The sequence below is a fragment of the Sus scrofa genome, chromosome 13 (assembly GCF_054392235.1).
Source record: "Sus scrofa isolate SSC_HxYL_T2T_F1_AM1 chromosome 13, Sscrofa_HxYL_maternal_Yorkshire_Landrace_v2.0, whole genome shotgun sequence".
NCBI lineage: Eukaryota > Metazoa > Chordata > Mammalia > Artiodactyla > Suidae > Sus > Sus scrofa.
Window position 1 is genome coordinate 115,768,952 of NC_139395.1, and position 72,089 is coordinate 115,841,040.

General features: G+C 38.6%; 2 protein-coding genes across 7 annotated transcripts; one reads left to right on the top strand and one right to left on the bottom strand.

Annotated features, from left to right (window-relative positions):
• The first annotated feature begins 4,196 nt into the window (after window positions 1–4,196).
• On the top strand, window positions 4,197–47,214 carry LOC146397571 (uncharacterized). The gene is made up of 3 exons (XM_084987494.1): window positions 4,197–4,567; window positions 5,539–5,641; window positions 44,458–47,214. The coding sequence occupies exon 3, from the start codon at window positions 45,468–45,470 to the stop codon at window positions 46,047–46,049; it is 582 nt and encodes a 193-aa protein (XP_084843620.1). The 5' UTR covers window positions 4,197–4,567; window positions 5,539–5,641; window positions 44,458–45,467; the 3' UTR covers window positions 46,050–47,214.
• Window positions 16,001–44,605, bottom strand: SPTSSB (serine palmitoyltransferase small subunit B). Of its 6 annotated transcripts, XM_005669959.4 has the most exons (4): window positions 44,521–44,605; window positions 35,006–35,099; window positions 19,799–19,899; window positions 17,055–17,553 (listed from the first exon to the last, which is right to left on the bottom strand). In XM_005669959.4, exon 4 carries the CDS (start codon window positions 17,520–17,522, stop codon window positions 17,292–17,294), a length of 231 nt encoding a protein of 76 aa, XP_005670016.1. In that variant the 5' UTR covers window positions 17,523–17,553; window positions 19,799–19,899; window positions 35,006–35,099; window positions 44,521–44,605; the 3' UTR covers window positions 17,055–17,291. The 6 variants fall into 6 exon arrangements, 5 of the variants coding, with proteins under 5 accessions (XP_005670018.1, XP_005670016.1, XP_084843626.1 ...); XM_084987500.1 differs by lacking the exon at window positions 35,006–35,099; XM_013982174.3 differs by lacking the exon at window positions 19,799–19,899 and having other exon boundaries at window positions 35,010–35,099.
• Window positions 47,215–72,089: the final 24,875 nt, after the last annotated feature.

Consider the following 72,089-nt stretch of genomic DNA (forward strand, 5'->3'; position numbering starts at 1 on the left):
GAATGGATATGACATAGAGTACCACAGGAAACAGTCAAGATTTGATGAGTATGAGGGAAACAGAGAGGAGTCACATAGGACTTGGCGATTTTAGACTCAGGTAGGTGGATGCCACTGACAGCAGGAAACTCAGGAGGCAAAGGGATTTTGGGGAAAAGAACATCATTTTGGTGTAGAGTTTGAAATATTGTAAGAGATTCAAATGAAAATGTTTTAATAATAGTTTTATAAAACCCATTCATTCATTTATTCATTCATTCAACAAATGATCACTTGCTTTGTGCCGGGACTTAATGCTAGGTGCTGGAGATATAAAAAAACTATGAAATGGGGCTTATCCTAAAGGTGTCTGGTAGAGACAGACATATAGGTGATGTATGTAAGGGGGATGAAAATGTTCTACAAGCACAATGGAAGGACAATTTCCCCCAAGGTTTGGGGAGTATGGGCTTATAGGTCAGGAAAAATATGAAAATATGAAAATTTTTGAGTCATTAGCAAAAAGTGATAATTGGTATCCTAGACTGGCTAAGTTCAGTTTGCTTTTTGTTTTGTTTTGTTTTTGCTTTTTTAGGGCCACACCCATGGCATATGGAGGTTCCCAGGCTAGGGGTTCAGTTGGAGCTACAGCTGCCTACCTATGCCACAGCCACAGCAACGCAGGATCCGAGCCGCGTCTGCGACCTACACCATAGGTCATGGCAACTCCGGATCCTTAACCCACTGAGCGAGGCCAAGGATCAAACCCACAACCTCATGGTTCCTAGTCAGATTTGTTTCCGCTGCACCATGATGGGAACTCCTTAAGTTCAGTTTTAGTGAAAGAAAAAGGAGGCAGTCATGATATGAATCCTGCTGATACTCTCACTGAGAGAACAGGAGAAAGTTGAGAGTCAGTGACAGGAAATGGAGAAATGTTGCAGGAGAATTTGTAGTGGTGTCACAGACATCAAGAGACTTTCCAGGAGAAGAGTTTGCCAATTGTTTGGATTTTAAAACAGCTTTGAGGGAATCATTTCAGTGAAGTGGAAAGGGAACAAGTTGGAGAGTAACAGAGAGGAAATAAAAGCATTGAGCACTCATTTGAAAAGTATGAAACAAAAGAAAGCTATGAAATAAGAAGGGAACCCGAGGGGGCACCAAGAACGAGTGTAGTAAAGTCTTCTTCGCTCATTCACTCTACTCAAAAAAAATTCACTCTACTTAAAAAATGTTGCTTTATTTGCCAGGCACTGGGATGGGTACTTCACATATATTTTCTTTTTTAGTGCTCATAACTTTTTGAGTGGGTGTTTTCAGTCAGCATTTATTGAGGGCTGCTGGGTGACAGATGGTATTTCAGGTGATGAGGATAAAATAGTGTCCAAAAATAGTCACAGTTCCTGCCCTCTTGATGATTATTGTCTAAAGGGAGAATTGACATTGAGTCAATCATGTCACACATTATGAAAATTGCAACAGGAAGAAAGTGTACTCTTATGGGACTAGCGATCATTCAAATAGGGTTGTGCTCTAGTTCACCTTGGTTCTGTGAACAAAAGTTTTGCTAAGCAAATTAATGGAGGAAAGGTCATGACATCTTTATGAAAAAATGTTCAGATTTGTAGTGAAGTGTGCCAGTGGGCACCCTGGGTTTGCTATGACTGTTAGGGCCACTATGATTGTGGGCACTGATGTTAGGTGACTCCAGGTGGATACTTGCTTTGCTGCCTACTTCAATCTTTTGACTCATCAAGGCAGCTTTTCAAAGTCAAGAATGGTCCCAAAAGTGTACTCCAAAAGTGGTGGAGCTGATGTTTAGCTCTAAACCTGGGAAGCTGGATTAGGTTGACCAAATGTCCCTTCCACCCCCAGCCTCCCAGAGGCAGCCTGCAGTTTAGAACCTCCAGACACTCCAGGGGTGGGAACTGTGAAGTTTCTGGGCAGCATTCCCACCTGGCCTCTAGAGTTTCTCACTTGATCTTGACCCCCGATTTCTGTTCTCCTAGCTCCTGATTATTTTCCTTTTTGCCCAGATCCTGACCTCAGTTTTAAACTCCTGCCCAGTAAACTGAAATCATCTCTAACTGTTTCTTGTTGTTTCTAAGTTGGTTTCTGTCTCTAGGAGAGTTGGGCTCCCACCCTCCTTATAGGCTTCATCATTTTCTCCCCTTGCCTGTTGTCTGGGAGGCAACAAGCAACTTCAAGTTTCCAGGATATATGATTATTTTTAAAGCAGATGGACTTTTGAGCTTGGTTTGAGTGTCCTATTATGCTAATTAACCCAGAGTCAACCTGGTGTGTCTTTGAAGAAGTGAGAAGCCATTGTGTCCTTCCTACATTTCTTTGAGCATCTCAGTGCTTGCAAGTCTTACAGGTCTTTTATCTTTATAAAGTCACCATCATGGTCAGGTTGAAAATTGTTTATTATTATAATAAATTTGAGGAGTTCCCGTTGCGGCTCAGTGGTTAACGAATCCATCTAGGAACCATGAGGTTTCGGGTTCGATCTCTGGCCTTGCTCAGTGGGTTAAGGATCCAGTGTTGCTGTGTGCTGTGGTGTAGGTCGCAGACGCAGCTCGGATCCCGCATTGCTGTGGCTCTGGTGTAGGCCAGCAGCTACAGCTCCGATTAGACCCCTAGCCTGGGAACCTCCATATGCCGCGGGAGTGGCCCTAGAAAAGGCAAAAAAAAAAAGACGAAAATAAAATAAAATAAATAAATTGGAAAAATATTACTGTTAAATAAAAGTCATGATCACCGAACCAGAAACAACAAAAAAAGTAGAGTGCCAGTGTTGTCCCTTTTTATTTTCTCTCTTATCAGCCTGCTTTCTTGTTAGCCAATCCTCCCTAAACTAGGTCTCAGAGTATATTAGTGGAACCAACTTTGTCTGGAATTCACCAAAATGTAGCATCTTTTCCTTCACATCCTCATGGAGTTGCTGGCTCATTATCTTTGATTTATTGGAGAGACCAAAGCTCTTGACTGTAAGAAAAAACTATTTCCCTCACTCTCTTGTGCTCTGAAATATTTTCTTCTTTCCTAAGCAGAGTTTTATTAAGTCTTTCCCTCCCTTTCTAGCAACCCACAAACATCTCTTGGAAGTAACATTTTAAGCTTTTCATATGTAAGTCAATTACCACAATTAAGATAGGACTGAACTTTTTGTTTCATTTTGCTTCAGGAAAATTTAATATGAATCCATTCATTTTATATTTAAAAGTTCATGAGTCACACCCATATTATGTCCCTGGTAAAAGTTCTGAAAGGCCTCAGCAAAAAACAGCAAAGGGCTACCTTCATAGAAATGTCTGTTTATGGGCCCATGTTAGCTTTCCAACCCCAAACAGAAATACCTAATCCAGCTCCCTCTGGGGAAATCAGCCTTTGATTCAAAAAGATGTTGTTCAATGATGGTATTACAGCCCACCAGGAAGTCTAACGAAGAGAGGAAGGCAGCCAGAAGGATAGAACCTACCTTCATCAGGAAGTAACTAGCTCCAAGCAAGAGATAGGTTGGGGCACTTGGTGCCATCAGGGGAAAGATAATTGAGCCCCTGTGTTCACAATTAAGAAGCCTTCCCATTCACGCATGGAAGACTTTCGGTGTCATTAGTGCCTGGAACCAAATGTAATCCTCCCAAGCTGTGGTTGGGATGGAAGGTCAGACACAGAACAGGGTCACAATCAGTTTGTGGCCGTGGCTGGACACTCTGCACTTGAGCTTGGATTGCAATCATTCTTCTCCATAGTCACAGCCATGGCCATGGTGCCCAAGAGCAGAGAAGCCTGCAGTGCACTGAAGGCACCAGTCATGAAAATGGCTTAGGAAGAGATGATGCATACAAGCTGCCGTGCTCAGCTTATTTCCATTCTGTTGGCAGCCGAGTGGGGCAAGTCAGGGTCATAGAACTGAGCTGGCCGGGACATGGGACCCTTTACTGTCATGCTTTCACTTGCACCTGGACAAATGTTTTCTCCTGCAACAGAAGACAAACTGTAAAGACTGAAAATAACTACATGCATGTGCAGTTGGGGCAATTATAAGCAATAAGATACAAACCCAACTACCATTTCTGAGAGCAAAAGCAGGGTGCTGCACATGATCCCTGCACACAGCACCACCAAAGGGTCAGGCAGACCATCTAAGCCACTCCTACCCATCAATCCACCCCAACCCTCACCCCATTTAAGGAACAAGCCCACCCTCCTCAGGGAGCTAGCAAAGGCACCTGTTACTTGTTTCCACTTCTCTCATGTGTAGCCCTGCCTGAATGCCTCATCTGGCCTCTTAACGCTTTCTATGGGTTAAAGAGTCCAAGGACCCAAGTAGGTATCAGAACTCCCTGGGACTTAGGGCATTGCCCTCAGGAGGATTAGCGTTCACGGTACGTCACAGAGACCCGCTAGGTGGCTGAGGACACTCTCCAGTTATGCCAGAGCATATTGGCATTTCCTGCCACTCATCTCAGCAGCGGCCTGAGGTTTCTTCTTCACTACTTCTTCTGCCAGAGACTTCGGCCAGGATTGCATTTCCAGCTATGGAGCTGCCATCACTGAACCCCCAGGACTCAACTTTATTCTTGTAGGTAATTTAATGTTTTCTTTGAGTTTTGGGGAGGGTTGGTCAACTTCATTTACAAAAGGATGTATCCTGGGGTCCAAGCAATATAACAAGTTAACAAGAAGAATCTGTGTGTTAGAGAACAAGCCTATCCTAGTCACTGATTTTAATGTAGGTAACTGGTATTTATCATTTAATAACGCAGTAACTCAGACATCACTTTATGTAGGGAAAACTCTGAATTTTCCCACCTCTATCCAAAGAAACTGAGTCAGCAAACAGGATATATGGTCACCCTCTATAAAGTTATGTCTAAATCTCAAAGTGCTTACCACACTGAATGATCTGCTATAATCACAAAATCAGTAAATGAGAGAATGCAAAAAAAAAAAAAAAAAGAGTATAGTGTAGGGGATGATTGATTTAGATATTTAGAAGAAGGTACCATTTTATCCAGTTGTTAGACATATTTCTCTAGAACAGACTGCCTCGGTTCAAATGCCAGCTCTCTACTGACTGTAATCTTAAACAAGTAACTTAATCTGTGCCTCAGCTTTCCCCATCTGTGGAATGGGGATAATAATGATATCTACGTAACAGTGTTGCTGTGAGGATTAAATGGATCACATATGCAAAATGCTTAGAACAGTGTCTGACACTTAGTACCTGGTCCCTAAATATTACCAATTATTGTTATGACATGTGCTTGGTCTAGTAGAAGAAGTAGAATTTGAAATGGAGCTGAAGGATAAGTGTCCTGGGTAAAGACAATTTTTTACCAGTATGTGGGGACACACTTTCATAAGGCTGTAAAGACCAGCAGTTAAGGTGGTATAAATAATTGTTTTCATTTTATTTCTACTGGTCTCCATTCACTGCATTGGTTTGGGAAAGTGAGTCTCTAGTATTTGGCCAAGTGGAACTTGAACTCCACTTCCCTTCTCCTGAGCTCATGACAGACACTAACATGTTGATAATGGTATTTGTCCCAGTGAGCGGACGCAGCCTCAGAATGCTTCTCAACACGGCCCTCCAGGGAGGCCCTGCCAGTGACTGGAGGAACCAAAAAGACAAAAGCACACACGTCATTCCCAGGTGAGTCCCCCCCTTTCATAGCAGAGAAACAAGGAGCCTAGAGAAGTGAAGTGACTGCCCAAACACCACCCAGCCAACCAGGGCAAGAACTGGAACTTGGGGTTTTCTACTCTCTGGTTGGTATTTTTCTTCCTATTAAATATGACTGGTATTTATTTTCCTAGGAGATCACTTGATTAGCTGAGTTTCTAGTTAGAATGGCTTCTGCCAACAATTACATTGATGTAGTTTTAGATGGTTAAATAAACATATATGTGTATGTATGTGTGTGTATATATTGTCAAAAGTTCATAAATAACAGAAGTAAAACTAATGAATCATTGAAGTAATAAAAGTTCATTGTGCGCACACCACAAAGACAGTTTATGAACCAGGAGCTCTCAGATTAAAACATGGACTAGGGCTCAGGGTATCTTGTTATAAAGCAGTTTACATAATGGGAAGACAGTGACTGTTTATTTCTTCACCATGATCGTTTATAATAATAGAATTTTCTTAAATGATAGAGAATTGGTTAGTGGCTACCGCATAACCATTTTGGAAATGGTTTTAAGTTTTGCTTATACTTCTCAGAGGCAGAAGCAAGAAATGACCCAGGTAAATTAGTCTTGCAAAATAAGCTAAATTAAACTTTGCTTGTGTGATTAAACTGGTTTTGTCTGCTCAGGGAATTTCCAGGCTGGTCTCCATTTGTTTTTTATTTTAACAATATCATATCATATATATTACATTAAAGATGTATAGCTGCAATAATTAAAAACAAAAGCAAGCAAGGTACAATCATTTATCCATGAGATGCCCTACAACATTATAGTGAAATTCATAAGCCTTGCTTGCTCTGCAGCACTGCTGATGGCACTATCTATCTGACTTAACCAAATTATTGTGACATGATCTTGTACTCATGGTTGCAAATGAAAAAGCACCACCAGGCTCATCAACAGCAGACTGAGTGTACTTATAGCTTCGTGCCTGTAAGCATAAATTGTGATATTTTACTGCTTTTAAATGATGCATGATTAAATGATTGAAGACATCATTAGGTGGAACAATATCCAGCAGGGAGTGTGATGTTCTTAATGATTTAGCACTTCGAGTTCTTATGGGAGTGTTAAGTACTTTTCCTGAAGAACTGTAGGGAAGAGGTGTTTGTTGCAATTAAGACTGCATCCAGACAAACAGCAGAGGCTTGACCATATCATCAACACGTTCAGGGAACCTGGCAAGTGGAAGAGAGTAAGTGGAGTGTCCAGCTCTAAGCTGGATCTGAGTGACTTAATTGGCACTGCTGAAACTCTAGTAAAGTGGTTCTCAATTTTGGCTGAATATTAGAATCAACTGGGGAGCTTTTAAAACTCCTAGTCTGGGGGCCACCTGCAAGGACTGTGATTTAATTCTCTGGGTGGGGCCAGGCATAGGTGGTTTTTAAAGCTCCCAGATGATTCTAATGTATAGCCACAGATGCACACCAATGCTGTGGTCCAATGCTGTGGTCCTTGAGCAGCAAATACATCAATTAGCCTTTTTTTTTTTTTTTTTTTTGGATCCTTCTTTTTTACCAATGCTCACATAGGGATTGCTATGAGAGTAAACATAGGCACAAAGAGAAGGAGCAGCAGATTGGAGAATACAAAGGAATGCAGCAGTTTCTCAAAACCTTCACTTACTTGTTTAGAGTTTTAAAACTCTTCTCATAGGTGAATCACTCAAAACAATTTCTAATGGCAAATCATGTCTGGAATAGGACTCTATGTCTCCTAACCTGAAATTATAAAAAGGACTTTTATTCATCAATCTGTTAACTTAATGAGATTTTACAAGAATACACAGGCCAGAAAAGCGGAGACTGTGCTCTCCAGAAGCAACACCTGCATAACCTTGTGGGAACTGACATACGAGAGGCACAGAATATGCACCTACGAGCAATGGACTTTTCTCCTTCTCCTTCTCTGGAGCCCAATATTTTCTGGTTCAGGAAAACATAACTCAGGGCTGGGAGGTTGGTGTTGCCTTTGCATAATAAGGTGGAAGAGATAAGCTACCAGAAGGTCACGTTTGACAGCTGACTTTTTGGCTGCCTTGCATATTGGCTCGACCAGGACATGAACTGCTTCCCTGTGAGCTTTACTCCTCCCAACCCTCCATCTCTCCTCTTCCTCCCATTCAGTAGTGAAAATTGATGTTGCAGGGAATGACAGTAAACCCTTCCTGGGGCTGAATATGAGAGTAGACAGGGTGAGGGCCATGAGGAGGTTAAAAGGACTGAGGGGCTGTGGGGAGGAGGGGTGTAGAGTAAGGGTGGCTAATGAAATGCAAGATGAAGCCCCCAGGGGGACCGCTCCTATAAATCCACCACCCACTGAATGAATAGATTTTCTCACCTTAATCTCAGGTAAAAGACTGATTGATTGCTCTTTGGGATTTTTGAATATTTGCTCATTTGTTTTTATTTACGGACTGTATTACCTTTCTCATACAACAATGATGGTTGGTGCTGGCATTATAACGGCCCTAGCATTTCAGAGAAAGGTCAGGTTCCTATCAATAACCAAAGCTTCAGGGAGCTGAAATGCAGAGTCACTAGAATTTCGTAGATAGTAGACTTTTTAATTGGAAAAATCACTGGAGAGACTTCAATCCCTAATTTTCTAATGAAGTGGAGAAATCATGAGGGACTGGGGATGGGATAGGGTGAGGCAGGGGGAATCTTATAAGCCAGTTTGTAAGTGGAGGGAAGACAAAACACTCACCCAAGGATGGAGAGATCAGCTACCTGGTTATTTTAACTGTGAACTGGAGTTTGTCACTTGCCATCTGCCTCTACATGGATTAAATCATGAGTCACTGCTGCTGCCGACCCACAGCACCTCCTGAGCAGAGCTCAGGGTGTAGATGAGGAATGAGGCACTCTGTGCTGTGGGAAAACTGGAAGAACAGGTCTTCAGATATATAGATATTCTTAGGAGATTTTGTGAGCCCACTTCTTTCATCTCATATCTGAAAAAACACTAAAACCCTTCATGGTGGTGTCTGCTCCTTATGACTAGTAGTAACCCTCATGAGACCAGCAGCAAACTTTGTAAAATATGTGCATGGCTGCACACACCTCCCCCTTCACCTTTATCACTTGTATCTTGATATTTCCCCTTTTCTCTTTGGGGCAGTATTTCAGATACTGTTCTGAAATACTGCCTCTTGGGCTATAGTTAAGTGGACAAACAAGAGATGTCATGGTCATCAGTCAATGCAGTCACTTCCAAGGATGGGCTGGTGAGCCCTGAGGGAACTCAGGAAAGAAACAGCTGAGGTTCCTATCAAAGGAAAGATTCCAGTAAGCCCAGACCTTTACATCTTCCCATAGAAACTGGTTTTCTGCAAATATTCTTCTGTAAATCTGGTTTTCTGTAAATCTTTTGTTCCTATTGCCTTCCCTTTGTTGCAAAAGCTCACATATCTTAGCTCCCTCCTCACCACCTTGGAGTAGTTTCTCAGGGTTACCTGAGATTCTGTCTTCCGGGTTTAAGTCCTAATTTTGCCCCCAAATAAAACTTAACTCTCAACTTTCAGGCTGTGCATTCATTTTTTAAGTCAACATAGCCTTGGGCCAAAGAAATTGAAATATCAGTCTGAGCAAGATGTAAAACATTTAGATACGGGAGTTCTCGTCCTGGCACAGCAGAAATGAATCTGACTAGGAACCATGAGGTTTCGGGTTATATCCCTGGCCTCACTCCATGGGTTAAAGGATCTGGCATTGCCATGAGCTGTGGTGTAGGTCGAAGACGTGGCTTGGATCTGATATTGCTGTGGCTGTGGTGTAGGCTGGCAGCTGTAGCTCCGATTGGACCCCTAGCCTGGAAACCTGCATATGTTATGGGTGCGGCCCTAAAAAGCAAGCAAACAAACAAAAAAACCCATTTAGATATGGCTCATGTTAGGGAAAAAAAATGAGATTGGGAAATTCTTTGAGGGATAAAGAGAAGCATTGCAAGTTCTTTGGAAGTGTAAACTTAGAAAACCAAAAGATAACACTTCTTCCTTTTCCTTTTTTCCTCTTCGCTACTCTCCCCCAGTCTCTCTCTCTCCTCTTCCCCCTTTCTCCAGTCTGGTGCTATATACTGAGTGGGAATCCAGGCTGAGTGTGACATGAGGCTTTCCTCACTTAGTGCTTCCCTAGTGATCAAGACCATGCCATCCAGACAGGTATCCACATTCACCTGCTGTGTGTGTGGGTACAGCTTTTCCAGGCAGAAGCAGGAGGGTGAGGCGTAGGGAGCTCTCTCTTCTATTTTGCAGTCTCCCTCTGCCCCATATAGCCAGACATCTGGGTTAAGTGTTACTTCTGTTAGAAATAAAAATACAGTAATAAAAAGGAGCAATTTGAATTTCATATGGAAGTTATTAAAGGTGTGAATATTGTCAGTGGAATCCGTCATCATTGATACAGAAATAGGCTTTGTCATTACAGTAGAAGCAACTGTAATTTTATTTTGGAACTCCTAATTTCCAAGCAAGTAATGAAATAAAAAATTGGTCAGCTCTGCCCTGCTAACGCCACCATTAAACATTCTCAGTACTATGATATTCATTATTGTCAACATAATAATTCAAGAATGAATCAGAGAGAACCCAAACCCTGAAATTTGTTCTCAAAACCTTTTCAAATTCTAGAATTAGTGTTGGGCTAATTTAATCCCTAGGAACAACCACGCTACTAATGTTTGGGTTAGTCAACTTTGATGATGCAAAGCACCTAGGGAATAACATTCTGTTTTATTGTGGAAACTGGAGTCCTTTCTTCCAATCAGAATATGAGGACTCTTGAAAAGATACAGTGAAGCTTAAAAGCTGGAAAAAGTGGTAGAACTCTATAAAGTTTGTTTCCTCTGACTTCTTGAAAACATTCTATCCTTTCTTATGGGCAACTGATCAAATCAGCTCTAGAAGTAACTTTCCCAAAATAAGGAAGAAATTTCCTTTAGGTGGGTTAGATTTTTCTTTTAAAGGGTTTATGTATTTAATGGAATTACCCATTTGATCCAACCCATAAGCAAGGTGTATTGACTTTCTAGCTCCAAAATATATGTCATATCAGACTGTGTGTCTCTGGCTCTGATGTTCCACCTCCATTGGGATCTCATCTGTGTTGGGTCCTCATCCCATCCACTCTCACACAGCAGCCAGTATCTTTATCTTTCAGTGTAAATGGCATCATCCCACTCTCACGTTGCCCCACTGCTTAAAGACCTGCAATGAGAGAAGTTTTTTTTAATTACTCAATTAATTTTATTACATTTATATTTGTACAACAATCATCACAACTAAATTTTAAAGCATTTCCATCCCAAACCCTCAGTGCATCCCCCCACCCTCCAACTTGTCTCCTTTGGAAACCATAAATTTTTCAAAGTCTGTAAGTCAGTATCTTTTCTGCAAAGAAGTTCATTGTGTCCTTTTTTTAGATTCCACAGGTAAGTGATAGCATTTGATGTTGGTGTCTCATTGTATGACTGACTTCACTTAGCATGATAATTTCTAGATCCATCTGTGTTGCTAAAAATGTCGTTATTTTGTTCCTTTTAATGGCCAAGTAATATTCCATTGTGTATATGTACCACATCTTCTGGATCCACTCCTCTGTTGATGGACGTTTAGGTTGTTTCCATGTCTTGGCTATTGCAAATAGTGCTGCAATGAACATCAGAGTACATGTGTCTTTTCGGGTCATGGTTTTCTCCGGATAGATGCCCAGGAGTGGGACTGCTAGATCAAATAGTAGTTGTATGTTTAGTTTTCTGAGGCATCTCCATACTGCTTTCCACAGTGGTTGCACCAATTTACAATCCCACCAACAGTGTACTAGCGTTCCTTTTTCTCCACGCCCTCTCCAGCACTTATTGTTTCTAGACTTTTTATTTTATTTTATTTTTTTATTACCCAAATGCATTTATCACATCTGTAGTTGTATAATGCTCATAACAATCCAGTTTCACAGGATTTCCATCCCATAGCCCAAGCACATCCTCCCATCCCCCAAACTGTCTCCTCCAGAGACCATAAGTTCTTCAGTGTCTGTGAGTCAGTATCTGTTCTGCAAAGAAATTCAGTCTGTCCTTTCTTCAGATTCCACATGTCAGTGACAGAATTCGATGTTGGTGTCTCATTGTATGACTGACTTCACTTAGCATGATAATTTCTAGATCCATCTGTGTTGCTAAAAACGTCGTTATTTTGTTCCTTTTAATGGCCAAGTAATATTCCATTGTGTATATGTACCACATCTTCTGGATCCACTCCTCTGTTAATGGACATTTAGGTTGTTTCCATGTCTTGGCTATTGCAAATAGTGCTGCAATGAACATCAGAGTACATGTGTCTTTTCGGGTCATGGTTTTCTCTGGATAGATGCCCAGGAGTGGGATTGCTGGATCAAATAGTAGTTCTATGTTTAGTTTTCTGAGGCATCTCCATACTGCTTTCCACAGTGGTTGCACCAATTTACAATCCCACCAACAGTGTACTAGCGTTCCTTTTTCTCCACACCCTCTCTAGCACTTACTGTTTGTAGACTTTTTGATGATGGCCATTCTGGCTGGTGTAAGCTGGTACCTCATGGTGGTTTCAACTTGCATTTCTCTAATAATGAGTGATGTTGAGCATCTTTTCATGCGTTGTTGGCCATCCATATGTCTTCTTTGGAGAATTGTCTGTTGAGAACTTCTGCCCATTTTTTGATGGGGTTGTTTGTTTTTTTGGTATTGAGCTGTAGGAGGTGCTTATAAATTTTGGAGATGAATCCCTTGTCAGTCGATTCATTTGCAAAGCTTTTCTCCCATCCTGTGGGTTGTCTTTTCGTGTTGTTTAGGGTTCCCTTTGCTGTGCAGAAACACTTCAGTTTGATTATTTGTTTATTTTTGTTTTTAATGTCATTACTCTGAGAGGTGGATCTGAGAAGATGTTGCCGTTGTTGATGTCAGAGAGTGTTTGTCCTATGTTTTCCTCTAAGTGTTCTATAGTGTCTGGTCTTATGTCTAGGTCTTTAGTGCATTTTGAGTTTATTTTTGTGTCTGGTGTTAGGGAGTGTTCTAATTTCATTCTTTTCCAGCACCACTTATTGAACAAGCTGTCCTTTCTCCATTGTATATCCTTGCCTCCTTTGTCATAGATGAGTTGGCTGTAGGTGCGTGGGTTTAATTCTGGGCTTTCTCTCCTGTTCCACTGGTCTATATTTCTGTCTTTGTGCCCATACCATACTGTTTTGATGACAGTAGCTTTGTAGTAAAGTCTCAAGTCAGGGATCCTGATTCCTCCAGCTCCATTTTTCTTTTTCAGGATGACTTTGTCCATTCTGAATCTTTTGTGCTTCTGAACAAATTTTATTTATTTATTTATTTATTTATTTATTTATTTATTTATTTATTTATTTTTGCCTGTGGCATATGGAGGTTCCCAGGCTAGGGGTCTAATCAGAGCTGTAGCTGCTGGCTTACACCACAGCCACAGCCACAGAGGATCCAAGCTGTGTCTATGACAAACAAATTTTAAAATATTTTGTTTGAGTTCTGTGAAAAATGTCCTTGGTAATTTGATAGGGATTACATTGAATCTGTATATTGCCTTAGGTAGTATAGTCATTTTGATAATATTGACTTTTCCAATCCAAGAGCATGGTGTGTCTTTCCATTTCTTTGTTTCATCTTTGATTTTTTCATCAGCATCTTACAGTTTCAGAGTACGGGTCTTTTGTCTCTTTAGGTAGGTTTACTCCTAGGTATTTTATTCTTTTGGATGCGATGGTAAACAGGATACCTGCCCTAATTTCTCTTTCTGATCTTTCATTGTTAGTATATAGAAATGCCGTTGATTTCTGTGTATTAATTTTGTATCCTGTGACTTTGCCCAATTCATTGATGAGCTCTAGCAGTTTTGTGGTAGAGTCTTTAGGATTCTCTGGGTATAGTATCATGTCATCTGCAAATAGTGATAGTTTTACTTCTTCCTTTCCAACTTGGATTCCTTTTATTTCTTTTACTTCTCTGATGCAATGAAAGAAATTTGAATTTTCCCCTGATACAATCCCCTTCACCCCGTCCCACACTGTCCCCAACCCCCCTGTTGCTTTCTCTCTAGCACTCCGGTTTTTCTTTCATAAGACCTTTTCGCAGTTTGTAGATAGTTCATTTGCTTATTTTTCTTCTGTCATTTTGCCTACCAGATTGCATTGTTTGTAAATACAGGGATGATTCTCTACCTTGTTAATCTTTGTTTCCTAGTAGTCAGCTTAATGACTAGTACCTGGTGAACTTTTTTTCCAGCATTTTTTTTTTTTTTGGCCCAAGACATATAGAAGTTCCTGGGCCAGGGATCAAACCTATGCTGCAACAGCAACCCAGGCTGCTGCAGTGACAATGCCGGACTTGTAACCCTCTGTGCCACCAGGGAACTCCATCCCCTAGCATTTTTTAATAAAAATTTTCAGGAGTTCCCTGATTGCACAGCAGGTTAAGGAACCAGTGTTGTCAGTGCTGTGTCTCTGGTCACTGCTGTGGCTTGGGTCTGATCTCTGGCCCTGGAACCTCCATATGCCATGGGCATGGCCAATAAATAAATAAATAAATAAATATTTTTAAAAAAATTTCAAGCATATGTAAAGTTAGGAGAATTTTTTTTAACAAACACCTGAATACCTACCCCATAGTTTCTACTCTACTTTCTTCCTCACATATCTAGTCATCTTGCCATTCCTGTATTTACCCATCAACACATAGTTGACTTTTAATACATTTATTGAATAAATAAACAAATCAATGTTTCTCTTTTGGTCAATATCCAGAAGTTGTCCATTCTCAGGTTGGCCCAACACAAATACAGAGCTTCCTTGTTTCTGTGTGGACAAAGGGTATGGGAACTATGTCATGTTCCTTAGGATGTGTATCTGCTCAGCTCTATACTAAGCACTGGGCTAGAAACTGGGAATGCAGAAATAAGGATAAATTTCCTGCCTTTCAGGGACACATGCTCTACTAGTGGGAAGACCCAGATATGTTAATGATAGAAAAGAAAAGTAGAAAATGTGGACTAGTGATTTTTTTTTTCCTCACATGAGTTATTAAAGACAGGGCTATGCTAACTCAATGTTAAAACTGCCTGATTTCTTGGCATTTTGTGTTTTTTGTTGCACAAGTAGATAAAAGTAATTGTTGACTTGGCCAATACCAGTGAAGAAGTATCTTACGATGCCTAGTTTAGTGAGTGAAAAATGCAAGCCCATTTGACTCATAAAACCCTTAGCTTTTTTTTTTAAGTTCTATACATACTATTAAAATATACAAATAATAGAAGCAAAACAAAAGCAAATAAAAAGTGTTCCTAATCTAGGCTAACTATGGTCAAGGTAAAGAGCATCTCTGCCTAGTCTAGAAAAACTGACAGAGTAGGCAGGGCTGGTGGAGCTTTCTTCCCTTCTGCGTGTAGATTTTTGTTCAAGCTATGTTTGATTATATTTTTTGGACCTTGTATGTATTATTTTGATTACACAGAGGAAATGCTTACCTTTGAAGTGACATCCTGGGGTAGTGCTTTGCAATATCCTTTATCAAGCTTTTCTGTGTCTATTCACATTTATTTTAATTCTTATTTTTAGAAGGAGGATTTTAAGAAGGTCAAGGTAGTATCTTTGTGATTAAATTCCAAGAGTTCTTAGCAGGGGTCCATGTATTTAAGGGTGTTGAATCATTGTGAACTGGGAATGCATCCAAGTTCATGCTTAACTGAGAATCTTCTGTTAAATATTTAGAAGAGAAAGCAGTCTTTCAAAACAGGCATATGGGCCTGGACAGCATTGAAATGGGTGAACGCAGTACCATGTAAACAGCAAAGGCAGAGCTGGGGCCTGGGCTTCTTATTCCTCTAATCTTAGCTGTATTCTCAGTCTCCTACCCCTTTTATTGATGGTGTTCTGTTTTCCATCATGTTGGTGACCCCAACCCATTAGCTTTCATTTGCTCACATTGTCCTCCCATGGACTTCCATGTGGCAAATATTTCAGGGCCCATGTGGTCCTGACCCGGATTTACTTCCTGGCTTTGCCACTAGTAGTTAAAGGACCTTGAGAAAGAAATGTACCCTTTCCAATTTTTAGCTTCCTTACCTATAACTGGGAGACCTTAATACCTACTTCAACGTGTAAAACGTGTCTACCTTGGAGAAAACCTTTGATAAATGTAAGCCTTACCCTACTGTCTTAAGGTCAGTTACCACATTGAATTAGTTAGAAATGGTAAGTTTGGGGAGAAATATGGATGAAAGCGCCTAGATATTTAGTGCAATATGAGGAAAAAGCAAATCTGGAGGTGGACATTTTATTTATAAAATTAAACCTAATTTTATTTTGCAAAAATCAACAAATACATGTTCAGATCTGGTTTATCTTCAAAACACGTGTCTTTGTCTTTTAACAAACATGCAAGCTAATTCAGCATGCCAAACATCTTTCTCTCTAGCTGTCCTTGGAATTTTTTTTTTCAGAACGCAAACGAGTGTGAAAACATTGTCCAAAACCCATTTATATTTTTACCCTCCAGAATTACCAACATTAATATTTATTGAGGAAAGAAAAGCTACAAGATTTGGTCTTTGGCGTTCACATTTGATTCAGCAGTATAATTAAAAACCTTGTATTTAATTTCTTTTAAGATAAACACTTTGAAGGAAATTTAATAAATCTTGGTTTTGCTCTGCAAAGGAGCCACTATATCAAAGCATTTAACTGGAGCTGTCGAGTTCCTGCTGGCAGAATATTACTTCCAGTCTATTTATTAGCTTTTCTTCCTGTAGCCCAATATATGACTTTTCTCCCCCTCCACTGAGTGAAAGCACAGAAAAGAAGCAATTTCTTGTCTCTTTTCCCCCAGCATCATGCAAGGTAAGGCAGCCTCACAAGTCACAATATCTGACTTTACTTTGATTATATCTTGCTTCTTATATTTAAAATTATTTTGTATCATAATACTTACTGGATTATCTAAAAATCAACATTTTAGATTTTAAACTGTTATAAAGCCAGATTTTTAGAGGCATTTGAAACAATTCATGAACCATGTATGAAAGGAGATAATTGCCTTCAACCCACTGTTTTACACTTGAAGTAAAAGAATTTTAGGTATCAACAGGTTACTAGAAAAAAAGACTTGGGGGGATCTATGTAATTTATTCAGATATTTTTGTATATTGTAAACAAGGATAGGATACCTTTGACAGTAGTCTGTGAACAAATTTTTTAAAAATATATCCTTCACTATAGAGTAGGTATCCAGGGAGCATTTTCAGTATGAATCTGATAGGTTTCTTATGAGCCTACTTTCCAGAAAGAGTTTATATGAAAGTTCCTGATTAAAAACAAATTCTAAAGTCCCAGATTTAAGTTGAGAGAATCTGATAGGTGAGGTAAGGTCACTGTGTTATCTATGGTCTGACGCACAATGTAGCAGGTAAAGAGAAATCTATGTCAAATTTCAGGCAGGATATACAAATGCATAGAGGAGAGAGCTTTTCAGGTCAGATAGTGAAAGAACCCACTGTATCCACCTAAGTCAATACAGTGTAAGCAACATATACATATGTGATGCCCATTCATAGAATACAAACAAGATCAATTAGAAACTATACCTTGATAGCCACATATTTTGGAGAAAAATTCCCAGGCCAGGCGAATGTGGATTGGGATAAAAACATAAGCGGTATACACGACCATAGCAAAAATGGTTAGTAAGATGGTATTGAACATGGATTGCTCCCAGGGCTCTAAGACAGCACAGCAGCTAATGATTTGGTATTGATAGTAGAGCCAGGAGAAATAGTCCTTCACGCCCTTGAAATCCATATTGGCTTCTTCAAGCTGCAGAAAGTCTTCCCTGTTAAAAAAAAGGTAACAGATTAGAAGAAAAAAAAAATAAGGCACCAAACACAGAATCTCCTTAGATCTCAGCATGTTAAAATTTTTCAAAGTATGTTAGTGATCATTGAGTGAATTATTAATAGGAATATTATGTGGAAATAACACACAGTATATTAAACATGGGAATTAATAATATTTCCATTGCCCATCACCATTACTACTAGAATTGATAGCAATAATATTATTAATAACAATTATATTTAAAAATAAGGAGTTCCCGTCGTGGCGCAGTGGTTAACGAATCCGACTAGGAACCATGAGGTTGCGGGTTCGGTCCCTGCCCTTGCTCAGTGGGTTAAGGATCCGGCGTTGCCGTGAGCTGTGGTGTAGGTTGCAGACTCGGCTCGGATCCCGCGTTGCTATGGCTCTGGCGTAGGCCGGTGGCTGCAGCTCCGATTCAACCCCTAGTCTGGGAACCTCCATATGCCGCAGGAGCGGCCCAAGAAATAGCAAAAAAATTATTATAACCCTACTAATAATTATCTATAAATTTAGGCTAACCACATTTTCTTTAGCTCTATATATCTAGAGAGATAAATGTGAATTTTCTATTTCCTGCAACATATATTCTGGAAGAAGATTAAAGAATGGTGTGCAGAAAAGTGTTAATGTAGCAAGCCTGAGGCTATCTTTAGAAGGGCCCTTGGCTGGTATCTGGGAACTTGGCTTTTGGAATGTTCTCTCCATTCCCTAATGGATCAGGATGATTCACTATGCCTAGACTGTGCAAATACTGTAATTTATGAACACCTGCTTTATTCTGGGAGTCTGGAATTTTTGTAATTGCCAGGCAAAGAGTGTCCATGTGACAGCCCCCTGAAAAACCTTGATGCTGAGTCTCTAATGAGCCTTGCTAGGCAGAAACATTGGACATGCATCACCACTTTTTGTTGATAAAGAAGCACATTCGGTGTATCCACTCATGGGAGCGAGGGAGCATTGGAAGCCTGTGAATGGAATTCTTCAGACTCCACCTGTGTCCTTCTTCCTTGCCAATCTTGTTGTAAGTCTTTTTGGCTGTGATAAACCAAGGCTGTGAGTACTTATATATGTTGAATCCTGTGAGTCTTTCTGGTGAAGCACTGGACATGTGGGTGGTCTTGGCACCTCTGAAGCAAAGGGGAACCCAAAGTGTACCTTTGCGTGGTCATTTGGTTTTCTGGTAGAGAACTTAGAAAAAACATATAAAAATGTTTGTTGGCCTTCACATAGGATCACAGTTAAAACCATATATAAAACCTCCTAGACAGAAGGGCATCTATCATTTCTTAAAGATTCTTGGGAAGATTTTACAGACTTTCATAGATATGGTGAGTGTCCTTGGGAATAACACTCACTTGTGCCTGTTTGCTTATTCCTAAAAAATAGTGGTGCCACATCATCTGAGTCCACTTTGATGGCTTTTGCTATTCAAATTACAACTATATTTTTTTGAAGATCATTTCTATGTTCTGACTTGAAAATATCTCTCTTTCCTTTGATTCTCTCTTGAGTAAAAGCAAAATATTTTTGCTCCATAAGACCATGGACACTCAGGCTATAGAGAGACTCTCATGATCCTCATGCCTGGCACAGAGACAGCCATCAGTAAATAACTGCTGAACAAATGAGTAAATGAAAGAATGACAAGTAACCAAATTAAAATAACTATGGATGACTCATAGTCCCAACATAAGTGGGATACGATTGGTTTTTGCTGACTTTCAAGGGCTTGGCTTTGATAATAAGTAACCCTTTCCACATAAGCTTAAAATGAGAAAGTCTTTGTGCTACAAATTATGATTATTTGTAATAATAGCTAGGATAATCCCAATAAATAAATGATACAAATTGAAGTCGTTTTACTTTCCTATGAAAAGTGAGACTCCCATCTTTCTTAGAAGCCAGAGTGGGGAGGAAGTAATTGGATTTAAATACCTTGCTCTGGAGTTCCCGTCATGGCGCAGTGGTTAACGAATCTGACTAGGAACCATGAGGTTGTGCATTCGATCCCTGGCCTTGCTCAGTGGGTTGAATCCAGCATTGCTGTGAGCTGTGGTATAGGCCGCAGACATGGCTCGGATCCTGAGTTGCTGTGGCTCTGGTGTAGGTTGGTGGCTACAGCTCCAATTAGACCCCTAGCCTGGGAACCTCCATATGCTGAGGGACGTGGCCCTAGAAAAGACAAAAATAAATAAATGAATAAATAAATAAATAAATACCTTGCTCTGGCAGGTGGACTTCAGTGAGAAGTTACCTCCAATGTTCTTTTTCATTCCTAGCTTTGGTTGCAGAGGAATAGTGAAAGCCAGTAGGGTTAGGTCTTGGAGAAAATGAGTCACAGAAGGAGAATTTCAGTGAACAAGCAACCAGGACTTTTCACTAGTAGGCCAAAAGAGGGAAAATTAGGAGGTATCTATTTGAGTTTTTAGGTTGTCCCACTAGATGACTATATATTTCAAACTAAATTTATTTTAAAAAATCTCATTCATGGATACCCACACTTGCTCCCTCTTCATTATCTAGGTAGAGTTTGGGGTGGTGCCAAGTAACTGATCAGGAATGTGAAAAGTCCACTCATCAGGTATGAAGTTCAAGACTGTGCAGGAAGAAGTGGGAGAATGATGGCTCAGACAGGCACAGACCCTCCCCTTAGGAAGCTTGGTCCAGTTGGGAAGACAGGTAGCAATCAAATAATATATACAAATACATAATTATCAGCTACACATTGTGCCCCAAAGGACAAGAATAATATATAAGGGGCTGTGAGAAACTAGCTTAGTCTGAGTAGGTCTCCGAGGAAGAGATATTTGAGATGAAATCCAAGAAATGACTGTGAATCAGATAAACTATGTTGTCAGGTGGGGAGAATGGCCAAGACAGAGGGGTCAACTTGTGTTTGTGCAGAGGTTAGAGGTGAGAAGGAGCTTGTTAGGTGATTGAGGGGAGCAGGGAAAGGAGTAGAGATCTGGGAAGGGAGGCTGGGAGTATGAGAAAACTTAAGAGGAAGGAACAACCATTGTGAGGCAAAGCACTCTAGGGCCTATTTGGGTAGGCTAATTATTTTGTCTTTATGCTATGAGTAAGGGGGCTCCAGAGTTTTTAAATAGGGGGGTGCTGTGGTGGGTTTGACAGGATGAGGCTTTAAGCTCATATGGACATGTTGCATTCCCTGCATTCTAAAGCCAAGCTGAAATGAGTTTGAATACCAGTCGTTTCAGTAAATCTATGCCTCTGCTCTCCCATGGGCGTTAATTCATTCAAAATCAACCTTGTACTGAAAATCAGTTTAAAAATATTCTTACTTCTCTTGTTACTTTTATAAATGAGATGGATTACTCATTTAGAAATAACATTGACTTTTTCTCTCTACATTTTAGCTTTTAAAATTGTATAAATTAATTGCCTGGCCATTACTTTCTCTTCAAAAATTAAATTTCTTTCTCAAGCAGCCCCAGTAGACACCTTGATCACAGCCTTGTGAGGGACCCTGAGCCAGAGGCATAAAGCTAAGCTGTGCTCAGATTTCTGAACCATAGAAACTAAGATAGTCAGTATTCATTGTTTTAAGCCATAAAATCAATCAATCAATCAAGGAAACGAGAGATTTAAAGAATACCAACATGTGTTACACCAAAGCTGGATACCTGGTAAGACATTGGTCACATATTGCTAACAATTTAAAGAATTAAGATTTAAAAAAATTTTGTCAGTCTCTACAGTGCCCTGTGTCATTTCCAAGCCCTCTCGGTAGTGAGCTCTGGCATGCGAAAAGTGCTTTTATTGTTACATTTCAGCGTAGTCTCAGGAAGACTAAGAGTCAACAAAAGCATTGATTTTCCCCCTTTTCTTTGATTCTTTTTCCCCTTATTAATGAAAAGCAATTTTAAAGATTATTTCTTCATTGTTGCTTATGCAAAGGTGAGAAGAGAAGAGAGTTATTATTGGTAAACCATCTGCTTCAACCTGTCATTAGACTATGCACTGTATTTAGGTTCTAGATTTGTTTAGGTAATATATTTTTACTTCCTTTTGAGTCTGTTTTAAAATCTCCTATGGGATAACATGCAAGATTTAAGAAAACCACTTTAGACAATTTAAGATGAGTAATGTGGGAAGGAGTATTCATTCATTCATTAAACAAATGCATTTTGAGTACTACTATGTGGTTTCTTCTGAGTAGTAACAGCTTTAGAAGGAATCTGTTCCAAAATGGCATTGCAGGCAGGAGATGCTCTTCTAGGCAGCAGCAAACTGGACCATGTAACACTCAGTGATGAGGGGCCAGGAATGAGTGCTAAATGGGAGGAAAGGGCATGGAAAAATGCTAAGAAGGAAGTTAGGAAAAGAAATTGAATTTGGGAAATATGATGCCAGAAAGGCCATGAAATTAATTACCCATCGGTAACCTAGAACTAGAAGACAGCAAACATCTTAACTCTTAGTTTTTCACAATGAAATGTGAAATCAATTTGCCCTTAAAGACTTGATGGCATATCCCAGTAGAGCTAAACAAAGGATTTAAAATGGTTACTGTATTCAAACACAGCATGAATCTCCTTGTTTGTAATTGTGTTTTTTAATAGATAATTTCCTGTATATGGAAAAGAGGAGGGAAGAGGTTTGTTTCTTCTCCTTTTAATGTTTCCTCTAAACTTGATTTTTAGAATCCTCTTAAATCTTAATGAGGTTGTGCATTCAAAAGTGGCACTCCTTCCCTAGGCACGTTGCGGTTTGTCTTTGGTGGTATAATGGTACAGTGGGTTTGCCTCTAACAGCGGAAGCTTTGTGGTGATATCCTCAGGTGAGTGAGGAGGCCTGGGAGCCTTGTGGAACCAAAGTAGGTGAAAGGCGCTGTAAGAAGTGGGAGTGGGGCAAAGGTCAGCACTGTTCCCTGGAGGAATGGATTATGAGGCCTGAACAAAGGCTTTCTCTGGGCCATTGTTTTAAAATCAGGATAACATCTCCTTCAGAAGAATCCATGTGGTACCATTTTCTAAGATACCTAATGGATTTGGTTTATAAGAACTTCTCTAGTAATAATAACAAAACAATTTCTATTTTTATAGGATTATATGTATTTCAGAACGTGCTTTTATTTCATTTGCATAATGGGTTTGGGAATAAGGATAGGCATGGGTTCAAGTTCTGACTCCTCCACTTGCCGGGTATGTGACCTTGGCCCAGTTACTTAGTTGTCCTGGGCCTCAAGTCCCTCACCTGTTAATGGATATAATAATCCTTCTGTTTAAGGTTGCTGTGAGGATTAGCAGAAATGCAAGCAAAGCATCAATTAAAGGGATTTGTGTATGGAGGAAGTACATAGATAGGAAGATGGAATCTAACTGGAGAAATATTTTCCCTCCCTTTTATTTTTTGAAAATAATTATTAACATGCTGGTAATTGCACCAGAAACTTGAGATTCCATGGTGACTGAGACAGGCATGGCCATTGTCCCAAAGGATTGTAATTTAGTTAAGTATATTCCACAAATACACATTTTAGACAATATTTACCACATGCGTTAGGCAGCTAAGGTGGAATTCTAGAATGTTAGTAGCTGGATGGACTGTAGAATCCCTAGACCTAATCACTCATTTTATTTTATTAAAAATATCCTTTTTGGCTGCTCCCATGGCATGCATAAGGGATAGAATCCAGGCCACAGCAGTGATAATATGGAATCCTTAAACGCTAGGCCACCAGGGAACTCCCTAGTCACTCATTTTAAGGAAAAGACCAAGGCTGTGGGGCTAACATTAAACTTAAGTTATATTGGTTGACATTAAATTTGGTTTTCAAGGTGAACTAAAGTGACCAGATTATTCTAGGTTTTGACTATCCCATATTTTGGCATTGGATGAAAGAAGTAGAAATTCCAATGGAGGTTTTCTGTAGTCTTCAAAGACTCTAAGTTGAGCAAGAATGCTGGAATTCAGTGTGTAGCTTTCTGGAAGACCTCAGCCAGCTTCTCTGTGTCCCCAGATTCTCCTCTGCTCTTACTCAAGATTCTTTCCTGAAATCCCAGTTAGGATTCTCCTCTAGTCAAAGGAAAGTCTGAATGCCTATTTATTGCAGATACTATGGGGAACTGGCAAAAGTCAAGGTTCTTATTAGTAGTGTACAACTTAACATGGATTAAAGACTCAAAGCAGAGTTTTGTAAGGTTGAGGGGAGAAAGAGGGAGAAGGGAGACAGTATTAGAGAAGGATAATGAGAGTGAGAGTCTTGGGAACCAGAGAGAGACTGGGTCCTAAAGGGAACCTAGAGAATAAATGGGGACACTGTGACAGTAGAAAATAGTAAGGACTTGGAATTCCCCTAAGAAGTTATCTCATAATTGATTGGAAAGTAAGTGGCTATTTTTTATTTCTGAATGTCACTGAATGTTTTTTTTTCTCTCACTAGATTTGTGTACAGTGGGGAAAGATAAAGTTTCATCTCTTTTTCTGCAATGAGAAGGAAAAGTCCTGGGACTTGTGATCCACATTACTCAGGGGTCTGTACAGAGAAAAAACTTAGAATAAATAGAGCAATGAAATCCCCACGTGTTTGGATGAATCTGTGTGTATGAGTCATGAAAGGAGAGCACTGTAAGGGAAATATGCAGGACAGTGAAAAAGCAGAGGTTAGTCTTGCTCAGGAGGTTCCATGTTTTTGGTTTCTGTCTATGGGAATGGGAGTGGTAAACAGGCAACTGTAATGAAAGATGAATGGCAAGTGATTTGTTAGAGTGGCACTTGCCTTGGGAATACTGCAAATGACTTCATCTTGCAGCTCTCTTTTGCCTAAAGGAAGTGCTCCAAATTATTGGATTTTCTAAGTAAGGGATTTTCCTTTCTAAACATTAGCTAATGGTGAATCTTCCCTCCTGAGAGGGGGAAAAAAAAACCCTAACATATTTTGGGTTACATTTACTTTTAAAATATCAGAATCTAGGGCTGAAAAGAAAAGTCAAAAGGACCTACAATCGATTTTGGGTGAACTCCTTCCCAACTTATTTTGGAATTCTACGTCAGTCACTCAGCTTTTTTTGGGCTTCATATTTGGAACCTGAAAATCTGAGAAGTGGAAAAAGTATCCTGCCTGCTGCTAAAGAGAGATGCCGTATCTAAAAAGAGACTCTGTCTGTCCTCGGAAGCAGCTTTCTTTGGAAAGAACTCAATATGGCTTACTCAGATTCAAGCCTTCCTTTAATTAAGTGATTCATTTAAAGGAGCAGAATGATCTCCTTCCAAAGAGTACAAAAAAGGGTGATAAGAATGAGTAAATTTACAGTGGGGGAGACTGATAACCGATACCTCTGTCAGCTGATCAAGGCCAACATCAACAGTGATAAGTCATGTTGATAGTATGTATTCATGATATTATGGCATGAAATCCACAGTTTACTGCTGTGGTCTTCCTCCCCCAAACTCACAGTCTCAGCCTAATCATGAGGAAAAACAAAAACATCAGGGAAATTTCAACAGAGCAGCATCTTGCCAAATACCTGACCTTAAAATTCTTAGTACCCCTCGGAGTTCCCATCGTGGCACAGGAGAAAGGAATCTGACTAGGAACCATGAGGTTGTGGGTTCGATCCCTGGCCTCGCTCAGTGGGTTAAGGATCTGGCATTGCCATGAGCTGTGGTGTAGGTTGCAGATGCAGCTCAAATCTGGTGTTGCTGTGGCTGTGGTGTAGGTTGGCAGATATAGCTCAGATGTGACCCCTAGCCTAGGAATCTCTATATGCTGCAAGTGTGCCCCTAAAAAGACAAAAGACAAAAAAAAATTCTTAGTACTCCTTAAAACTCTCAAGGTCATCAGAAACAAAGTGTGAAAAACTGTCACAGCCCAAAGGAGCCTAAGGAAACATTACAACTAAATGTAATGTGTTAGCCTGGATGGACTCCTGAAACAGAAAAAGGATTTTAGGTAAAAACTGAATAAATCTGATTAATATGTTGGCTTTAATAATAGGATATCAACATTGGCTCATTAATTGTAATGTTTCATACTAATGAAAGAGGTTAATAGTGGAAACTAGGTGCAAAGTATATGGAAATTCTTTGTATTATCGCCTCAATTTTTCTGTAAGTCTAAAAATATTCTAAACAATAAAATCTGTTAAAATTTTCTGAAGGCAAACAATAATTAGAAAAAACTTGAAAGGGCCGGAGTTATCCTATTCCAAACTCCAATGACTTTGCTTATGCTCTTCTATCCTTCTAGAAAACTCTTCCTTGTAACTCTGAACATAGTTAAACAATAGCCTTCCATACAGGATTGATTTTCAAACATTTTCAAACACGGTAGAGAGGAAAAATACATTTCACATTGTGATCCATGGAAACACACATATACATAGCCATATAACTGAAATAAATATCTCTCAAAATAATACTCTGCAGTGTGAACTCATATTTTATTTTCTATTCTATTCCATTTGATTCTGCTGTGTTCTATGTTATTGTCTTTATTCATTACAAAACACCCCAAATGTGAGCTACCACATTGGTTTTTCAACCTACCAGTTACAACCTGCAGTTGGAAATCCACCCCCTTAAGGCTTAACTCAAGTGCCAGCATCTCCAATATTTTCTGCATTGTCACATTTGACAGACACTAGCCAATGTGTGGCAATTTAAATTTTTAGTGCTCAATAGCCACATGTGACCCACGGCTACCATACTGGATGGCATAGATATAGAATGTTTCCAGCACTGCAGAAAATTTCATTAGGCAGTGCTGTAGACTCTGTTCATATCTTGCTTGGGACTAATGAAATAGTGTCCAATTTGTCTACTTCACCTTACAATCTGCCATGCTGTGGCTGGAATTATCTAAAATTACAGATTTATTTTTCTGCTTGAAACCCTTCAATGTCCTGTGAAATGGCACATTCATTTAAGGCCCTTCACAGTTTGATTTGTCCATCCCTCCTGCATCATCTCTGGACTCTTCTGCTAAATGCCATTCACTTTAAAGCTTCCACATTTTAGTTCATCCTCTTTTCTAGAAATATTTTTGTGCCCCTTTTCTTTTAGATAAAACCTATTTATTTTCAAGATGTAGTGCTTATCTTCTTTCTTCTATGAAACATTCTCAGGAGACCACTCTTTCCAAGGATAGTATACTGATGTCTCTTAAGGGTTACCATTGTAGCACTTATACTGTATTACAATTAGCCATGTGCAATGTTTCCCCACTAGACTAAGAGGTCTTTGAATACTGGGAATATGTCACGGTCATCTCTTTATCCCCAGTGCCTGGAATGTAAGGTACGTATATACCGGCTGGTGAATTGGTTGGCTGATTAGCTGACTGACTGATTGAATTTTAAGGATGTGGAGGGCAGGGACCATATTTGTACTTATTTAATATTTTCATAGCACAATGTGGGGCACATAAAAGGTACCTATAAATTCTCACTGTCTGCTTTCAGGCAATAAGTATTATACAGATTATTTTCTAAGTACTGTCAAATTCAGTACAATCTGTCTTTTTGTAGGATGGAAGGGAGTTGGTACTAATTTTTTTTTTTATTGTGACAAATGCTTTTTAATTTCCCCATACTGTTAAAAGCTCATGGAATCTCTGGGGGAATAAAAAACTTCTAATGTGGTTTTAAATCCCATTAAAATGGCTTTTTACAAGGGCTTACTCTAGGTGAAGAATAATTTAAGACTGGTAGGCAGAAAAGTGGCTCTAATGGAAAAAAAAAATCCCAGGATGAGAACATCTGGAGACCTGAATTCTCTTACAGCTTTTTTTCTTTTCTTGTCCCTTCTATTTTATTTTCTTTATTCTCTTTTCTCTTTATTTCTCTTCATTCACTCTACTTTGTGTCCTTGGAGAAGTTCCAAACTCTTTTTGTGTTACAGCTTTTCTGTCTCAAATGAAGATAATAGTTAATACCTCTAAGTCTGTCTAGTGATGTGGTAAGGAATGTAGGGATAGTTTGTGAGAACTTTAGAAATAATTTTAAGAGTCAGAGTGATAGTAATAGTAGTATTTATTGTTCCTTGTGGATTGGTGCAACCTTATTTGCAAGATTTTATTAAATTATAGAGTTGAAGAGTCTTCATGGAATATTCTATAATGGTTACCTCAACAATGGAGGGCCTTGTATATTTTATAGTAAAAAACCCCCCCAAAACAAAAAACCTCAGCCCTTATTTATGTTTGCTAGATAACTGCCTAGAACATTGAAATATAATAATAAAATAATGTACGTATATAGTTATTACCACAAACCACTATTTGAAAGGCACAGCAATCTTTATACATTTTTAACAATGTACGTTGGGCAGGGCTACCACACACCATTGTGTGCACTGCACAACTTTATGCCATGGTTGTTATCTTGGGGACCTAGTCACAAAGATGTCATATCATGCTTCTTGACATGAACACGATTTGATTCACAAAGATAAAAGTTTGTATGATTGAAGGTGAAACCTTATATTTTGTCTATGTAAGAGTCAGATACAAGATCGTTCCCAATTTCCAGACATCTTGCTCTAAGTTTTCTGTGGGCAACTCCAGTGTTTTCTGTGTCCCCTACAAGGTAATATTCTTATTTAACATTTTCTCCCAGTTTCTTTTCATCCTAGAATACTCTCGAGTCACCCTCTGGCAAGCAATTCCTCATGCTGATACTGAGGTACAATATTGGAAGTCAGACCAGAAGTGATGGATTTGAAGTTCAAGTTTTTAAAGGGAGCTAAGAAAGCCAACTTAAAAGCTTGTGATAAATCAAAGCCAGAGAAGAGAATCAAACAGCCATAGGGCAATTTCTTTATGCATTCATGAATTGGCTGGAAAATTTTATAGACTCCTCAGAGAGAAAGAAGCACACAATTGTAAGTCAAAGCTTGTTTCTGCATTTAGGCAACTAAGTTACTCTAAGTTTTATAATATTGTACATTTGAAGTGAGTTACTAAAAGAGTATACTAAAAGGAAAAAGACTGACCAACAGTTTAGCCAAGTTATTGTTGGTATGGTGTGGATTTGAAATATACACAAGAGTAGAGTGGTTTTTTTGATGGCTATCTGAACCAATCTTATTACCTGCAGTTTTCATTAACACCAACAAAAGCAGAGCAATAGAAAACAGGTACTTCTATTCTAACTATCAACTGAGGCCACTGGGCAACATGGTGTGTGTTGAATACTGTAATTTCAAAGCAGCCCGTGTTGATTGGCATCTTATGACAGACTCCAGAGGAATGTATGAATGAAATACTTAGGGCTGGGAAAGAAAATGTGGAATTTGACTTTAGCAGAAATTTATAAATAATAATTTAGGAGATACCAAGTACAGATTATACCAATTTCAATGTTCTCTAGCTATCGTAAGGAGATACATAGAATGAAACTAAAGAAGAGCAGCATGTATACTAAGGCTGAGCAGATGTTATGAATAGGAAGAGAAACTTGTAACTGGGGATGATATGTCTTGCCTTGTTCCTGGTGTCTTTTCAATGACTCCTATGGGAGGTATATATTCTTTATTTTAAGCGTCCTTCTTTATTTCTCCCAATTTTTGAGTGGAGAGTAGGCTTCCTAGGTCAAGTTTTTAACCGTCGTGCCATTTTCCAGGATGAACCTCTTTGTTACTATTTTATTTTTTTAAAAAAGAAAAAGAACCCCTGTTATCCTATAAAGAAGGAAAAGAGGAAAGAGTATAGCTTCTAGGTGGCTTATTCCTTCTGAAGGTATTGTCCCCAAGGGCTGTCAATTTGTTTTTAGAAGTAAAAAATGAATAGAGCTGCAACACTAACAGTGGCCTGAAAACACATTTACAGTCATTTTTTAAGTCATTAAATGTACACACGTGTTAAGGTACATTATTCACGATAGCCAAAAACAACCCACATGTCCATTGGCAGATGGATGGATAAACAAAACGTAGTCAATACATACAATAGGATATTACTTATCTCTAAAGGGAAAGGAAATTATGACACATGCTACAAATATGGTTGAACCTTGAGGACATTATGCCAAGTGAAATAAGCCAGTCACAAAAAGACAAATGCTGTTTGATTTCACTTATCTGAGAGATCTGGAATAGTCAAACTCATAAAACAGTAGAACAGGGGTTACTAGGGGCCGGAGACAGTGAGAAATTGGGAGGTGTTCAATAGATAGGATGTTTCAGCTTTGCAAGATGAAAACACTCAGGAGACTGGTTGGACAACTATGTGAATATACCTAACACTACTAAGCTTACATTTAAAAATGGCTAAGGAGGTGAATTTTTATGTTATGTGCATTTTGTTGCAATTTAAGCTTTTTTTTTTTTTTTTTTTTGTCTTTGTTGTTGTTGTTGTTGCTATTTCTTGGGCCGCTCCCACGGCATATGGAGGTTCCCAGGCTAGGGGTTGAATCAGAGCTGTAGCCACTGGCCTACGCCAGAGCCACAGCAACGCGGGATCCGAGCCGCGTCTGCAACCTACACCACAGCTCACGGCAACGCCGGATCGTTAACCCACTGAGCAAGGGCAGGGACCGAACCCGCAACCTCATGGTTCCTAGTCGGATTCGTTAACCACTGCGCCACGATGGGAACTCCGCAATTTAAGCATTTTAAACATCCATGAATAACTCTAAAAATTCAGAAGGACTGAAATTTTAAATACACTTTAAAATAGTCTGAACAATATTTTTAAAACGTCACTGAGAGTCTCAATTTGTAGTGGGGCATTACTAGTCTGGCAAAATTGCATAGCAGTACCATCCAAAGCTAAGTAAATTAATAACCTCAAAAGGTCTTCAAATAATAATTGTTAGATCCTAACTGGGGTTCCCTTCTTGGCTTTCAGGATGTAAGAGGAAAATTGGAAACTGCTGAACTGCAAAGAACCTTCTGAGAGGAGGGTAGACCTATTTAAGTTTATTCTTGGCATCAGCAAAATTCTAGTAGCTTAGTTTCCTATGGTACTTGTGAGAATTATAAATTCTGTGATATGCTTACCTGTTTTTGACAAGGATGTGAAACAAAGGGCTCTTGGGATCCCCAAATCCAGAGTATTTACAAAGGAGTAAAAGTGGAAAAGTGGCTACTTTTCTACTGTCATTACAAACCCCTTTCTTGGCTACAATGTGCCATGCATATCATAACAAAGTTGCCTGTCTCTTTTCTTTCCCAGCTCTTCTAGCTTCCCCAGCCATCAAACCAACATTTTGGTAAAGGAAATACCTGCTTACTCTGCTTCTAAGGACTCAATTTTCTTAGGAGCTAGAATCTTTAGCAGGAAAAATCAAGCCTTTGTTTCATCTCTGTCTATTATCATTATATTTTCTATGTCTTCAGAAATAGAATACTACCCCCCCCTCAGGAATATTTTGAGGGCAAAGAAAGGGAGTTACTGCAATACTGATTTGTCAAAAGCATACCTGCTAAGCATTTGTTTTCAGTGTTCTGCCAAAGGAAATCTGGTTGCAGAGGCAACTGGTCAACCAAGACTCTTCTAATAATATTTTCTAACACTACTTTTCTGTTTTTCTTGCAATTTTGGGGATAGTATTGAATAGACATTTTGGGGATGACATTGTTCATAAAACTTTTTGTCGTTTTTGTTTATTTTTCTGTCCTTCTTCCTCCTTCTTATTCTTCTGGCTTATTCTTTATTTCTTATTTCATTGTCTAAAAATCTTCTGGTGATGAGCTCAGTGTTTTTCTTATTTTGGTGAACAGCAACACTGAACTTTAATAGGTGTGATTTTTTGGTGTGACAATAGTGATCTAGTCTGTTGCTCTTTTACTGCCCTCGACTGATCTGCTTCTTTATCTCTGCTTTTAGGAAAATGAGCGGAGAGAGCTAGGCTGGCTCCAAGGATCTTGGAAATAGACACAGTATTGTTGAGGTGTTCTCTCTGCCAACCCCCAGATCAGTGGACATTTCCCTACTGAGTTGGTTAGTATTCCAGATAAGCTAGTTTCTGGGGTGGGGCAAGAGGAGGTGAGAAAGCAAAGGTAGGAGTTTATAAAGTTATGTCAAGACATGTTGCTTTCAGGCAATTAAATTAATTAGATATTGTAATCTTGTGCTTCAGTGATATACTGAAAGAAAAAAGTCTCAACAACAATTGGGCCTGTTGGATTTCTCATTCTCCTGAGCAAATCGGTGTAGACATATTACACTGACTTCATTCTTTTTCACCTGCTCCCAAGTGCATGGGTACCTGCATGCTTCTGGTAAAAAGTAGAAAAGGACTGAGCTCCAAGATTATTCTTTTAAATGAGATAACAATTGTTCGTTTCCTAAGAACTTTGTTGATTCTCAAGTAAATGTGGAGAAGGCTGGGCATGTTAGAAAAAATATTTTCAACCAGTAGATTTTGAAACCAATTTAACTATAAACTTAATCTGGGTGAGATTAAATGTTCTTTTCCCTCTTGGAATGAACACGGACTTGTTTGTCAAGAATACCAGAGGAAATCTACTAGGACAGAAAAATATTTGGGTTCAGATATTGTAGTAGGTTAAATGGTGGCCTTCTAAAAGATATGTACACATCCCGGAATCTGTGCATGTGACCTTATTTGGGAAAAGTGTCTTTGTAGCAGGAATTAGCTAAAGCTCATCCTGCAAAAGCTCATCCTGAATTACCCAGGTCAGTCCAAAATCCAATGACAAGTGTCCTCAGAAAAGAAAGGAGAAGGCTAGGGAAGACTGAGTCAAGGATTGGAGTTAATGAAGCCATAAATCAGGAAGCCATCAGAAGCCGCAAGAAGGAAAGAAGAGTTCCCCTTGAGAGTCTTTGGAAGGAGTGCAGCCCTGCTGACATCTTGATTTCAGACGTCTAGCCTCTAGAACTATTAGAGAATATTTTTCTCTTATTTCAAGCCACCAATGTTGGAGTATGTGGCTACAGAAGCCCTACAAAGTGAATTCAGATCTATTCCGTAAAAACACTAGAATCTTATAATGTGGACTCCTTTTCAATTAACAGAAATATATTTTAAGTATCACCGTGGTAGGCTGTGGCTAAAGGCTTCACTCAAATGATTCCTACTTTAAAGATGAAGCAATGGGAGTTCCCACTGTGGCTCAGTGGTTAACAAACCTGACTAGTATCCATGGGGACATGGGTTCAATCCTTGGCCTTGGTCAGTGGGTTAAGGATCTAGCGTTTCCATGAGCTGTGATGTAGGTAGCAGACATGGCTTGGATCCTGCATTGCTGTGGCTATGGCGTAGGTTGGCAGCTCCAGCTCCAATTTGACCCCTAGCCTGGGAACTTCCATGTGCCCAGTGGGGCCCTAAAAAGTCAGGGAAAAAAAAAATGAAGCAATGGATGCCCAAAGTCTCATTGTGACCACATGGGGAGCTGGGCAAGAATCCTGTTTAGAAGCAGTGTGATAAGTTGTTATGAAGTCTGGCTCTGGATCCTGCCTGGGTTTGACCCTGGTTAAGTTGCTCAACTTCTCTGACTCAATTTCCTCTACTGCAAAAAAAAAAAAAAAAAAAAAAAAAAAAAAAAGAAATGATTGTAGAATTTCATTCATATAATTTCTGGGATGATTAAAAGTTATAAAGTATTTAGTATAATACATAGGACATAGCCTAAGAGAATGTTAGCTCTTATGATTATTACACTATACTAATATACTTCATAGCTAAGGCTATGAATACCAGGCAAAGAATAAAAAAGAATGGGGAGTTCCCATTGTGGCTCAGCGGGTTATGAACCTGACTAATGTCCATGAGGATATGGGTTAGATCCCTGGCCCCGTTCAGTGGGTTAGGGATCCAGCATGGCCTTGAGCTGTGGTGTAAGTTGAAGACGTGGCTCAGATCCCGTGTTGCTGTGGCTGTGGCATAGGCTGGCAGCTGCAGCTGATTTGATTCCTGGCCTGGGAACTTCCATATGCTGTGGGTGTGGCCCTGAAAAAAAAAAAAAGAGTACAACAATGGGATCATTTTTAAGGGAGAATGTGTGAACTTTATCGCTTATTAAGCTAGAAGCCACTTTTAGAGATTATTCTCCAAAATGTTTTTTTTTTATATTTTTTTCCCATAGTTTTATTAGCTTTGGAAGAAGTTAAATATCACTTTATTTTTTTTTTATTTTTTATTTTTCCACTGTACAGCAAGGGGGTCAGGTTATCCTTACATGTGTACATTACAATTACATTTTTTCCCCCACCCTTTCTTCTGTTGCAATATGAGTATCTAGACAAAGTTCTCAATGCTATTCAGCAGGATCTCCTTGTAAATCTATTCTAAGTTGTGTCTGATAAGCCCAAGCTTCTCCAAAATGTTTATTCAGTTCTGGTGTGCTTGTCACAAAGGAGACAAAAAAATATATTATTACCCCATTGCACAGATGAGGAAACTGATACTCATTAAGGTTTTGTACATCACCTACTGTCAGAAGCCAAGGAGGAAACACTGGGATTCAGTCTTAGGATACCCTCACTCCAAAGTGGTCTTTCTATGGCACCAACTGCCTTTACAAATGCTTTGCAAAGGCTGTGTCCAACAACTAGTTTTGAGTAAGCAAAATTAAGCCTCGTTATCAATAACTTAAATAGTGGGACATCCCAAACTATTTTGAAATGCGGAACAGATGCCAATTGTTTCAGAACCATAAATCTTTTAAAACATTACAGCAAAAAACAGGATGGAGTAGGAAACAATCATTCAGAAGAGAAATCAGGTTCTTTTTGCTCACACCCTCTACTCTTTTTTTCCCATTTACTACAGATTTAATAAAAGTGGGTAGATCTAGGTTTTTTCCCATTCTACTTTTCTTTCTTAAACAGAAAGAAAATGAATGTCCCATATGAACACTAACCAGCCTTACTTTCATTAACATTTTTTTAAAACGTGTTTTCATTTGAATGTATTTCTCTCTTAATTTGTGCCCTCTGGTTAACTAAGTACTTATTGAAACATACTCCTCTTTTGTATCAAGGGGCTTCCAGGATATGATATTGCTCCGTTTAAATAAAAGATTAAGGATGCCGAAACAGAAGCAGCTCTAACCAGCAAACCCATAAATAAGATAGTAGCTGGTGCTATGTAATACTGACCCTGGCACTTGTACTGGAATTGGCCAGAGGTTTTTAACCAGGAGGCCAAAAACTTGGTGGTGGTGGGTGGGGGTAGAATCTGTGAAACCCTTGAAATATTTGCAAATTTTAATTTAACAGTTTTGGGCATGTACTATTTGCGTTTAATGTCTGTAAGCTAAGAACCACTGTTCCAAGGCTTTTTTTTTTTTTCTTTTTTTTTTTTACTAAAGCTTATTGCTACATTTTACTTCTTTGTATCATCTTAAATGCCATTATAATATCAAGTATATCATCAATGTTTCTTGGTTGCTTAAGTGAGAGCTAGAAGCTCCATCTGGTTAAAGATGTCATCTTGTTAGCAAACAGGGGCAGATATCTAAAGGCGAGACTCTATGATATAATCAGAAGAATCTACCTGCCTAGGAGGGTCCAGGTCTGGGTTCTTGTTCTTGCTCCTCTGAGGAATGATTCTGTGTGTGTTACTTCTCTCTGTGTTGCAGTTTCCTCATCTGTGAAATTAAGATTTGAATTTAATAAACCAAGATACCTTCAAACCTTAATACAATTCTATTCTGTGTAAAAGATTATTAAACCTTTAGAGGTATAATCTTCCACAAAACTCTAGAATACATTATAAAAACAAGACATGACAAGCTAGCCTTATTTTAAAATTTATTTACAGGTTACAGTTTGAGCACATGTCATTGGCTAGTGACTTCCCAGTGTACTCTAAGGACCAGAAAATGATACATCATCATCTATGGCAGGGGAGGCCCCAGGTGGGACAAAGAGTCAGAAGCTAAGAGTCTCCCATCTCACTTCTATCAGAGTAGCTGGCTTTTAATCTGCTTTATACACTGGGTTTCTAGGTGCAAAACTGGGTTTCCTTTGTTTGTAGAAAATGCTTCTTGATTTTAATTAGTCTCTGTTGGTATCTATGTGGGGGAGGTTGGAGAGATTAGGTTAATCACTGTAAATATCTGGCTTTGAAAAAGCACTGGAAACAGAGTCGGAAGCCCTAAGGCTTGTTTTGTATTTTGTCATTTATTGGCTGTATCACTTCAGGCAAGTCAGTCTTTCTGAATCTTTGTCCTCATATCTAGAATGGTGATAATCTCTTTTTCACAGGGTAGTGAGAATTAGACAAAATAATGTTTGTGAAACTGTTTTGTAATTGATGAAGCATCATAAAGATGGTGAGCAGGTCTTTAATGGTGAGCCCCAGGACTCTGCATTTTCTCCTGACCATCTGAATTATGTCAGAGAAAGTATAGGTGATCAAATTTGCAGATGAACCAAAGTTATGGGGTGGCGTTATAAAAAATTTAGCAGATTACAGAGTTCTAAGAACAATTGAGGGTGAAATTTTGGGCAAAGTATAAAGTCTTGTTCTTCAGTTTGAAAAGTCAATTGTCCAAGGATAAAATGGGAAAATGGGGCCCCCAATCAGTTCAAATAAAAAAAGACTAAGGAATTTTACTTGACTTCAAAATGAGCCAATAGTGCTGTGAAATGGTTGACAAATAAGCGGTCCAATTAATTGTCTTAGTCTATTCGGACTGTTACAACAAAACACCACAGACTGGGTGGCTTATAAGAAGAGAAATTCATTTCTCACCATTCTGGAGACTGACAAGTTTAAGATCCAGGTACCACATGGCTGTGCTCTGGTGAAGGCTCTCCTCCTATTCCTAGCTGCCACCTTCTTGCTGTGTCCTCATGTGGTGTAGGGGACAAGGGATCTTTCTGGAGCCTCTTGTATAAGAAAACTAATCTCACCATGAAGGTTCTGTTGTCACAACCTAAGAACTTCCCAAAGGGCCATCTCCTAATACCATCTCCTTTGGGGGTTAGGATTCAACATATGAATTATGGGGGGGACAATCAGACACTTGCACCAATATGCTTAAGTATTTATAGATGTACTGTGCCACAGATAAGGAAAGGGAGCCACAGCTCTTGGCTTTGTGAGCATCTTCTTCCAGCTGTTAAAAGCATTCATTCCAGGGAGTTCCTGTCATGGCTCAGTGGTTAACAAATCCGACTAGGAACCATGAGGTTGTGTGTTCGATTCTTGGCCTTGCTCAGTGGGTTAAGGATCCGGCATTGCTGTGAGCTGTGGTGTAGGTTGCAGATGCGGCTCAGATCCCACATTACTCTGGCATAGGCTGGTGGCTACAGCTCTGATTAGACCCCTAGCCTGGGAAACTCCATATGCTGCGGGAGCAGCCCAAGAAATGGCAAAAAGACAAAAACAAAACAAAACAAAAACAAACAAACAAAAACATTCAGTCCAGTAAGTTGAGCACATCGACAGGAAGCTAGATAGAGAAAATCTAGGTTTTCAATGGGAAATGGTATGAGAAGATTCTGGGGAAGGAATGCATCATGGAGATTTTAAAAGATCTAAAAGATTTTAAACAGTGTTACAAGCTATTATGGAGGGGAAGGTTTAGAATTGTTTTTATTGTTTTCAGAGGTTAATCTCAGGGAAAACTTTTTTTTTTAAGGGTCCAACAGGGGTCTAATTGGAGCTATAGCTGTGGACCTACACCACAGCCACAGCAACACCAGATCTGAGCCACATCTGCGACCTACATCACAGCTCAGGGCAACGTTGGATCCTTAACTCACTGAGCAAGGCCAGGGATTGAATTTGAACATGCATCCTCATAGATACTAATCAGATTCATTTCCACTGAGCCAAGACAGGAACTCCTCAGGGAAAACATTTAACAATGAGAGCAATTTAAGGGGGAAGGGGTTGGCTGACTGAAGTTGTGAGGATTCTATTAGGAACACTGTTCAAACAGAGTCCTGGACAACACCTTCTGAGAGTTGCTATTAATCAGTGGGAAGGGTTGAAGAAGAGATTACTAAACTTTAATCAAACCTAAGATGCTATTTCTACAACAGAATTCAATATCTCATTGGAGAATGATTTACATCATTAAATTCTTTTCCAAGAGTGGAGTTTGAAGTTGGCAAACTGGACTTTGCCATTATATGATATTCAGGATATTGTTTAACCTCTGTAAACAGAAGTTACATGGTGACACAGAGATGGTTGATGGTTGATTATTTCTGTGTTGTCGTGAAGGTTACATGACATTGGTAAAAGATGCTTAATGGTGCCTGATATTAATAATGGCTCACAGATGATAACTTTTATCACAATTATTTCTTCCTCTTATTTTCTACATGCATTTTCTTCCTTCTCTAAAGAGATTCATTTCAGGTGACTCTGTTGAACCTGTCAGATACAAATGCTGTAAGTGGGTAACGTGGTCATGGGGCGGGAGGAGGGGTTGGGAGTTGGGAGGAATGACCATAACATCTGTTTTATGTTTGTATCAGGGTTTGTTTTCTAAGTGGAGGAAACCTGTGGAACAACTTTTTCGTCCTGAATTATAACCTGATTTTCTTGCCCATCAAAGCCAAAACTAGGTTGACCTGATTGATTTTTTTTCTTTGTTTAAAGTTTTAGACAATAAAATATGCTATTAAAAATTTAAGGACCAAGCTCTCCCTTGTGGAGTAAAGTATCTGCAGCCTCAAAGAATAAAAACAGTTGGTGACTGAAATATCAGTATCGGCCACACATTCTTCCTTTGCCTAATTTTTTCTACCCATAAAGTGACTCTAAGCTAAGTTTACTTAAAAATGAATTTAAGTGGATGAGTTAATAAAGGTGAAGCAATTTACGATTCTTAGGAGAAGATAAAAATCAGGAGATTTCCCCCTTGGTTGGTGAGGAATCTAAGATACTATTTCTACAACAGAATTCAATATCCCATTGAAGGGGGATATTCTCTTTAAAAGCAATAGAGGGAAGCATTAAAGTTACTAGGTTTTCATATGCTGGTCACAGGCTGGCATTTCATCTTCAGAAGGTAATACTCAACTGCATGTGCAGAGGCACTGTGATAATTCTGACTAAAGGTTTTACACAAAAAGAGGATTATTAAATTTTTAAAAGAAGCAAAAATATAGTATAAGACTCTTAGGTTTAGATAAGACTTGACTTCAAATAAAATTTTTTTTTCCACTTTTCTTTCTTCTGCATCAGTGAACAGTTACTGATGTTTACTGGGCATGACATTCTGTGAGGCACAAGTATGTTTCAGAACAGAGATGAGCTGGCACTTTGGCTGATGAGTGTGAGAGCAGGAATATTATTGCCCCCCAAAAATTGCTTTGGAGGTGCCATCTTGCACTTTTTTCCTTCTTTTTTTTTCTAGTCCTTGTAATTTTCTTGTTCAATATCCTACTTACATTCATTCTCAAATTCTCTTTTTAATTTTTTCAGAGACCTGAACCCAAAGTGATAACTTTAGCTTGGAATTCCTATGGACATCCTTTGATCTTATAATTGAGCTGAAAGGGCAGGGATGTAATATTTGAATAGCAAACTGTCACCCAGGAAACTGCCATTCTGTATTGGTAATAATAGTGGATATTTATTGAGCAACTTAAGTCTCAGAACTTTGCTAACCACTTTATATGTATTACTTTAGGCAGTTCACTTAATAACACTGTAATATAGGTACTATTTTTTTTTTTTTCTTTTTTGGCCACCTTGTGGCATATGGTGTTCCTGGGTGAGGGATCAGATCTGAGCTGCAGTTGGTGACCTAAGTCGCAGCTGTGGCAACACCAGATCCTTTACCCATTGTGTCAGGCTAGGGATTGAACCTGTGTCCAGTGCTCCCAAGACGCCACCCACGCCGTTGTGCCATAGCAGGAACTCCTAGAGGCACTATTTCTATAGTCATTATGCAAATAAGGAGACTGAGGCATTGGGAAATTTAAATATTGACCCAAAGTCTCACAGCTAATGTAGAGCACACACTCTTAACTACTCTGGCAGTCTGTCTCTTTATGCAGAGACCTCTGGTCACAACCTGGCAAATCATCCATCCATCCATCAATCCAATCAAATATTCAGTAAGCATATACTAGGGATATAAACTAGGAAATAAGACTGACATACTTAACTTTCCTCAGCCTACTTTCTAGAGAGGAGGAGAGACAGTCACTCAAGCATCCCATATAGTGTGGTGAGTGCTATGACAGGGACATGTAGTATTACAAAGGGGGCTCTAACCCAGTTTAGAAGGGGGTCTCAGGACAGGCAGGTCAAAAAGTTCTTTTCCCCATCACTATGTGCTTTGACTACTTTGTAGCAAGAGGCATATGATGTAACCTCCAGAAAGAGAGATCTTTGAAGCAAGGTCTGTATTGCTCCCTGAATACCTGGCGCATAGTGGTTGCTCAACTAAAATCTGTTGAATAAATGAATGAGAATTCTGTGTTCCATAATAACACCATTATTGCAGGGAGGCTTTTGACTTATTTCTAACTTGACACTGAACACTCTTCAACGCTTCTCCTCTAAGCCTAAAATAAACGTTCCCTTTTGACTTAAAAAAGTCAAGCCCCTGCTCCCTTTTAAGCTGTTTTCTAAAAGTTCTATTTCAGGAGAGCTGCCACACCTATTATATTTTACAGGAGCAATGTGTCCTCAGGTGTCTTTTAAGCCAGGTGCCCCAGAGTAGAGATTCTGGGACAGTCTGGGAAGGCAGAGGCTCTCTCATTGCTTTCTCCCTTTTTTTTCCAGTTGATCTGTGGGGGTCCATCTCTGTTCTATAGTTCTGAAAGATGTGTTCTCCTTTCACCTTTCCAGAGTGGCCTGGAAATTTTTCTTCCCTTCAACCTTTCCCCTACCCTCTTCACTCTTTCAAAAGGTGTTCACTTTGAGAAAGTGGTTCTTAATTATTTACCATACAGTTCTCTGGCAGACTACAAGAATCCAGGGCAAAGCAAGAGAGAAAGGCCAGAAGAAAACTGAAAGCCCAAGCTAATGATTTCCCTTAACAAGAATTTTTGTTGTTATAAGGCGGTGTTTTATTTAGGTTGTGGTTCTTTAGAAAAGGTATGGAGTTATGTCTTCCTTGTGCTTGCTTGGAATGTGTTGGGACAAATATAATATTTTCTTTGATGAAACAGCAATAAATCCAAAGTAGTAAAACAACGCTGATGGGAAGGGGAAACCAAAGCTCTCAAGGGGAAAAGTTAACGTGGAACAGGTAATCTTTATGGCCCATCCCGTACAAGATCTTTACATTATCTGTTTCTGTAATTTTACTTGCTAGCTTGATGCCACAGTGTAAAATCGTACCTCATTTCCTTCCCTGCTTAATTTTTCTCCAAAGCCATTACCTCCTACTCATACACTATATAATTCACTTAATATATACATATATATATGTATACACACACACACATATATGTATATGACTGCCTCTCTAAAACTTAAGCTCCTCAAGGATTGGAATTTTTGTCTGTTTTCTTTATTACTCATTCTGGTCTTAGAATTGTCATGGCACAATGTAGATGCACAATAAATATGTTGAATAAAAGAATTATTAATACTGATCAAAGCAATATTTTAACTATGATCAAGTTTTCCCCATATGTATTTAATTTATACACATCTTGTTGGACTTTTAAAATGCCTTTGTAGAAATCTGACAAAATATGACAGTAGGATCTCTACCAAAGCTTTGGTGGTCAAAACCTGCATAGAACTCATTTTCATGTACATGGTATGCTCTTCTAAACATATACCTGGAAAGATAAGCTTGGCCTAGTGAGAATGGAGAATCTTGAGGTTTTCTGGTGCAAGTAGACTTAATTGAATCCCTAAAGTTAAGGGTATGGTTTGGCTCAGTGTATTCATACCTGTTCCTGGCAACAAGTTCAGGTGTTGCTTACCACCCCCATGAAACTCAGATTCACTAATTTTATATTCCTATTTCTAGACAAAGCATTATGATCCAATCCCATGGTTCTGAGTGGCAGACCAGTACATTTTTGCTGAAATCAAGTACCCTCCTTCTCTTACTCATTGTGGCCTCTCTCAAGGACTGCTCTGAAGAACCAATAAAGGACTAGACTTTATCTAGAAAGAGGAGGAACGAGTGACCTCACTGAACTTGGATTAATATGAGTGGATGAGTCCAAAAAGTTAGGGCATCACAAACAAATTCTCTGTAAGACTGAATTAATGACACTGGACATTTCTAAAGAGAGGAAAGCTTGGGCAGGTGTGTAAACAGATGCAAATTACATAACTGTGTATCACCTGTGCACTCTTTATTATTTCATCTATTTCAATGTGACCTTCAGGAAAAAGCTTTACATAAACTCTTGGTCTGGTAGTACATGAAAATTCAGGTACTCTAAGTTCTAAACCCACATATTCTCTTAATACCTTGAATAATTTATTAACACTAGCTTTACTGAGATATAATTCAAGTACCATACAATTCACCTAATTTAAAGCCCACAATTCAATGGTTTTTAGTATACTTGCAGTTATGCAATGATTACTAATGAATTTTAGACTATTTTTCACTCTAAAAAGATACCCTTTAGCAGCAAATCCCCATTCCTGCTCAACTCCACTCCTCCCGCCCCCACCCCAGCCATATGCAACCACTAATCTACTTGCTGTCTCTATAGGTTTGCTTATTGTAAATATGTTATATAAATGGAATCACACAACATATAGTCTTTCACTTTGCATAGTCTTTTCAATGTCCATGTTGTAGCATGTATTAGTACTTTATTCTTTCTTATTATTAAATAATATTCTGTTGTTCCATTCCATATCACATTTTATCTATCAATTTCTCAGTCAGTGGATACTTGGATTATTTTCACTCTTTGGCTATTATGAGTAATGCTGCTGTGAACATCTGTGCACAAGTTCTTACCTGGACATAGATTTTTAATTCTCTTGGATAATACTAGGAGTGGAATTATATGGGTTACATGGTAACTCTATGTTTAATTTTTGAGGAACTACCAACCTATCTTCCACATCAACTCACCATTTTACATTCCCATGAGTAAATTTATGATGATTCTAATTTCTCCATCTCCTCTCCAACCATTGCTATTCTCTTTCTTTTTGATTATAGCCATTTTGGTTGGTTTGAAGTGTTATCTTGTGTTTTTGATCTTCATTTCCCAAATGACTAATGATAACAAACACATCTTTATGTGATGATTGACCATTCGTTTGTTTTTAGAGAAATGTCTAAAATTCCTTGCCCATTTTCAAATGGGTTATTAACTTGTAGTTGTTGAGTTTTTCCTCTTTTGCCTTAGGAAAGGGGGATGGTTAGAAAAAGAGAGCCTCAGATCTTTTACCGCTCTTATAGCACAAAGCTGGATGGATGAGATTCTGGTGGCCTGCTTTCCCAGGGGATATATCATAACCCTGGACTGAAGTCTAATTTGAGAGGGAGCCTTGTGTTTTTGGCCTACCCCTCTTCCTTAGAGTGGGGCACCATCACCTAGAGTGGGAATTGGGTTGTGGCTCAAAATCCAAACTCTTGCTGTTTGTACTGAAATTTAGTAGATTGTCTAGAACAAACTTATCTTTATTTTCTCTTGACAGTTTCCAGAGACCTTTTGTTTATCTACAATTTTCCATAATAATTTTAAAGTTATTGTTATTTCGCTAAGGGGTGGGTTTACAGAGCTCTTCACACCACCACTCTGGAAGTTGAATCCCATCTAGGTAGTTTTTAATGAAGATTTTGTACCTTGTACACTTGGTGGTAAAATAGGTTATACCGATATAGTACTATAGGGAATAGAGAATTACAAAGAACAATTTTTACAAAAGTATTTGCAGATTTACAGTGGATTAAGGAAACCAATTGAAGTTGAGGACTATTGACTTTCAACTTCATATCCAGTTAATTTCTAGAATGCCCATGAATTTGGTTTGACAAATCATTGTTAATTTATTGTTGTTAAATAGTTGTGTAAGAATACTTGAATATGAGTGATAGTGCACTTCATAGGAGTTTGTTGTAGTAATCTATGTGCAAAGCTATAACAGCTATTGAAACAGTCATCAAAATGATGCCTCTTTTAAAAAGCATGGGAATCATTCAGATGTGAAAATCAAGTTATTAAAACCTCATTAGTCTTATGCACTAATCTAAGAATTTCACAAGCAAAAATAATCATTTATTTCTTAATTTTTGCTTTATTCAAAAGAACCACAAGGCCACAAAGTCTTGTGGGAAAACAACTTTCCCAACTTCCCTGGTGCTTTTTTCTTTCTTTTTTTTTTTTTTTTTTTTTTTTTGTAGTTTTAGGCGAAGATTTACATTTAACAATTCTTCAGATTCTTTATTTGATTAAGGGCTAGGCCCATATGTTAATTGATAATAAGTTGAATGTCACTTTAGTTGAAACAAATCTAGAAACTCTGCTCATAACTAAACCCTCTCTATCCATTGTACCACATCCCCACCTCCACAACAAAGTTGACTATATGTACTTTTCTCCTTGAGTTTAGAAGTCTTGTTATTTATAAATGATCACTTAACCATCTTTGAGAAAAAACATACTGCCTAATAATCATGAGAAAATGTTAAAATGTATTCCTTGTTGGAAATTCTGCACTTTCGGGGCAGTTGATTGTGTGTGTTAATGCCTCAAGTAGCCCTTATGAGCAAAAAAGTATTGTATAAGAGCATGAAACTAGATAAAGATGAATTTTAAGGATGAAATCAAGCATCTCCCAAAGGTATTTCTCTGAATAGTTATTACTGAACTACACAAAAGGTAAATAATGAAAGTAGTTAGCAAGTAATTTTCTCTTCTTTTGGCTGGAAAAGTTTCAGTAATAAAGTTTGGCTTTTGTTGAGTGAAGCATCTTAGTTTCTAACATAAAGGCAAATGGAAAAACCCATTCAATTCTTAATTTTTTTAATGTAGTTAAATAATAAGCAGATAACACTGCATTATGGCTCAGTATTTTTTTTTTTCCTTATAAAGACAGGAATTCTATCCTTCTAAAGCTACTTTATGATTCAAGCAGATATTTTGGAAGATGCTTACCTCCCGGTTGGGTGTATCTCCCTGCGGCTTAGGTGAGCGAGCACCAAGGTTTTGGCTCCTCCCCAGCTGCTTCGAGCTTCCCACTGTGCGGGGTGCCTCCAGCCTCCGGGAGTTAGGTGTTCGGCCCCGCCCTCTGCACTACTGCTAAAACTCCAATTCTGCCAGACTGATTCCGGTGATTAATTATTGACAAAAGGAAAACACTCCCAGGCAAACTTGTGTCCAACCGCACTGTTCCCAGCGACTCCTTCCAGAAGAGAATGCCGGCTGCACCACTCCCCTCCCCCACTTGCTCTACGGTCCCAACTTCCCACACGCTGCCACTCTCGGTCCTGGGCGATCGGGCTCGTCCTCGGAGGAATGCGGCCCAGCGACTTCTACATTTTAAAATTTGGTTTCCTGAAGCTCCTTAGCACTTCTCCGGGGACCAACCTCTCCGGAGGGGGCGCTGGATGCAGGAGAAGCCGGGGCTTTGAGAGCTGGAGGAGGCTAAGGCGTCGCTGTCACCTCCGGCTGCTGCAGTAAAACCCCGAGTCGCGGCGGGGATGCGGAGGAGGGGATGGGGAGGCGCCCTCCCCCTTTCTCGGGTGGGAGCCCCGACCCTACCAAAGGTGCACGTACTTCGGTGGTAGTGGTGCGGGTGGGCAGATAAACAGGAGGCACAAGGTGGAAGCTGTGGGGCTTTAGCCTAAGCCAACGTTAACCCACCCAAGGAAAGCCTGCGCCCAACATCCATCGATTCGCAGACTTCGGCAGGGAAGCAAAGCTGGGCAGATGCTGAGGACTGCGGTCTGAAACTCAGCAGCAGGCTGCGAAGTGAGCCCAGGGCTCCCGGCCGGGGCAGCAGTTGGCCTAGCAGGCATCCCACTTCATTCGTCTGTCAAAAACGGAAGAAAGCAAATCCTTTTAGCTTTGGCAGTTAATTTTGGTGCCTTTGAACGTGCAAAATGCCTCTCCCAGCCCCACTTCCTCCATCCAATGCCTTCCTTTTCCCCGTGGCTGGGAGGTTAATATTTGAAAAGCTGGACCCCCTCGGGGAAACAGATGGAAGGATCGTGCCCGGGGAACTTGCGTGTGCTCACTCACAAGTGAAGACAATTAATTTGGGCCCAGACTGCGGCAGGAAGGCAAACTGGGTAAAGAGGACTTGGAGGAGGCTCGGTGTCCACACACGCCCCGCGGGCTGCTGCGGCTTGGGGGCCCGAAAACCCAGCGCTCCGGCTCGGCACCCAATTATCTTCCGAGTAGGCGCGAGACGGAGAAGAGCAGTTTCACTGAAAACCCGCATCCAGATCACCATCGCTCCTTCTCTACCGAAAACCGAGTGCTCAGATTTAACGCCGCGGCTGCTTGCTCAAAGCGCAGAGGCCCTTGAGGCTCTCAGACCTGATACCTACGTAGCTGAGACTCTGCCAAAGACCCAGGGGCGTCCGGGGCTAAAGCCTCTCTTGATTAATGAGCATTTGGGCAACGTCTGCCAGTCAGCCCCCAACCGCCTAAGGAGGCTGTACTGCACATGCTCGCCTTGATTGTGCTGAAGCGCGAATTTTAGCTGCGGGCAGGTTTCTGCACATTTCACAAAGCGCTTCCAGCAGGTTCCACACTGCTGGTGCTACGAAGACAGAGATTCATATAATTGGGTGGAGGTTTCTCCAAGCAGGAAGGAGGTGTCCCAGAGAAAGCTGACGGTGGTTGGGGCCAGGGAAGGGAACCAATAGAAACTGAACGCCTTGGAACCCGTGGTGGCAGTTTTACGTTGTTATATTTTCGTTATTTTGGACCTATATATTAGCAACCCCTACTAGTATTTTTATTTATCACTTTATTTTGTTGATATTCATTATCTCCTGGCTTATCCTGACAAACCTTGTCATGTAGGTAGGGGAAGTATGACTACCCCTATTGAGAGATGAGGAAATAGAAACCCTGAGAGATGACTTACCCAGGGTCACTAAGCCAGTTTTGTGGTGGGGCCAATACTATTTAAATTAGCTTTTAGGTCTCATTATTGATTATCTAGTTTTCTTACCAGATCATGATGTACCTTCCCCCTACTCCCTGGGATCGTACATTTGTGAAAGTACAGAAACAAGTTTTTCTTCTTTCTGCCAAAGGTTTGTGAAATAGATATGAGACCTTACAGTAATTCCAGCTGAAGGTGGGGAGAAGCTGCTATACCTGGCAGAAACATCTAGAACATTAAAAATAATCTTAAATGATGTATGTAATATAACTACACACAGATACACCTTTTTATATCTTTGCATCCCCAAATGGAGAAGACTTTTTTTTTTAAATACAAACCTAGAACATTCTCAAAACTTAACTAGTTCACAAAATAAAGATCAACACTTTAAAAAAAAAAAAGATGGACACATTTTAAATGGTAGTAATCATATACACCACATTTCCCCCTGATGGATGTAGTACAATTGAAGATTATAAAATGCTTTATATGTAGATTAAAGGGAAGCACAAATGAGAAACCACTGTTTAGAAACAGAAGAAAAACAAAAATCCTACATAGCAAATCTATCAGGAGATATCAGGAGAGTATAAAAAAGCCATACAATGTTAAATGTATTTATTGCAAAACAGTGTACAAACCAAGAAACTTAGAAGAAATTGCTAAATAATTATGTTAACTAATGCTAAAGATAAAAGCAGAAATTAATGAAACAGAAAGGTAAAAAACAAGGATAATTGATCAATAAAAGAAAAACTTTTTAAAAAGATCAAGGAAAAAAACAAGAAACAAAGATACAAGTAGGAGTTCCCGTCGTGGCGCAGTGGTTAACGAATCCGACTAGGAACCATGAGGTTGCGGGTTCGGTCCCTGCCCTTGCTCAGTGGGTTAACGATCTGGCGTTGCCATGAGCTGTGGTGTAGGTTGCAGACGCGGCTCGGATCCCGCGTTGCTGTGGCTCTGGCGTAGGCCGGTGGCTACAGCTCCGATTCAACCCCTAGCCTGGGAACCTCCATATGCCGCGGGAGCGGCCCAAGAAATAGCAACAACAACAACAACAAAAAAAAAAAGACAAAAGACAAAAAAAAAAAAAAAAAAAAAAAAGATACAAGTAACATTAGGAAGAAAAGTGGTATAAAACCACAGATGACTAGGTTATTAAAAACAAAACAAAACAGAAAAACAACAACAAAAAACAGATGTTGTTGCCCATGAAGAGGCATGCTGATAATAATAGAAATCATAAGATAACATAATTCCTTTGTGATAATAACTAGAAATTATGAGATAACAAATGGTTAAAACCCACCACAGCTTTTGGGAAGAGAAATAAGATTTGAAGAACCAGACAAAATTGTTTAGCATGTAATAGTATAAGAATATAAAGTATTTCTAATTGTATCTATAGAACATTTTGAACCAGGCCTTTCATCACCATTACCATAAAGCTGTTGAATAATTAAAGAACACATGCTTGCTGGAGTAGAAAACTTTATAAAGTAATAAAAAGTTAAAGTAATAAAAGACTATATGCTCTCAAGCTAACCTGGGAGTTTGGGGGAAAGATATTACAAGGCAGGGAATAGGATCATTTTGTAAAAGCTGTATTTATGACCCAGAAAGTCTGGGATATCTCTGGCGTTCAGAACACCAGGAAGGAGAAAGGACATGATGCAAAAATCCACTGAAAATGACCAGCAGTCAGGTTCCCAATCTTGTATGCCTCTGCTGCTGATGGCCTTTCCTCCAGGGGACCAAAATTAACAGACTGAAATGTGGGTTTCTGTCAGATTTAAGCCTCCAAATCTGAGGTGTTTCTGAAGCATCTATTCTATGCAGCCTCAAACATTGTCTTTACATACAATGTTCAATGTGTATTCACATCTGTTTGTGCAAGAGAGAGAAGACAATGAAAATCAAAAGAATCAAGAGAAAAAAATAAGCCCCCAAATAACTATATCAGCAATATCTCCCTTCGTGTGTTAAGTCTTAACTCTCTTTTATTGGTCTTATTATCAGGAGGGGAAAAAGAAAATCAGAAATAAATGTGAGTATTTAAAAGCAAGAACAGAAATTTAAGGTAAATTTTACTGCTTTCTGGTTTGCTTTCACAATGTACATATTAACTCTTCCTTATTTTTTAAACCTTGTTAGATTAGCATTACTTTTTTATTCCCCTGGCCACACCTGTGGCATATGGAAGCTCCCAGGCCAGGGATCAAACCTGTGCAACAGCAGCAAACCAAGCTGCTGCAGTGACAATGTCAGATCCTTAACCCATTGTGCCACAAATAAATACTACTTACTTTAATGGTGGGTGTGACCAAAAGGTTGCCTGACACTTATTTCATTAGGCAAAGAATGTTGCCTGCCATTCCAGTAAACAATGTTGCCCTCCATCAAGCCATCAGTCACTGGAGCAGCCCCACTGGTGAACCCTGAGGGGAATTTAGGATAGAGAAAAAGAGGATACTGACCCTAGATAGTTAAGATGCGTATTAAAGTAATAATTTCAATGAGCCCAGAATCTTGCATCGTCCCATACATAGAAAAGCGTTAGAATCATTAACTTGAGATGTCTGATTTTTTCGTAATTAGCAGTAATCTTCTGATGTTCCACTACTTGTCCCCCTCACTCCCCACCCCTGGCAAAAACTCCTATATATCCTGACTCCTCCTTTACCTCTTTGGAAGAGTTCCTTGGAACTATCTGAGAGGATGCCTTCCTGGGCTGCAGTCCTTAGTAATTGCCAAATATAACATAATGTTCATCTTTTAGGGTGTGACTTTTATTTTTTCAGTAGACAGTGGCATAAAATGTTATTATTCTCCCAGAGTAGAACTCTGCATAATCCTCAATAGATTTCTAAAGGTATTTGAATATATTGTCATAAGTGAATGAAACTTACATATTTTAGTCTTCAGTGTCACCAACTACCTCTATACACCTTTGACCAAACCAGCTAACCTCTCCAGAACTATATCATTGTTAAACTCAGGTGCTTGAAGAGATTAATGGAATATTTTAATCAATTAAAGAAACCAACCTCCAATTTCCTGCTCGCTAAAGTCCCTCTAATAATTTATATTTATTCTTATTTTTTTCAAACTATAATTCAAAACATTTTCTCCTCTCCTGGATGCATTGTTATAAAGCTGCACCTTGGGAGTTCCCGTTGTGGTACAGTGGAAACGAATCTGACTAGTATACATGAGGATGCAGATTCCATCCCTGACCTCGCTCAGTGGGTCAGAGATCTGGTATCGCCATAAGCTGTGGTGTAGGTTGCAGATGAGGCTCAGCTCCTGCGTTGCTGTGGCTGTGGTGTAGGTCGGCAACTCTAGTTCCTATTCGACCCCTAGCCTGGGGACTTCCATATGCTGCAGGTGCAGCCCTAAAAATTAAAAAACAAAAAAACAATCAAGATATAACTGATATCCTCCATTACTATCAGTCCTTTTGTTTCAGTTTTCCACTATTGATATAGAATTTTATTTTCTGCATTAATTAGGCCTATTAGGTTAAAAACAAAAGAAGAAACAAAACAGGAAAGTTGTATGGCTGGGGTCTTAGAGCTCTGCCAAATGTCAAAAGAATAATAATAATAATAACAATAATAATAATAATAATGATGATGATGATGATAACAATGATGATTATCATTGTTGCTCCCACTAAAGTTTCCAAAATCATCTCTTTTTATTGCCCCAAGTTTGCAAAGTAGGAGCTTTTATTTTATTTTTATAGAGAGTAAACCAAGGATCAGAGAGGTCATAACTCTTTGAAGATGGCATAATTTTAAGAGCTGGATACCAAAGCTTGTCTTTTACCCTGTACTCTGTTGGCTCACTTTAAACAGTTTCTCCATGACTGCTCACATGTCTTTTTTCCTGATGTTTTTCTCAGAGAAGGTGACTGAGTTGTGCTGGTTAAGAGAACAGGTGTTGGAGCCTAATGTCCCGTATTTTAAATCCTACCTCGACCACTTAAATCTTGTGAATGAGGACAGCTAACTCTAATGCCTCAATTTCCTTACCTACCGTAAAAGATAATAACCATATTGGATTGTATATTGAATTGCATATTGAATTGCCTCTTGTATGTTTAATATACAAAAAGCATGTAGAAGCCTGCCCGGCATTGAGTAAATGTCCCATAATTGTTCACTACTATTGTTTGGATAGTTTGGTAAGATTATAATTCATGTAAATTAATTCAGTGTCTGGCCCTTAGAAAATGCTTAATAAATGATTTCACTTTTAAAAATGTTTATTTTTGTAGCATATACAGGTTTTTTTGTTTTTTTTTTTTTGTTTTTTTTTTTTGTTTTAGGGCTGCACCCGTGGCATATGGAAGTTCCCAGGCTAGAGTTCTAATCAGAGCCAGACCTACACCGCAGCTCACGGCAATGCCAGGAATTGAACCCGTGTCTTTGTGGATGCTAGTCAGGTTCATTAACTGCCAAGCCACGACAGGAAATCCAACATACACAGTTTTATTTATTTATTTTAATTTTTTTATTTTTAAGAATATGATATTTATTAGGTGAAGTGTTTCTATTGTAAAGTGTTTCTATTGCATTTATGATATTTTGTTAATATATAACATATTTTTCACCCATATATGTTCTCTTTCGACAAAACTTTCAGTGTAAGCGGGTTAACTGCCTTATCAACTTAAATATGTTACCAATTCAAATGAAATAGAGAAAAAAATGACATAAACTGTGTAATTAAAATATTTTGCATTGGGGTAAGAAGATTGGTGCTGTAATTGACAGTGAGAATTGAGGCCTGTGCAGGCCCCCACTTGTCTATGGTTTGGGGTTGCTATCTGCCTCATAGAGCAAAGTAGAGGGTTTGTCTTCTGGGAAGGCAAAAGCTGTCTTCTCCCCTGAAAAAGCCTCTTACATAATTGGCCTTGGCATCTTCCAGGAATGGGAGGGCAGGGATTGGGGTGTCATGAGTCTGGGTCTTTAGTTGAGGTAGAGAGAGAAGACAGTGGTTGTAAACCCAGATAGTTCGGACCAGGTTGTAGTGACTTCCAGAACCCATTTCTGTTACCTCAGCCTGGGCTTTGTGACAGTCATGGAAACAGATTCCTTAATAAAATAAAAATACGGTTTCCAAAGGAAAAGTAGATAATAAGCCATTACTGAGATGGAGTAATAAAATTACTACCTGCTGGAATTCTCCACTCAAGTTATGTAAACAAAACAGGAAGGAAAATGTATGACCTAAAAGCCCCTACTTAGTTCTTTGTCTCTCTCTCTCTTTTTTTTAGAGTTGTCTTTTTCTCTTTATTTCTCCTGTCTCTGCTTTTACCTCTATTCTCTACCAATATCCATGACACAGGAATCTCCAAATTCTTATAGCATTGTTGCATTTGGTTCAATATACTTGCTTACTTACCCTGTCACCATTGAAGGGGGTGAGGATATTTTTATTCTTTAGTAAAATTAGACTTTTGAGATTCTCATACTTTGGTAATGGAATCTTCCATTTAAAGTAGAAGGAAGTAACTTTATTGGAGTATTTTGCAGGTTTCATGTCAGTGGGTAACTCACTGAACAGTTTACTGTCATCTGTGTCATTTATTCTTGCCCTCATCCATCTCTCCCACATATCCCCAACTGCTGTTGATAGCATTCATGACTAATCACTTGACACATGACTAGAAACTTTTTACCCTCCCACCTGGGTGTAGTTCTGCTTTTGCAGTGTTATCTATGTTTTTACAAAGAGCTGCGTGTGCTTCTAGAAAAACCGAGCCTTGGCAAGAACTATTAAGGATGAATATTTGGACTGCTATGGAGACTCTCTTGTTATCATTTCAGTTGATAAATGGAGGTGAAGAGGTGCTGATATTTTACAATGATGGAGCATCATTTCCCATCCTGCTCCATGTGATGTGTTCAGAGAACATACACAGTTTTAAAATAGTCTTTCAGGAATATGATTTATTCCTCTCTCTTTCCCTCCATCCATCCCTAACTTCTCTCCTTCCTCACTTTTTGTCCCAATAATGACTTACTCAACTGTATTGTTGTCTATGAACCATTTTTTTTCAGGGAGACGCTTGGTTTATCCTAATGTTCCAGAGCAACATAAAACATACTTTAATTCATTATCACATATTCAGGGAAAGAACTCTTTACTACTATCTTTTTGAGAGATTTTTGCTAAAACAGAAATTTATTAAAATGAAAGAGAGAGAGAATGATCAGGAGTTCTGCTATGACACAGCAGGTTAAGGATCAGGTGTTGCCTCTGGGTTTTGATCCCTAGCCTGAGAACTTTCATATGCCAAGGGTGCAGAAAAAAAAAAAAAAAAAAAAAAAGAATTCTCTGGTTTTGAGAGTAGAAATTAGCTCAAAGATAAAAACTTCCTATTTTATGAAAGAAAGATTGATTGAATAAGGATAATAATGACAGAACTATCAATATCTGAGATACAGATTGGTCTAAAGTAGTTGTATTAGTTGGGGTTCTCCAAGAAAAAGAACCAATTTACCTATCTATCATCTATCTCTATATCATCTATCTCTATATCATCTATCCATCTATTGATATTTATTAAAAGAAATTGGTTCATTCATGTTTACGCAGCCTGAGGAGTCACCAAATCTGCAATTGGCAAGCTGGAGACCCAGGAAAGCTGATGGCATAAATTCTAGTCTAAAACCTGGCAGGCCTGAGACTCAAAAAAGTTGATTTTTTATTTTTATATATTTTTTCCTTTTTTTTACAGCCACACCTGTGGCATATGGAAGTTCCCACACTAGGGATCGAATCAGAGCTGTGGATGAGGCCTGTGCCATGGCCATGTCAACGCCAGATTTGAGCTGCATCTGTGACCTACATCGCAGCTTGCTGCAACGCCAGATCCTTAACCCACTGTGTGAGGCTAGGGATCAAACCCACATCCTCACAGACGTTATGTCAGGCTTTTAACCCACTGAGACAAATTGGGAACTCTGAAAAGAGTTGATTTTTTAGTTCAAGTCTGAAGGTAGGAAAAGACTGACATGCAGCTCAAGCTGTCAGACAGGAGGAGTTACCTCTTACTTAGTTTTTTTTTTTTCCTTCTATTTGGGTCTTTAGTAGCATCAGAGGAAGCCACAGTAGGGAGGGCAATCTGCTTTACTCAGTCTAACAGATTCTAAGGTTAATATCCTCCAGAAACACCCTCACAGACACGCTCATAATAATGTTTGAACAAATTTCTGGGCACCCTATGGCCCAGTCAAGTCAATTCATAAAATTCATCATCACAGTGGCCCAAAATTTTGCTTGATCCAGCCATTTAGCTGTGGGTTTTGACATGTGATTGCATCTCTCCCAGAACAAATTTAGTTTGCTTGTACTTTGCTGAGGGATTTATTGCTTCATTTAAGGCTTTTGCTTTAGCAACAATCTTCTCTGGCTTCTTTTCTTTTCCTTAATTAGTTGGAGTAAGACTGGTCAGCTATAGTGAATAGCTGTGTGATGAGAAAGGGAGGACTCCAGCCCCACTGTTGCCTATTCCCCACTGGGTGAGTTGTTCCCTCATCTTCAACAAAGCCTCTTTCTCTGACTCTTATGCACTATGGAAATTTTTAGCTTCTCTAGTGTTGTGACATCTTTTCTGTGGAGGATATGGCATTTGTTGTAAAATATTTTTAAATATTGTCAAATTAAACTTTTGGGCCAGGATTGAATTAGAGATAAAAAGAAGAAACCTTGAGTGAAAATAAGACATAAGAAAATACGGCAACAAGAGAAAATGCTGACATTAAGAGTAAACAACAGGAAAAGAAGCTCATGGAAACACCAATGGCAACTGGAAATGAAGCCATGGTCTTTTTAGGTAGTCTGTCCCAGTGTTTAAAAGCTGATCTAGTGACCTGTATTTGAAATATATATGACAGCTTTATGGAAGGCAAAGGTAATTTGGTGAAGCTTCTCACAAACCATTTATTAATCACCTAAGAAATTCTTTCCAGTAGAACTAGACTTTAAATATCAGGCAGGTCACAACTTATCATTATCTGTGTAAATTAAAACAGATTGTCACACGACTAGGCATCAAAAGTTTATATTGATCTTCATCTTTTTATTTCTTAAATGGCTACCATTTTCTTTTACCTATTATTTTTAAAAACAGCATTATTGAGATATAATTCACATACCATTTAATTCATTCATTTATAAGGTACAGTTCAGTTGGTTTTAGTGTGTTTGCTAAATCAGAGTTGTGCAACCATCACCACTATTTAATTCTAGAATATTTTTATGACCTCAAGGAGAAATTTAATTTTTTTTTTTTTTTTTTTGTCTTTTCGTCTTTTTCTAGTGCCTCACCCACAGCATCCGGAGGTTCCCAGGCCAGGAGTCTAGTTGGAGCTGCAGCTGCCGGCCTATGCCAGAGCCACAGCAACACCAGATCCAAGCCACGTCTGCGACCTAAACCACAGCTCACGGCAAGGCAGATCCTCAACCCACTGAGCGAGGCCAGGGATGGAACCTGCAACCTCATGGTTCCTAGTCAGATTTGTTAACCACTGGGCCATGACGGGAACTCCGAAATTTCATATTTATTAGCAGTCACCTCTCATTTCTTCACCTCCAATTCCAGCCCTAGGCAAAACCACTACCCAAATTTCTGTCTCTATAAATTTGCCTATTCTAGATACTTTATATAAATGGAATCATACAATATGTGGTCTTTTATGCCTGGTTTCCTTTATTTAGCATAACATTTTATTTTTAAGATTCTTTCATGTTGTAGATATATCAGTTATCCATTCATTTTTATTGCTGAATAATATTCTATTATGTGGCTATACCACATTTTATTTATCATGGGCATTTGATGGGTATTTGAGTTCTTCCTACTTTGGGCTATTACAAATAACATTGCTGTGAACATTTGTGTATATATATTTTTGTGGACAGTTGTTTTTATTTCTTTTGGATATAAACCTAATAGTGAAATGACTGGATGATAAGAAAGCCCTGTTCAACTTTTTGAAGTAATGCAAAACTATTTTCTAGGGTGGGTGCACAATTTTATATTCCCACCAGTAAATGTATGAGGGTTCCAGTTTTTTCACACCCTGGCCACCTCTTGTTATTGTTTGTCTTTGTAATTTTAACCATTCTTCTGGGTGTGACATGGTATCTCACTGTGGCTTTCATTTGCATTTCCTTAAAGAATCATGACATTAAGCAATTTTTCATAAATTTGTTCCTTATTTGTATTTATCTTTAGATAGGTATATATTCAGTTTTTTGTCCATCTTTTAAATTTGGTTATATAATTGGATGTTTTTATTGTTGTTGTAAGAGTTCTTTAAATATTTTGATACAAGTTATTTGTCAATATGTGATTTGAAAATATTTTCTCCCATCCTGTGGGGTCTTTTCACTTTCTTGATGGTGGTCTTTGAAGTGTAAAAGTTTTTAAATAATTTGATGAATTCTAATTTATCTTTTTTTCTTTGACCTCTTGTTCCTTTGGTATTGTATGTTAGAAACTATTGCTAACCCAGGGTCATAAAGATTCACTCATATGCTCTTCTGGGACTTTTAGAGTTTTAGATTTTACATTTAGGTGTATGATTCATTTTGAATTAATTTTTGTGCATAGTGTGAGGGAAGTATCCAAATTCATTCTTTTGCATATGAATATCAAATTCTCCCAACATCATTTGTTGAAAAGACTATTTTTTCTCCATTGACTGGTCTTAGCACACTTGCCAAAATCAATTGACTATTGGTATGGACTGAAGGCTTGTGTCCCCCAACATTCATACTTTGAAATCTAATCCCCAGTGTGAGGGTATTTGGAAATAGGGCCTCTAGGAAGTGATTAGGTCAGGAGGGTAGAGCTCACATGAATGGGATTAGTGCCCATATAGGAAGAGGCTAGAGAGCTAGATAACTCTCTTTTCACTCTGTGAGAATACAGGAAGAAGTCAGCTGTCTGCAAACTGGAAGAGGGTCCTTTTGAGAACTTGACCAAACTGATACCCTGATCTTGGACTTCTAGCCTCCAAAACTGTCAAATAAATATAAATAAATTTCTGCTGTTTATAAACCATTTCATTTATGATATATATTTTTTTCTTTTAGGTCTGTACCTGCGGCATACAGAGGTTCTCGTGCTAGGGGTCAAATCAGACCCGCAACTGCCAGCCTATGCCACAGTAACGGCAACAACAAATCTGAGCCACATCTGTGACCTACACAGCTTGCAGCAAAGCTGGATCCTTAACCCACTGAGCAAGGCCAGGGATTGAACCCGCACCCTCATGGATGCTAGTCAGGTTCTTAACCTGCTGAGCCACAACGGGAACTCCTAGTTTATGATATTTTTGTTATAGCAGCCTAAACTGACAACCATAAATGCTGGGATTATTTCTGGACTTTCGATTCTATTCCTTTGATCAATATATCTAGCCTTATGCCTATCACACTGTTTTGACTACTGTAGTTTTACTGTAATACATTTTGAAATTGGGAAGTGTTGACTTTCTAGTTTTGTTCTTAAGATTGTTTTAAAGACTAGACTTTTGAAATTTCAAGAATCAGCTTGCCAATTTCTGTGAAAAAGGCAGGTAAAATTTTAATAGGGGTTTCTATTTCTTTCTACATGTTATACCTATAGATCAATTTGGGGAATATGCCATCTGAACAATATTAAGTCTTATGATCCATGATGATGAGCTGTCTTCCCATTTATTTAGATATTCTTTAATTTTTTTCAACAGTGTCTAATAATTGTCAGTGTATAAGTTTTGCAGTTTTGTTAAACTCTTATTCTAAACCACAAATATAAATAAAGCTTGGCAATGTCCAGGAATCATGTCTTGGTTAACCCAGCATCCTTCCTACCTGGCTTAGTATCTTGAACTGTGGTTGGCAATTCCTGTGCCTATTGAAGTAAATTGAGAAAATGCCTTTTATAATTATATAAAATTCATAATATCTTTTCCTTTATATTGTAGCATCCCTTTAAGAACACAGACCAAATATTAACCTGACTTAATAAGAAATTTAACTGATGGGTAATATATAAAGCCAAGAAGATTCATTGGAACAGAAAAAGGTACTCAGTTCATGTCAAATAGAAAGAGGAAAATTCAACATTTCCCCTGGCATTGTATTAATTCTGAAAGCTTTTAAGCCAAGAAGCACATTGAGAAAATCAGGTGGAAATGGGGTATGGCACTGAGTGATTTTTATTGAATTATATTAAAAATGTATATTGTCCTATCATCCAGCTTCTTCAGGGCAAAAATAAGGGTTTTGCTTTGGGGATATATTTCTTTCTTGAGTTTTAAATTAGGAAAGTGTTTGCAAAAAGGCTTACAGTTATTTCCATGCCACATTTCAGCGACTCACTGATATGAAGATACAAGAAATTTGACTAAATGAAAGTTAAAGTCTAGTTACCAGAAGTGGAGTTAAAAGATGTGGCAAACTTTGTAGACTCTCTCCTCTACTTGTATTTCAAAGATCTCTTTTATGAGTTAACACCTTTTAGAATGGTTTCTGACTCAGGGTTTAGAATTGAGCATCCAGTAGAACATTTGGTTTAGTATCTGATAAAGAAGGTTGGGATGAAATGGGTATTAAATTATTGCAATGGAAAGGAGAGCCACATATGGGTATTTAACCTTTACTGGGAACACTTACCAACCAGGATGACATTGTCAAGGTCAGGAAACTGAAGGGACCAACAGAAGAGTGGTAGACTTGGCTACTGATTGTGTAACTCTCACTAGAAAGAGGAAAGGAGCCCCATTGAGTGTTTCTTGATGATGGAAACAGGTACATTAAGAGAAATGCCTATTCCTATGCACACTGTGGTATATGGAATTACTTGCCAACAGGGACCTGCTGTACAGCACAGGGAACTCTACCTAATAGTCTGTGATAATCTATATGGGAAAATAATCTGAAAAAGAGCAGATGTGCATATGTATAACTGAATCACTGTTGTATTGCAGAAATTATCATAACATTGTAAATCAACTATATTTCAATAGAACTCTAGAAAATGGGGGGGGGGGAATAGTTGTTATCAAGTGTATTAGACATTGTGAACTAGCAGAAACCTCTGTGACTGATTGATGACTTTCAGTCTGAACTGGATGGATAATGACAGGTGTCTGGACCCAAGACGAAGAAATTTTAATTATAAATGGTTAAAAAAGAAATGACTTTATAGTCTAGGAAGTATTCCCTTAGGAAGCCAGGTAAAAAGAATAGGATATGTCTTTTCGTAGGAAAATGTAAGTAGACAGACAGGGGGACTCTAAAATGTGAGTTAAACACAAAAGAACTTGCAGATGAAGATATGAGATGAATTGCTATTAACCACATACATGTTGTCTATTAATTGTTAAAAGTCAAACCAATAAATATAAAGGAAAGGCAAACATTTAATGAAGGCCATGAAATAGACCCTTGACATATATGAATGTAGGATTTTTAGTTCTACTATATTCAGATCATTCTTTCACTCCAGGAAATTTGTAATTTTGCTGAGCTGCAAGCTTGACTTCTGACTTGGAGGTTGGAATGAAAGAGCAAGTTGTTTAATCAGCAAGTGACCTATCTAATAAATAAGAGGTAATCTTTAAAAGTTGTTTTGTTTTCGTTTTTAATTTTCCAGTAGCTCTGGTAAAAATATATAGGGGGTAACATAAACATTTTCAGTAAAATATTTGAATTACTTGGGTTTTATTTCATGTTAACCTTATCCTTTATAACTTAAATCACCACGTTTATTTGGAGGAGATGGCGTCTTCCCACATTTTTTTTTCTTTTTCTTTCTTTCTTTCATTCTTTTATGGCCTCATCTGTGGCATATGGAAGTTCCCAGGCCAGGGATGGAATCTGAGCCACAGCTTCAACCTACCCATACCTGTGGCAACACTGAATTGGAGCCGCTTCAGTTGGATTCTTAACCCATCGCACCATAGAGGGAACTCTGGTGCCACATTTATATTTAGGAGTTTTTAGAGATGATGAATAGTAGGAAGGGGAAAACTTTTGACATGAAGCTGCTCTTACCATACTCAGTATCAAAATTAAAAATTGCATGAGTTTTTTTTTTTTAATCTTAGTTTCAAGTAAGCTCATCATTTCTTGAAAAGAAAAAAATCAGATTATTGTCGTTGCTAAGGAAAGTTGAGATACAGTTTTGAGTAATAGGTTCTCTAGGCATTTTCCTCAAAGTGTTGTGTGCATAATGATCAATTCCAGGTTATAAGAGTGAAAGTGATTTTTATTCTTTGGATGTCACAGAATTTCTTGGAGGTCTCTGAGAAGATGTTGGAAATTTCAAACCTAAACCTAAGTCCTTCTAAGGACTAAGGATATTTCAGGTCCCTGGAGAGTAAAGCCAAAGTGGGGCTCATTGAATTTAGCAAGAAAGGACTTGATTTGGGAGAACAGAGGACAGCACTATGAATTTGTACCTGATGGTGGTGCTAAAGATGAAAAGAGTCTTGGAGCACAGATATTTGTTCTTTGATGGTTATAAGCAGGACAAATCTTTTCAGTTAGCAGTATATCAGCATCTGTGTCCTCCCTTTTGAGGTATTTGGCTCCAAGTCTGTCTCTAAGTTTAGAAGCTTCAGAGGCAAGAGGATACCATCCTTTCCCCCATTCCCTGCAGGCATTTGAGGGATAAACAAATAAATAAATGTGAAGACCTCCTGATTTTGAAATCAATAATGACAAAAGAAGGAGCAATTAAGAGGTAGATCAATAGCTGAAACAAAATGAGCATTTGGACTTTCTCTTTACCTTTGAAAAATAACTTATATTAAGACAAACAGTTTTTCCCTTTTCTGCTTCAGGTTTTCATTACTTACACTAAAACCATGTAGTAGTTTGAGTCACTGTATCTCAGTAATGGTGCATTTTATTTGCCCTAAATCTTCTATAATGGGATTTTTCTTTCATTTTGCCTTTTATTTTTTATTTTTTTAAAGCTGTTGATTGGCTTTACAAGTGGTTAGGCATTCCTAGCTACATACACACTCTTGCAGTGTGTATTTCTTTGCGTCAGCAAAAGTCATTCTTTTCCTGATTTGAAGATCTAAATACATGGAAAGATATCTTATGTTCATGGGCCAGATGACTTAGTACTGTTAAGACGGCATACTCCCCAAATTGATCTACAGATTCAATCTGTAGAGAGGGATAGAAATCCCTATTGAAATTTTAGCTGCCTTTTTTTACAGAGATAGGCAAGCTGATTCTAAAATTCACATGAAAATGCAAGGGATCCAGCATAGTCAAAATAATCTTAAAAGAAAAGAACAAAATTGCAATTCTCTCACTTCCGAATTTCAAAATTTATCACAGTAAAATGACAGGTAATTTAAAAGTTATCTTTCATGGAGGCATAGAACAAGTTTTTCCGGTCTTAGCATATTTCAAGACAATTTCAAAACTTTGAGTTTTAAACAAAATTGAAGCTCATTAAAAAAAAAATCTTGAGGACTTCTTAAGGGAGAATGATAAGATTTTCGACCAAGGACTATACCACCGAAGACTTCAATCCTATATTATGGCCATTAAAAGAGAGAGGGAGGAAGGAAGGAAGTGGGAAAACAAGGATGGGGATGATGAAAAGATGGGGAGAAATCAATCGGGCAGTTTTCCCCTTGAACAAAAAGAAGAATAAAAAATGGTTCATCTGGGGAAAGAGACAGAATAGAGAGAGAGATGGGATGGAGGATTTAGTGGCAAATGTGCTCAAGAATTACCCTCATTTTAACTATCCTAATAAACCATACTGTATGAGGGGAGGGTTTTGACTTCTGTACCTCTTGTGAGGGATGGGATGACCATATTTACCCTCCATGTATCCTTTTAAAATATCATTTGCAGCCCTTTTGATTGACCTTTTTTTTTCCATGAGAAAATTATAAACATCCTTTGAAATGCCTGTCATCTCCAGCTATCTCCAATAGGATACCTCACTTGACTAAGTATTTTTCCTACTCTTATCTACTAAAGATAATGTTTATTTTCTCTAATTCTGGTCACTTAACACATATGCAAGGAGTGTGTTAGGTGTTCAGAATTTACTTTTCACACCTTCTCTCATAAAAGCAACAAAATTACAACCAACCGCTGAACAACCTTCAACCAAATACACTGAAAACTATCAAAAAAGATATCCTACTCCAGAAAACAAAGAGAAGGTTACATCAAGATGGTAGGAGGAGTGATTATGCGATATAAGCAACGCCATATCCACTGGGTGGGCAGCTCACAGACTGGAAAGTAACTGTATTACAGAGACTCACCTATGGGATTGAGAGTTCTGAACCCCATGTCAGTTCCCCACACCTGAGGATCTAGCATTGGGAAAAGGAGCCCCTGGAGTATTTGGCAATGAAGGCCAGTGGAGTTCCGTGGGACTGGGTGAAACAGAGACCCCATTCTTGAAAGGCACACACAGACTTCCACATGTACTGGGTCCTAGGACAGATATTACATAGGAATCTGGGTCGGACTTGACCGCAGTTCTTGGAGGATCTCCTGGGAAAACAGGGGGTGACTGTGGCTCGTTGTGGGGGAAGGACATTGGAGGCAAAGTTCTCGAGAATAATAATCAGTGTGTGCTCTTCTAGAGGTGGCCATTTTGGAAAAATATGGCCCCAGCCATCAGGACTGAGAAGCCCTAGGCCAAACAATAATCCAGGTAGGATCACAACCCCACCCATCAACAAACAGGCTGCCTAAAGACACCCCCCAGCACACAGCCATTCTCTAATCTACCCATAGATGAAGCCCCACCTACCAGTGGGATGAGAATAAGCTCTGCCTACCAGTGGTCAGGCACCAGTCCCTTCCATCAGGAAGTCTACAGTAAGCCCCTGTACCAACTTCAGTGACAAGGGTGGTGGAAATCAGAAGTAAGAGAGGCTACAACTCTATTTTCTGCAAAAAGGAGACCACAACAAAAGTCTATACAAAGTGAAAAGGCAGAGAATTGTGACTCAGATAAGGGAGCAAGAAAAAAAAAAAAAACCAGAAAACCAGAAAAACAGCTAAGTGATTGGGAGATTATCAACCTCTATGAAAAAGACTTTGATGATAGTGAAGATGATTCAAGATCTGAGAAATAAACTAGAGGTGAAGATTGATAAATTATAAGAGATGTAAAGCAAAGAAATACAAGATTTAAGAATTAAGCAAGCAAAGATGCAAAATACAATAACTGAAATAAAAACTTCATTAGAAGAAACAAACAGCAGGAGGCAGAAGAAAGAATAACTGAGGTGGAGGACAGACTAGTTAGAAATCACTGATGTGAAACAGAAAAGGGAAAAAAGGGAGTTCCCGTAGTGGAGCAGTGGTTAATGAACCTGACTAGGAACCATGAGGTTGTGGGTTCAATCCCTGGCCTTGCTCAGTGGGTTAAAGGATCCAGTGTTGTTGTGAGCTGTGGTGTAGTTTGCAGATGTGGCTCAGATCCTGTGTTGCTGTGGCTCTGGTGTAGGCTGGTGGCTACAGCTCTGATTAGACCCCTAACCTGGGAACCTCCAAATGCCATGGGTGTGGCCCTAGAAAAGACAAAAAAAAAAAAAAAAAAAAAAGAAAAGAGAAAAAAGATTGAAAAGAAATGAAGACAGTCTCAGAGAACTCTGGGACAATGTTAAATGCACCAACATCCATATTACAGGTGTGCCAGAAGGAGAAGAAAGAGAAAAGCCAAAAAAAAAAAAAAAAAAATTTAAAGAGATAAGAGCTGAAAACTTCCCTAATATGAGAAGGGATCACTCAATCAAATCCAGGAAGCATGAGTACCATGTAAAATAAATCCAAGGAGGAATACCCCAACACACATATTAATCAAACTGACCAAAATTAAAGACAAAGACAAAATCTTGAAAGCAGCTAGGGAAAAGAAACAAATAACATACAAGGGAACCCTGATGAGGTTATCAGCAGATTTTTCAGCAAAACTCCTGCAGGCCAAAAGGGAATGAATGATATACTTAAAGAGATGAAAGGAAAAAACCTCCAACCAAGATTACTCTACCTAGCAAGGCTCTCATTCAGATTTGAAGGAGAAAACAAAAGCTTTACAGATATGCAAATGCTAAGAGAATTCAACAACACTAAACCAGCTTTACAACAAATACTAAAGGAACTTCTCTAGACGAAAAGAAAAGGCCGCAGCTAGAAGCAAAAATATTGCAAATGACAAGGCTCACCAATATAGGCATACATATAGTAAAGCTAGGAAATCCTCCACATACAAATATGCTACCCAAACCAGAAATTGTGAGACGAGGAGGGTACAAATGAAGGACCCTGGAGATGCACTTGGAATTAAGAGACCAACAACTTAAAACCATCTCATATATATATAGACTCCTATATCAAAACTTCAGGGTAACTGCAAACCAAAAATCTATGATAGATATACACACAAATAAGAAAAAAGCAATCCAAATACAATGCTAAAGACATTAATGAAACCATAAGAGAAGAGAATAAGATAAGGGAAGAAAAAAGACCAACAAAAACAAATCAAAAACAGTTAATATAATGGCCTTAAGAACATGCATATCAATAATTGCCTTAAATGTAAATGGACTAAATGCCCCAACCAAAAGACATAGACTGGATGATTGGATACAAAAACAAGAGCCATATATATGCTGTCTTCAAGAGACCCACTTCAGTTCTAGAGACACATACAAATTGAAAGTGAGAGGATGGAAGAAAATATTCCATGCAAACCAGAATCAAAAGAAAGCTGGAGTAGCAATACTCATATTAGACAAAATAGACCTTAAAATAAAGAATATTTTAAGAGACAAAGAAGGACATTACCTAATGATCAAAGAATCAATCCAAGAAGAAGATATAACAATTTTAAATATCTATGCACCCAACATAGGATCAGCTCAATATATATGGCAATTGCTAACAACCTTAAAAGGAAAAACTGGCAATAACATATTAATAGTGGGGGACTTTAACACCCCACTTACAGCAATAGACATATCATCCAGACAGAAAATTAATAAGGAAACACAGGACTTAAGTGATGCATTAGACCAGATGGACTTAATAGACATTTATAGAACATTCCATCCAAAAGCAACAGAATACATATTCTTCTCAAGTACATACCAAACATTCTTTAGGATTGATCACATTCTAGACTACAGATCAAGCTTTGGTAACTTTAAGAAAATTGAAATCATATCAAGCCTCTTTTCTGACCACAACATTATACAACTGAAAATCAACAACAACATAAAAATTGCAAAAAACACAAACACGTGGAGACTAAACAACATGTTGCTAAACAACCAATGGATCACTGAAGAAATCAAAGAGGAAATTAAAAAATACCTAGAAGCAAATGACAACAAAGACGCAACACTCCAAAACCTATTGGATGCAGCAAAAGCTGTTCTAACAGAAAAGTTTATAGGAATACAAGCCTACATCAAGAAACAAGAAAAAGCTCACATCTTTACACCTAAAGCAACTAGAGAGAGGACAAGATCTAAAGTTAGCGGAAGGAAAGAAATCATAAAAAGCAGAAATATATGAAATAGAAATGAAGAAAACCATAGAAAAGATCAGTGAAACTAAAAGCTGGTGCTTTGAAAAGATCAATAAACTTGATGAACCCTTAGCCAGACTCATCAAGAAAAGAGGAGACTCAAATCAATAAAATTAGAAATGAAAAAGGAGAAGTTACAGCAGACATCACAGAAATACAAAGGATCATAAGAGATGACTACAAGTAACTATATGCCAACAAAATGGACAACCTAGAAGAAATGCACAAATTCTTAGAAAAGTACAATCTTCCAAGACTAAACCAAGAGGAAATAGAAAAGATGAATGGACCAATCACGAGTACTGAAACTGAAAATGTGATTAAAAAACTTCCAACAAGCAAAAGTCCAGGGCCAGATGATGTCACAGGAAAATTCTATCAAACATTTAGAGAAGAGCTAACACCTCTCCTTCTGAAACTATCCCAAAAAAATTGCAGAGGAAGGAACACTCCCAAACTCATTCTATGAGGGCACCATCACCTTGATAACAAAACCAGACAAAAATACCACAAAAAAAAAAAAAGAAACTACAGGCCAATATCACTGATGAACATAGATGCAAAAATCCTCAACAAAATACTAGCAAATAACATCCAACAATACATTAAAAGGATTGTACATCATGATCAAGTGGGATTTATCCCAGGGATTCAAGTATTCTTCAATATCCACAAATTAATCAGTGTGATACACCACATTAATAAACTGAAGAATAAAAACCATATGATCCTCTCAACGGATGCAGAAAAAGCCTTTGACAAAATCCAACACCCATTTCTGATAAAACTGCTTCAGAAAGTGGGCATAGAGGGAACCTACCTCAACATCATAAAGGCCATATATGACAAACCCACAGATAACATCATTCTTAATGGTGAAAAGCTGAAAGTATTCCCACTGAGATCAGGAATAAGACAAGGATGTCTGCTCTTGCTACTACTATTCAACATAGTTTTGGAAGTCCTAGCCACATCAATCAGAGAAGTAAAAGAAATAAAATGAATCCAAATTGGAAAGGAAGAAGTAAAACTATCACTATTTGCAGATGACATGATACTATACCTAGAAAATCCTAGAGACTCTATCAGAAAACTATTAGAACTCATCAATGAATTTGGCAAAGTCACAGGATACAAAATTAATACACAGGAATTGACTGCATTTCTATACGTTACCAATGAAAAAATCAGAAAGCAAAATTAGGGAAGCAATCCCGTTTACCATCACATCCAAAAGAATAAAATACCCAGGAGTAAACCTACCTAAAGAGACAAAAGACCTGTACTCTGAAAATTGTAAGACACTGATGAAAGAAGTCAAAGATGACAAACAGATGGAAAGACATACCATGCTCTTGGATTGGAAGAATCAATATTATCAAAATGACTATACTACCTAAGGCAATATACAGATTCAATGCAATCCCTATCAAATTACCAAGGACATTTTTCACAGAACTTGAACAAAATATTTTAAAGTGTGTTTGGAAGCACAAAATACCCAGAATATCCAAAGCCATCCTGAAAAAGAAAAATGGAGCTGGAGGAATCAGGCTCCTGGGCTTCAGACTATACTTCAAAGCTACAGTCATCAAAGCTGTATGGTTCTGGCATAAAAACAGAAACATAGGCCAATGGAACAGGATAGAAAGCCCAGAATTAAACCCATACACCTACAGTCAACTAATCTGTGACAAGGGGGCAAGAATATACAACAGAGAAAAGGAGAAAAGACAGTTCCTTCAATAAGTAGTGCTGGGAAAACTGGACAGCTACATGCAAAAATATGAAACTAGAACACTTCCTAACATCAAACACAAAAATAAACTCCAAATGGATTAAAGAGCTAAATATAAGACTGGATACTATAAAACTCTTAGAGGAAAACATAGGCCAAATGCTCTCTGACATAAACCATAGCAGTATCTTCTCAGATCCACCTCTTAGAGTAATGACAATAAAAACAGAAATAAACAAATGGAACCTAATTAAACTTAAAAGTTTCTGCACTGCAATGGAAACTGTAAACAAAATGAAAAGACAACCCACAGAATGGGAGAAAATATTTACAAATGAATCAACTGACAAGGGATTAATCCTCAAAATTTATAAACACCTCCTACAGCTGAATAGCAAAAAAACCAAACTACTTCATCAAAAAAGGGCAGGAGTTCCTGTTGTGGCTCAGTGGAAACAAATCCAACTAATAACCATCAGGTTGTGGGTTTGATCCCTGGCCTCACTCAGTGGGTTAAGGATCCAGCATTGCCATGAGCTGTGGTGTAGGTCTCAGATGCAGCTCAGATCCTAAGTTGCTGTGACTGTGGTGCAGGCTGGCATTTGTAGCTCCAATTAGACCCCATAGCCTGGGAACTTCCATTTGCCACAGGTGTAGCCATAAAAAGCAAAAAAGAAAAAGAAAAAAAAAAAAGAAAAGATGCTCAACATCACTCATTATTAGAGAAATGCAAATCAAAACCACCATGAGGTAGCACCTTACACCAGTCAGAATGGCTATCATTAAAAAGTCTGCAGGAGTTCCCGTCGTGGCGCAGTGGTTAACGAATCCGACTAGGAACCATGAGGTTGCGGGTTCGGTCCCTGCCCTTGCTCAGTGGGTTAACGATCCGGCGTTGCCGTGAGCTGTGGTGTAGGTTGCAGACGCGGCTCGGATCCCGAGTTGCTGTGGCTCTGGCGTAGGCTGGTGGCTACAGCTCCGATTCAACCCCTGGCCTGGGAACCTCCATATGCCGCGGGAGCGGCCCAAGAAATAGCAACAATAACAACAACAACAAAAAAGACAAAAAGACAAAAAAAAAAAAAAAAAAAGTCTGCAAACAATAAATGCCAGAGAGGGTGTGGAGAAAAGGGAACCATATTATACTGTTGGCGGGAATGTAAATTGGTGCAACCACTATGGAAAACAGTATGGAGATTCCTCAAAAAACTAAAAATGGAATTAGCATTTGATCCAGCAATCCCACTCCTGGGCATCTATCCAGAGAAAACCATGACTCCAAAAGATACATGTACTCCAATGTTCACTGTAGCACTATATGTAATAGCCCAAGACATGGAAGCAGCCTAATTGTCCTTTGACAGAGGAGTGAATGAAGAAGATGTGGTACATAGACACAATGGAATATTACTCAGCCATAAAAAGGAAAGAAATAATGGCATTTGTAGCAACATGGATGGACCTAGAAATTATCATGCTAAGTGAAGTTAGACAGTGAGACACCAACGTCATATGCTATCACTTATATGTGGAATCTAAAAAAAGGATACAATGAACTTATTTGCAGAACAGAAACAGACTGACAGACTGAAAATTTTATGGTTTCCAAAGGAGACCAGTTGGGGGGGGTGGAGGGGGGCATGGGCTGGGGGTTTGGAATGGAAATGCTATAAAATTGGGTTGTGATGATCATTGTACAACTATAAATGTAATAAAATTCATTGAGTTAAAATAAAATAAAATAAAATAAAATAACATGTCCTTGAGAAGCAAAAAAAAATTTTTTTTTTCACTTTTCAACTTAGCTGTTGGATCATTTAATTTAAATTTAACACATAAGTTTCCTGATTGGCTTACTGTTGGTTTCAATAGATATCTGGATGTCTAGATTACCTGGCTATCTGTGAGTTAGTCCCTAATAATTTGGTGAGTAAGATGATGCTTGTGAAAGAGTCTTTCCCATTGCCTTGTATAGAGCAGGTGCTTGGTGGTTATTTCTTTTCTTCCTTAACAGTGAGGCTCATAAGGAAAGTTTAAAATTTTTTTTTTAAAGTGGCAAGATTACAGTCTAAAATTAAATGGGTTAATTAAGGCTCCACTTTTCTTTCTGAATAGATTCCATGTTCAAATATACAGAGAGTCTTGTTAGAATCCAACTAAAATTAAAAGCTCGAATTTAACCACAGTAATTTAATTTAATATTTCATATTTGCATCCAAGGCTTAACACACTTGAAATCTCTTCTGACTATTTTAAAATGTCCCTTTAGTATCACTAGCAAGTGTTTTGGATGTAAAACACAGTCCCTTCCGATCTGAAGCCCAGTGAGGTTGGTGGGATCCTCAGCAATAGACCAAGTCATTTAGGGTAATTCTGGAAAGTTACTAAATGTTATGATAGCCATGAATACCAGGATGGTTTCATTCACTCCCTAATTTATCCAGTTAATATTTATTGGGCACTTATGCCCAGCTGTGCCCACTCTAGCATAGAGTGGTGAAAAACACAGGCTGATTTCCTCCCTTCACGGAGTTTTATTTTTGTGATGGTAAATTCTTTAGTTGAGCAGTTTTGACTCCCTTCCAAGCCTGTTTTAGATACTGTAGTTTTGAAGGATTTATTTTAAACAATAATCTTATCACTGAAGCCAGGTAAAGTTGCTCTGAAAGAGACAAGTCTTGAAGATCTGTCTTCACCTTTTTGAGGACTGTCATACTTGTATCTCCTAACGGTATTGTAGGCAAAATTTTTACCATACAGGCTGTCGAGAAGTCAAACCAAAAGATTTCTAAGGCCCGTTTCAGCCTAGGATTTGATGACTGGTGATCAACCAAGAAAGAGGGATTTCTCCAAAATGACCCCAGACAAATATAGAAACCTGTAAAAAAGTGTCAGCTAATTCTGTGTGCAGGGAGCTCTAATGAGTGGGCAGCTCTAGGTTTATGTCTATCACACTATTGACCCTTGCTCATCCTTTATCATCTTGAGCAAAGAAAGTCTGGAGACTAACAGAAAAGCATTATGAAGGTTTTATTGATCTCTGCTTCTCACTGTGAACTGGAACTAGAGACTTGTTAAAATAAATGAGCTCAACTGAGACTCTGGCTGTCAGCGTTTATGCAGAATTTGTGCATTAGCCTCTGAGTATGCAGGGGTTTTCTTCTGACCAGGCAAAAATATGGCACATGGACAGTTTTGACCTGGGCTTTCTGGTAATTATTTAAAATAAAATAAAGTATGACTCTTTTTTTTTAGTGAAATATAGTAATGTTTGTTTGTATTTAAGAAATAAATAGCTTTAGAATTTATTATTACAAAGTGTTTTTCTACTTAACGTTTGGCAGCATCTCCTCATGGACAGTGAGTAAAGGTGTAACTTCCTGCTTTATTGAGTGGGCAGTGTTCATTTCACTTTGGTGTCTTTTGTGGTTGGAGATATTTCAGCAGAGGCTTGGGAGGGATTAATATTATAGGTCAGTGGTTTGCAAAGTGGATTTTAGACCAGGAGCATTAGCCTCACCTGGTGACTTGTTAGACATTCCCACTGCTCCCAGTAGTTCTGATGTAGGCTAACATTTGAGAACCTGTAATAGGAATATAAGCCTATGTCAGTCATTCTGTAGGAGGAGGAGGCACAAGGAGAGTGTCAGAGGCACTTGGGTTTCTTCTCTTCTCAAACTCACTGTCTCTCTTCCTTTGCCCCTTCTACTCCTGTTGCTGCAGTGAGCTGTTACTCTGAATCTGACACATCCTTGGAAGCATTAGGATGAATCATAGTTCTAGATGAATGAAATTTTCTAGGAGATGGTCAGTCATTATGGAGTCATGTCCTGACCTTATGGCCTTTTTAGGATTTGTAACTTTCTGTAACCTTTGCATTTACTATAGATATAGCAGATAACCCCAACTGCTACTGTGAGTTAGACAGAAATAGGAAAAGATGTACATTGTTTTACAGTCTTGGACTAGCTTCTAGTCCAAGTTGAAAATGCTCTACTCTTTTCTGAAATAAAGGTTTTGGTCCTATTGTGTAATGCCTTGAACTTTGGGTTTCTCAAAGTTAAACCACCCACTGACTGGCATTGAGAAAAGAATGCAATGGTTGGGATGATCACGTGGCCTTTGAATCCAGGCTGCCTGGCCATAAATGATGGCTCTGTTACTTGTTCCATGTGTGACCTTGGGAAAGTCCCTTTACTCCTTTTGGTCATTTTCTTCATTTGTAAGTCAGGCTAGTAATAATGTCTACCTTTTACTAAGTTTTGAGCATTTTTTTTTCTTTTTAGGGCAGTACCTGCAGCATACAGAAGTTCCCAGGCTAGGGGTCGAATCAGAGCTGCAGCTGCAGGCCTACACCACAGCCACAGCAACACTGGATCTGAGGCACATCTTCAACCTGCACCATAGCTTGCAGCAACATCAGATCCTTAACCCACTAAGCAAGGCCAGGGATCGAACCTGGGTCTTCATAGATACTAGTTGGATTCTTAACCTTATAAGCTACAATGGGAACTCCTAGTTTTGAGCATTTAATGAGTTAATTCATGTTAAATTCCTGATACTTGATAAATACCCACTTAACATTAGATATTACCATTATGATTGTTGTGTAATGAGAAATTACCTACATCTATAAAGATAACTAATTAGAACAGTTCATGAGACAAGGAGGTATACATAAAATCTGTCAGGATAAAGAAGCTAAGCTATAGATTCAGTCAAATTCAATCACAGAGTTTGATTTCTTGGGATACATCCTCTGGCAAGAAATGTAGCCACCCCTGAGCCTTGATTCTCTCATCTGGGAAAGGGAGATCCTGCTTTCTGCTTTGCAGGGCAGTTGTGAACAGAAACAAGAACATTTTGGAAGAGGCTGGTGTACTCAATACAAATGGTATTACTCTTTTTATTGCTGCTTGCTTTTCTCAAACTAAATTTTAAATAGCAACTTCCCTTTCCTATGGAAATCTAGAGAGTCTGATTTAGAAGAAATGCGTATATGCTGTGGAATGGCCCATATGCTGCTTTGCTATTAGAATATGACTCATTATTTCTAAACATAGTGTTGCTTTATTTGTATGCTATTTGCTCTTCTCAGAAATCCCTATGTTCGGATCTAATCATAAACTTTGGATAATAAAAGAAAGTAACCTCAGTTTAGTGCATTTTTTGGAGCCAATGCAAGTCACTCACATGAGGTTGTCTAACCAAACAGTGACGTGAAAAAGACAAATATTTTAGTAAGCAACTGTGACATTTTA

Bases quoted from the DNA above. Each gene is read 5' to 3' on its own strand.
- LOC146397571 (XM_084987494.1), top strand. From the start codon at position 45,468: ATGCCTCTCCCAGCCCCACTTCCTCCATCCAATGCCTTCCTTTTCCCC.
- SPTSSB (XM_005669961.4), bottom strand. From the start codon at position 17,522: ATGGATTTCAAGGGCGTGAAGGACTATTTCTCCTGGCTCTACTATCAA.